Below are 72,089 nucleotides of genomic sequence, written 5' to 3' on the forward strand. Positions count from 1 at the left end.
GCAAAGCCAAAGGGTGTAATTCGTCTTTTGTCACTTTCTCAAATCATATTGACTATATTGAGTCTCTGTTTTTTTTAGTAAGATACAGTTTTCACCCATCTTCTCCCTACTCAAACACCATGGAAAGTATTTAATGCAGCACTTAACAGTTAACACAAAAGTACTAGATAACCTTATTATTATTCAACCACTTTTCCAAAAACAATACTATTTGTATTATATGTAATATAATTAGTAATTCTTATATCTATGATGTTAATCCATGTTAAATGTGCAATTGCGGCTCTTTAAGTCGCCCATAAAGTTAAACCGTTAGAGCTCCTTAGGGACACCACTGAAAACAACATTTGCGGCTCTTTGGGCTTCCTAAAACTTGTGATTTCTACTGAAGTTGGCTCTTCTTCTCAAAACTTTGATGAACATTTTTAACATGTCATTCTGACATACATTGCAGTACCGTAACTTTATAAAATAACAACTCCACTTTGGCAGTGTTGGTTGTTTGGCATTGGCACGTAAAAGTTCTAAAGCGCTAAAGATAAGAACTTCGCTAAGTGTAACTCTGGAGCTATTAGCAGGCAGCCATTAGTAAAGCAATCATGAATAATTAGGATTTTCCACTCATTAAATATTTTTCTCGCCGCGAGCTCTCATTTAGCCATTTCTGGAAGAGTGAAATAAATTGAGGCGCATTCGAAACCAGAAATTTATAAAAATGTGATCCAATTTTGACATCAGTCACCCGTGCATCCCACTCATACGTTTATATTGGTGCGAGAGAGATGTGTTGCGAATTACGAATTAATAACATTTTTAAAAGAACTAATTCGGCTTAATTATTTTTTCATGGCTCTACTTAAGGGACAGAGTAGGTCATAGATTAAAGTGCCATTAGGAAGAAACGGGACTGGCTTAATAGACTTTACATTGTTTTTAAAGAACAATTACCTATTTTTAATGTAATAGGTACCTACGGTACACACAAGAAATTTTCATTCACTCATTCATTCCATTCGTGCCAGTGCCAGCTTTCGTGAATCAACCTGTGCCTACTTAAGCTCTGTTTTATATACCAGCACTGTCCTAATATTATAAATCTATGTATCCCGAGGATACTAAACAGACAGTTCGATTTGCCAATTTTACAGATGTGCAAAAGTTTCCAAAAAGTTGGAAAAGTCCCGGAAAGGAAAAAAGCACAGGCAACAAAAGAGCTTTTATTTTGGTAATGGAAAATTTCGTTTCCTAAACATGACAAGTTTCCGAAACTTATCCAAGTGGAAATTACGCAACTATGGAAACTTTCTGACGGTAGCCAATTTACTGCCTAATCAAGTAATCATCCTGCTTTCTTAGTTCCTACCAATTTTGTGTGAAAATAACAAATCGAGTTGAAGAATCAAACTGTCATTTTATTATCTGAGAAATAAAAAAAATATTAAATATGCTTACATCTATCCGGTTTGTTAATTTTTCCACACAAAAACCGTTCCTTTAAAAATACCCCAACACATTTATGACAATCACCCTCTTAATTTATGAGATGAGATTATGAGGTGACGCACCGTGTTTCCGTATTAATTTCCGCTCATACGAGTAGTTGGGGGCCCGATGAAGATGGAGTGGGCCGTCGATCAACTCGGGAAAGCTTTTCTTTGTCGTTAGAAGGATGTCTGACGTGTCATGCTATGGCCGATTAACGAAGCATAACTATTATGTGTCATCAGACTACGCAGTGATATGACAAGTGCTTGATCGCGTAAGGCGCTGCTATGGGATACGTGTACCTATTCCGTATTCTGCCCCACGTGTGCCCCACCATAATAAACGTAACTGGAAATCAAATTTGAACTTAGCCTTTTTCGCGGTAGGTAGGTCATACTCTATTTAGAGCATAGAGAAAAAAATACATAGAGTGGCCACTCCATACATCAGTTTTAGTACCAAAAAGACTATTAGCATCTAGCATCGAGTAGCGGAACTATCAGTACTGCTACTTGACAATAGATGTAGCACCGATCGGAAAGTCTTATGCTGTTGAGATAAGACTTTCCGGTCGGTGCTACATCTATTGTCAAGTAGCTGTACTGATAGTTCCGCTACTCGATGCTAGATGTAGACACTGAAATTAATAGTCTGAACTGATGTATGGAGTGAGCACTCTTGTCTTACTATATTTCTCTATGATTTAGAGGTAGGTACCTACCGCGTCTCATTAAATTAGGTAAGTACCTATTTACCTACCTACTTAATTTAACGGATTTCCTAACTTGGCCATTTTGGCTCTAGACCTATTATGGCTCATGATGAAGGTGTAATTAATAATGAAACGTACCTACCCACTGAGTGAGTATATACGTATAAACGTTCTTGGAATAGAGAAGCTGTGCTGAAGATTTTGCCACTATCAGATTATTAAAAATCTTTTGTTGAAGATTAGTCACAAAATTTGAGACGTAGGTAACCGACGTAGCTTGAAATTTACCTATTGATACCTAGGTAAAAGGTAGTTAAAATAAAATTAAAAGTGCTACAGAGAACCGACACAAAGCAGGATCAAAGGAATTTATTTAGTTAGCGCCGAGCGTGGTCAAACTCTGGATGCGCGTCGCAGTAAAATGGAATTTAAAAGTCATTAAGTAACCCCAACCAAAAAGTTTCTCGAATGCGGGAAAACTGGGGAAAACTGTGCCATGTTTGGGTTGACAAGCTGCGATAAAAACATGGAATAAAGATGGGGTAGGAATTTTGGTAAATGGGTAAAACGATAAAGTGCAATGAAACCAAATCACCAAATCAAATCAAATCAAATATAGGTAACATATGGTTAAGGTCTTCTATCATTAACATTCGTTTGATTCATACGCGCGCGCGATCGGGATACCGTGTACCTCTACCTAGGTACCTATAGATGGTGAACCCAATTTGTCAGTAAATAGAAACAAAAAAAACTATATTCATCCTTTTCTTTTGGGTTCTAGTACTAATGTTAGACAAAGATAGTATTATGACTCTCTCTGTCTATGTTTGAAATAAGACAGTCCTTTGACACACTACATTTTGATATCGATGCAATAGGTACTGATGCTAGACTGAGGATAGCGCGAAAATGACAAGTCTGTGGGATCGTCTAATTGGTTTGTTCCTGGTTCGTCGTATTCCTGTTTCGTCGTATTCCTGTTTCGTCGGATTCCTGATTCGTCGAAATGTGCTAAAAATGCTAGAAAAAGTACGATCACTGGTGATTACATTAAATCTTCATATTTAGGTAGTAAATACTGGTTTACTGCAATACTGCACGATATATTTAATTATATGTATATAATTCCGACGAAACCAGAATACGACGAATCAGGAATCCGACGAAACAGGAATACGACGAACCAGGAACAAACCGTCTAATTACCTAATCTAAAACTGGATATTAGCCAAAATTCTAGAACCTCTGTTCTATGCGTCACTAGGTGTTGTACACAGTGGCGTAGCTAGAGGATATGGCGCCCGGGGCAGGCACCAAATTTGCGCCCCCCCCCCCCCCCCATAGGAAATGAACTAACGAAAGGGTTACTTTTTACTTATTAAAGTTTACTTTTGATTTAGACAAATAAGTGTTTTTTTAGTCCATCGGTGGCTAACAAGCTTACGACTCACCTGATGGTAAGCGGTCACCGCATTCTATGGACGTCTACACTCCACGGGCGTTAATTGCGCGTTGCCGACCATTTTAAAAATTATACACTTCTTTTTTGGAGATCTCCTTAGACTTGAAGACTCAATATCGCTTGTAAGTTTGGGATCGTAGACTATTCATAGCGCGTCTTTGGACTGATTTGAAGGGACCAAGGTGGCATCTAGGTGCTCCTGCCCAAAGGTGACAGCAGTACTGGGATCTGTCCATGGTCGTACGCAGCATTTTTTAAGGGGTGGGGCAGAAGTAGGGGAGGCTGGGGACGTTGTAACAGGGTACAGTTGAAACAGAGATTCTTAGCTTATGGTCAGAGACCAGGGTGGGACAACTGCCCCACCTTGCCCCACCGTGGGTACGCCTATGGATCTGTCTGCCCCAGAGTAAAGTATCGCCTCCCTTTATTGAGCACACAGAGTTTTTTGGATACGAGCGCAGCCTACCCAGCAAGGTGGCTACGAAATTATTGGACGTCACTGATGGAGATGTCAACACCGAGGCTCCCAATACTCCCTGACATGGGAAGGGTTGTGCCTTGAAAAATGAGGTTTTCTTAGCATTAATCGCGCAAAATTGAGCCTTGGTGGGATTGAATCGGACTAAATTCTCCCGATCCCACACCGAAACTCTGGATAGAATGCTCTCAATACCTGACACAGGTTTTTCACGGCATTCTAGTATCACAGAACGAGCGATGTTGGCACGGCATGTGTTATACAGGTTGGTCCAAACCTTGCCGTCCAAAAATTTTTTTTAGATTCCTCACGCTGTGGGCTATCAGAATATGTATGTTAGCCGACTTTTCGTAGTTTTCGAATTATGATTTTTATTTTTATTACTTTTAACTTTTGTTGAGAAATTCCGGGGTGACGCAATTATTTATAAAAAAAAAAAACTATTGAACTTTTTTGAATATTTCTATTTGTAATATAATCCTTCACAAACGGCGGAGTTGCAAAAAAAAAATCAGCATCCTCACTTGGCTGAGTTGGGAAAAAAAGACAAACTTTTACGTTCAAGCATGTCAAGCTTAGATGTTGCCCTTACCTAAATAGATAAAAAATACAAGCGATTTCAGGGACTTTTGGTTATTTTAGAAAAGACCCTACATTTTTTTAAAAGGTCAAAAAAGTGATACTTAATAGTCATAATTTGTCAGAGTCGCCGGTCAAAGGAACTGAGGTGCAAAGCTTCCAAATTAGTAATTCATTACAAAAATCCTCTTTTGTTATTTCTACTATTATTTTATGGGGTCACTTCCCCATCGCTATTTCATGTTATCAGTGCAAATACCACGAACAATTATTAGAAGGCATAAAAGCAACGCAAAGCTTCACCCCGGAATTTCTTAACAAAAGTTAAAAATTAAACTCGAAAACTACGAAAAATCGGCTAACATACATGGGGTATATTCTGATAACCAACGACGAGGATTCAAAAAAAAATTTTTGGACGTCAAGGTTTGGACCATCCTATATACAGGATGGCTAAAAAATAACTGCATTTCCGTTGCCAGGGAGGTTTTGGGATTATACTGAGCAATTTTTACTATGAGTACAACCCCTAAGTCGCGAAAAAAAAATTTGACTGTTTCCTACATTTTGGCTGGTCCATTTTCTATGGGAGGTCTTTTGCCCATTTTGGCGCCCCCCCTTGGACGGCGCCCGGGGCGCGTGCCCCCCCAGCCCCCCCCCCCCTAGTTACGCCACTGGTTGTACATAGCTTTTCATAATGTGCTGCGACATCTACGTCCAAGTCTTTGGTTAGGTAATTTAATATTCCTCACACCAACTTCAAGAATAAATGGGGATAATACCTTCCCGCAATATATTTTAATCTTTTAAATTTCAAATAACCCAGAAAATCCTGTTTGAAAAATATACGCTTCGGGCAGGAAACGAATTTCATACCCGGCTCCTGATTTTAATATCTGTCAGAGCCAAATGAGATACGGGGAATGGCAAAGCGGAGCGCATCAAAATTTCATTTATTTTTGCCCAAACTTAAATGTCTAGAATGACGACTGAGGGTTCTAATCGTTTTTAAACTTTTTAAGTGTTATTAAAGAATGTTAAATGTACTTTTACGAGTTTTACGTGAAGAGGGTTCGCATTATTGGCTAGATGAATAACTTACAATAGGTAATACATATATAAGTATACATTTATTTAATTATTTAAACATTTTGCACAAATAAAGAAAAATGTACAAATGGCGGACTTAATGCCAAAAGGCATTCTCTACCAGTCAACCATCATCATCATCGTCATTTATATTTTTTAATAACGGGTTTTTTAATGAACAAGGTTAGTAAATTCGACGTCCTAAATACTGGCCAAAAACTTACCTTTTGCTTAGGAAAAAACAGAATGCCCTTTTTTCCCTAACCATTCCAACAATTGGGCGCAGGTGACTTTTTGGCAGTAAAGCAGCTGCAGTTGTCATCCAAATGTCACCTTTACGATTAATTGGTTGTTCACGTTTCAAACTTAAGAGGTTTCTGGTACGCGAGGTACGTTCTAGATTGCGTGAGGTCAATGTAATTAAAAAATATATATTTTACAATACTTTTATTTTTATCTAAGTATCTTCATTTAGATACATCTTAAATAAAGTTATTCGTGTTTATACTTAATATAGGTACACGTACTTTATACTTAACCTAATTAAACTTAGCCTTCTAAAGGGAAACTCGACATAGTTTTACATAACAGCCCGTTACAGCTGATGTTACCTAGCCATTTGCATTTCCACTTAGGTAAGTTAAAAAAAAAAGATGTACTAAAATCAGTCACTGGTCACACCAGTTACAAAACATTGTTTATAATAGATGAGATTATAAGATCAGCAATAATAATGTAAATCAAGATAATCTTAGGTGATACTTTTTGCACAACGGTATTCATAAGTTACTACATAGATTGGCCAGTCAAGTCATTTTGGCTATTTGCGATATAAAAAACAGTTTACTAAAAATCGACAGACGCACGAAAACGGGGTTTTATGTTGCATTTGATTACATTTATACAATGACTATAATTTTCTATCGAAGCTAAAGAGATAAACAAAAATGGCTTTACATTATTCCAAAAGGATTAATCTAAATGTCAACAGTTTAGGCTCAGCGAGAGATTGACGATTGATACACTGACGAAATAGTTAACTATTCAATCGTAGATTATAATATTCATAATACAGCGTGATAAGGGTCTCAGGTTGTTACAATCAATTGAGGAGTGTCTTTTCAAAAGGGTTTATTTTTTCTGGGAATCTATTTCTAAATTGGACCTTAAGTTTTCTTGAGCAAGGTTCTCTCTAGAAGTACCGCTAAGAAAAAAATAAACCCTTTTGAAAAGACACTCCTCAATTGATCTGCCTGTGTAATACGTCTCTTTTGATACTTTCAATATGACTGAAGGATAGGGTGTTTCATTTTTCCGAATTTTCGATTTTCATCTGACTTTGCTCGAATTCTGGTTCTTCCTGATTAAAAAATATTATATACCAAAAAAAATTAGAATCGGTGAATGTTTAGAGGTTGCACAACATCAACAAAGTTTTCTCAAATAACCAACGACTCTCCATCGGAGAGTAGAAAATGGTTTAAGCGGCTACCATCAAAGCGGTGAGTAGTGTAATACTGAACCTTCTACATATAAATCAATTTTAAAATTAGTAGTTAACATGGATTTTGGTTACTTGATAAATGTTCTAATTAAGATTTTTCAGTTTTTCCACCTGTTTCCAAAGGAAAAGTGGTTTTATCGTGTTTTAGACGCATTATTCCGTTTTTTCATTAGATTTTAGTATCAGTTCATTATATTTTGTTATTAAAAAAATAGATGTATGGGGTTCTCCCTCCACATTTTCAATTTGTGCAACCTTTAAACGTTAATCGATTATTATGAAAACTGAAATAGATAGTTTTTAGAGTGGGGAGACTCGATTGGTGAGCAAAGTCAGGAAAAATATCACAACTTTTTTTTCTCCATACAAAAGTGAAAAACCCTACTGAAGGATAATACTATAGAGGTACCTACATCAAAAAGTTACAGATTTCAGAAAAAAAATGTTAAAAAAACTTGTATGGGGAACGGAATGGGATATTCCATTTTAGAAATTAAGACTTGTTTCGCATTAAAAATTCTCCGAAATTTTTCCCAATTGAAAAGATTCTGAATATCAGTTGCCATGTTTGAAACGTCCACCTATCCTCCCGAGTCCCTGTGGCCTTTATAAAGGATTTAATTCAAATCGAATTATAAATTAAAATGGAATACAAGAGGGTTCCAAATTCAAAGCTGCAATAATGACAAGGTGGACTCAGGAGGCCTTCATAGTCCTATAGTGAAAGAAGGCGAACTTGAGATAAGTGAATAAAGGCGGGCCGCGGCCCGATTACGATTCTCAGATGTTATTCATATCGTACAGCACTTGGGCGATGGTCCGCGAAGCCTCCACGCTGCTAAGCGCTATCGTCGCTAGATGCGCTTCGTATGAACGCAGTTGGCTGGTGACAACAAATAAATATGTTTATTTTCATACCGCTGGAGTGACGAAGCCCAAAAAGACCTGTCCGCCCTCGGAATACCCAACTGGAATAGTCACCTTATTATTTATGTACCTGGTAATGTTTGTCGCAAATAAAAGATTCTTATTCTGGCGTGAAGTGGCGCAGGATAGGGCAGAGTGGCGCTCTCTTGCGTCAGAGGCCAAGATCCTTTTTGGGTCACTGAGCCAGTGATGTATGTATGTATGTATTTTGAATTTTCCTACTGTTATTAAATTTGACACAATTGATGTGATTGCAAAAGTTTTTCATGTTGTTATTATTGACAAAGTATCATAGATTAATAAATAGAAACATGTGTAAGCAAACGTTCATGTAAAGATATCATAAGTGGCATGTTGTGAAGATATATGTAGGTATATTACAAGTTATTTATGTTTGTGTGACTTGTAGAATTATTGTGTACTTTAAAATTTCATATCAAGTAGATCATACAAATAAGAAATAAATATTATACAAAGTAAATAAGGCTCTAAGATAGTAGTACAGATGTAGCGCATAATTATTTTCCATCGTATTTCCTCGGAAATGTTCGTATTTGTCATGCTAGTTCAGTCAATGTCAGTACTTTTTGTACCGAGACTGACTGAAATAGACACGTACGTAAATTTCCATGAAAAATAATTATGCACTATATGTGTACATGTTTTTGTACCCGAATATAGAAGCAGAATTTTGTGTAGATGTAATAATGTTAGTGTTAATAGACTAAGGCCCACTTGCATCATCCCACTAACCCGGGGTAAAGCGGTTAAACCGTTAACTTAGTGTCACATTGTACCAGTAAACATGGTAACTCCAAGTTTAAACGGTTAACCCCGCGTTAGTATAATGGTGCAAGTGGGGCTAAGGCACCTTTGTACGGCTACACACACAAGAAGATTAATTGCGCTTCGTATATATTTATTGAATTTTATAATATGAATGTTTCGATTAATTATTATTTATTATTTAGTAAGTATGTAATTTTAATGTTAGTGTGTAAGATATTTGCTATGCCCTACCAGGGTATCAGTGCCTCTTACTTTGCAAATAACATCTGTGTAATGTAATGTACATGATTATGCAAATAAATAAATACAAATACAAATACATTCTAAATACTTACCGTCGTCCCGTATTGGAGTAAATAACAATATTCCTTAGTATCAGAGCGGCGGTCAGGCGAATGCTCTTGGTGACCGGGCCTTCGTTCTCGTCCTGTCAAACAATGACAAAATGTGTCAAAAGTCGGATCCCTTTGTTTGACATAATTATTAAAAGTCTAAATGTAATGATTGTCAGATTATCACTAGTCATAATTCTGAAATCGTTAACTTATCAGGATTTTCGTAAGGTTGTCCTATAGATAGGTTAGTTTAGGTTTGATTTATGGCAATCCTGAAAAGTTACGCGTTTCTGACAAAATAACAAATTATGAAAGAAAATGCCGGCAAACAATACATTATGACTTAAAATTGTATGGGAAACAATAGACCCGTCAAAAGAACATCGTTATTGTCAGGCCATATATTATCATTTATCGTCCTTTTTGCAATTTAATTAAGTATATTATCATAGTTAAATTAATGGATTCATTAAAGGGTGAATCAACTTTTTCTTGTCACACGTTGCTATGGTTACGGTCTCCTTAGTCACTCTTAAAATTCTAGATTTTTCGTATTTAAATGAACCAAACTTGCATTTTATGGTAGTTATAAGACCTTTCCATAATGGGACATCTACTGAGCATGTTAGTAGAACATGGTACAGCAGTTCTTCTAACAATCTATGCTACTATTGTCTCCTCGCTGATGGGACAGAACAACAACAAGAAATAGTTGATTGAGCCAAATAGAAAATACATAGGTACTTTATAAAATTTAAGAAAAAAGTGAAACGAGATCTAATTAATGCAATAATACGGATTTTAACATGAGATAGGTATAAAAAAGCGGCCAAGTGCGAGTCGGACTCGCCCATGAAGGGTTCCGTATTTAGGCGATTTATGACGTATAAAAAAAAACTACTTACTAGATCTCGTTCAAACCAATTTTCGGTGGAAGTTTACATGGTAATGTACATCATATATTTTTTTTAGTTTTATCATTCTCTTATTTTAGAAGTTACAGGGGGGGGGACACACATTTTACCACTTTGGAAGTGTCTCTCGCGCAAACTATCCAGTTTAGAAAAAAATGATATTAGAAACCTCAATATCATTTTTGAAGACCTATCCATAGATACCCCACACGTATGGGTTTGATGAAAAAAAAATTTTTGAGTTTCAGTTCGAAGTATGGGGAACCCCAAAAATGTATTGTTTGTTTTCTATTTTTGTGTGAAAATCTTAATGCGGTTCACAGAATACATCTACTTACCAAGTTTCAACAGTATAGTTCTTATAGTTTCGGAGAAAAGTGGCTGTGACATACGGACGGACAGACAGACGGACAGACGGACAGACAGACAGACAGACATGACGAATCTATAAGGGTTCCGTTTTTTGCCATTTGGCTACGGAACCCTAAAAACGTTAATGCTAAGAGGGTGCATAACGACACAAAAAGCTTCTTCATTTATACATATATATTGAGGATCACATATAATTAAGTTTTTTATATAAATGATACTGGCACTATTATAGATGATCCCTAATATAAGACGACAAAACCAAAGCAGCATATTTTCAAATAGACATGAATCATCCAATCTAAAGCACATAAATCACAAATAAAAAAATCACCAAGCTATAGGAATTAGAAAATTCTCCCAAGAAACTAAAAAGAAAGAAATAGGAATCCATAAAGAAAAATAACAGAAAAGAGTAAGAATAACATGTAGTACAGAACCTAAAAATACTTTTTGCACTATTTTTCCAACAATAAAAGCAAAGGAGAGGGCTAACTTTAACAGACATATACAACAATTAGAAAAACTATGACAGTCGCGTTTAATATAACTCACCAATATAAAGTAAGTAAATAAAGCAACTGTCATATAATATTATACCCGTCGACCTATCACAGTACCACATATCGCTGACGTAAATCATTGATTTTGATTCACCCGTTTTTTAGGGTTCCGGACCTCAAAAGGAAAAAACGGAACCCTTATAGGATCACTCGTGCGTCTGTCTGTACTTCTGTAACAGCCTATTCTCTCGGAAACTACAGAACCAATTTAGCTGAAATTTAGTACACATATGTATATTAGTGACCCAAAGACGGACATGTAACGTAAATAAATGAATTTTAAACATGGGGGCAATTTTAAACCCTTCCTTCCTTGGCAATAGTTCTGTAGTCGTTTTGGTGTATATAACTGTAAACCTAAACCTACTTCTGAGTAACGCACTATTTATGAACCTCAAAGCGAAGTTGTTGTGTCCTTAAATCCCATCACAGACGGAGCGATAATATACCGGCAGATACCGACAGATACGGCATATACCGACATATTCTACATACTATTTGACAGAGCCCACGCACGAAGCTGTAATATATATTTTGGTATCTGCCGATATCTTATCGCAACGATGTATCGGTCGGTATATTTCGTGTCTCTCAGAATGTAGGTGCTAGACAGAGAGCGATATATATTTTGGTATCTTTCGAGTGTGTGGTGTTTAGCGATACTCGCAGATATCTGTCGGTATCTGCCGATATCGGCCGATATATTATCACTCCATCTGTGATGGGCTTAAATCCGGAACCAAAACGAAATTGTCTGCTTTTCAGTATAAATGTTTTACGTCAGCGATGATTATATAAACGAGGGACAAACACAAAACGGGCTGAGTGTTAATATGTGCTCACCAGTTGCTCCGGCGTGCGACTGACCGCTCGGTGCTGGTCCAAAAGACAACGTTACGTTAGTGACGTCACAGGACGGCCAAGGCCGTAGCCAGTACCAAAGAAGACCCTAAGTGTAAGGCCTGAGTGGACGCTCGAGTTGGGCGTGCAGCGGGGCGGGGCGTGCGGCGTGCATGTTAAACAAATGCAAACGTATAGTAGCGGCCTTAGTGCACGCTGCTCAAAGCACTTGGGAGCTCGACGCCACGCTGCACGCCCCGCCGAACGCTCCCCTTCGAGCGTCCACTCAGGCCTTACACTAAGGCGGTCTTCACGTTGGATGTGTGATAGGCGATAGATAACCTCATAACCAGTTGCTTTTCAGTGAAGGAAAACATCGTAAGGAAACCGGACTAATCCTAATAAGGCATAATTTCCCCTCTGGGTTGGAAGGTCAGATGGCAGTCGCTTTGGTAAAAACTAGTGCCTACGTCAATTCTTGGGATTAGTTGTCAAGCGGTCCTCAGGCTCCGATGAGCCGTGGCAATATGCCAGGATAACGCTAGGGAGAAGAGAGATTTCTAATTGAGGCAGCACCACGTGTTACAGTACTCTAATTTGAACCGTAAACCGTAAAAGTAAAAGACTCAATTTGAAGTCAATCGAGATTTGTTCCGACCACACGGTGACATACTGTCACACACTGCAAATTGAGTCGTTTACCCTAATCATTATGGTTCACTTTAGAAAACTCATGGTGGCATATCGGCCGAATCATACGTCTCCACATTAAATTATATTTTATATTAGATATAGAAGATATAAGGTGCATAATTATTTTCCTTCTTATTTTCACGGTAACGTACGAACATGTCTTGCTATTTCAGTCAGTCTCGGTACAAAAAGTACTGAGGTTGACTGAAGTAGCATGACAAATACGATCGTTTCCGAGACAATACGAAGGAAAACAGCTATGCACTACATATGTAACCAAAAGCTATTTTTATAAAGATTCAATCACCATCGGCTGTAGCATGGGAGGATTTTTATCGCATGTCACTTTCGCACCAATATACTTGTTAAAACGTGACAGGTATGGTGACAAGCGATAAAAATGCGACCATGCTACAACCGCAAGTGAGCTAATGTTTATCAATATGTATGCAGCATGTACAACTCTTACTTATACTCATACTTAAAAGTTTAACTTTTCCATGATAATGGTACATTGTATGGCTACGACCTCGTTTCTGGTACATCGGAGTTATGATATAAGCAAAACTTATTAATTTCAATACCTAGGTGTTAAAAGCGGTGCAGTCTCAACTAAGTAGCTTGTAAATAAATCAGTGTAAGGAAACTTTCCGTGAGATCTATACTATGATCCTATAGGTACAAAATAATTAATTTTCCTAGATTTAACGTGTTACTTTCCATGAGTAATATTTGGTTTCCTTGCACCACAGACAATCCAACCTCTAGACATAGCATAGTCGCGCTACCCCCTCTGCCACACATACGGTAGCGTTATTCCATCTTCGAGTCAATCCCGTGCCGTGATTGGTCCGTGTCTTTGAACGGACCAATCACGGCACGGGATTCGCTCACCTCGTCCCCCCGCAACCCCGTATTTTTGGCAGCATCGGTTTCATGAAAGAATTGGCCTATGCTCAGTCTATAGGTTGGATTGTCAGTGCCTTGCACTGATTTATCAGTTTATTATGCATGTAATACAACAGCATTATTTAAAAACTAAGCATTGTCAACTGCACGGCCGGTCGCTGTCGTCATATAAGTTATAGTTATGATCGTCATGTTCGTCGTTGTCTTGTTTAAATACGTCGTTAAATATGTTGTCGTCGTCGTATTTATCAAAACCGTCGTATGAATCATATTATTTAATTCGTTACGCAATGATAGTCGTGTCGTAGTTGTCATAATCGTTGGGATCGCCAACACAAACAGCGATAAAATGATATATTTATACCATTATATTGCGCGCACGCATTTCGGATATTATTGTCAATCATGTTACTAACTTTTCTATCCTGTCTGTCATTGTATAGAAGATTATCGATCGATAAACTCTGTATAGCTTACTAATCTATTCAATATCGATCCACGCATCGATCGTCAACGTTAACTCTATTAGAACTTACCATAAGCTCCCTCGGGTTGAACATGTCAGCGGCATGTTTGTTCAGGGCTGCGAGAGCAGCGTTCGGCGGGTACCCGAGCACCACGGGCTTGCTCGCTTCCGACTCGGCCGCGGCGTTACGGCGGGAGTTGAACAACGCTTTCAGTGCCTGAGAACGTAAGGGCTCATTTAGACGCTGCGAGAACTCGCATGCGAGTTTCATTTGCGTCATTTGATCAGTCGGCTGAATTGACGTAACCTCAATGGTCCGCAATGTAACTAAAATCGTATACGAGTTCGCGCGCCGTCTAAATGAGCCCTAACTCCAAGTTAGGCTATTGGCAAGGTGCGCAGTCGGTGGAGGGGGCAGTGGCGCTGATCGTCACAAACACAGGTAATCTTATGGAATGTCTGACATTAGTACTAGCGGCAGCCGCTTGAACTAATTTTACTCCATAAGATTTAACGTAGAAAGTCTGCCAAAATGAGGGCAGCACCAGTCGTGCACCTAGCGAATATTGTTACAACGTTTTACAACAATACAATACAAACTGGATTAATTGGAATATTCAAATAATAATAATATGGAATATTCATTTCAAGACAAGTCACATTTCCAGTCCAATTTATGTAATTTGAACCTTAAATCGGAAGGCTAAAGTTTAAATTCTATTGGCGCGTATGTTGTCCACAAATCGTACTATGCCTGGAAAAGAGTTAAACAAAAAAAACAACGGTTTGCACTGCGGGAGTGCCGGCAGAAGTGAAAACTCAATGACATCTTACGTCTTACGTCTTACGCTCTCGCGAGTTCAACATTTTTTTCCCATCACAAAAAGTGCACAGCGCCGCTAAAGAAGTTTTCACTTCAAAAATGTTAATTACAAGAAAAATTATAAATAACAGTTTTGAATGATTCACGGTTAGTTTCACTAGGAAATGAGGGTAGACCGAGCGCGGTCTACACAACTTTGACACCACCCGCTATCTTCAGTTACCCGTGCGTGATACAAGTAAGTGCGTCGAAATATCGGGAGCTCGAAAACAATACAAAAGGTAATCACGTTTCATATCCCGGTCGATATAAGTCTAGTGAAGCATTAATATTATACATATTGATCCGCCATTTTAAATTCAATCAGCCGGGCTAGCACAAGATTGGCGCGACAGTATCTCGCGGCGAGATAGGCTACCCGTCCCCTTTAACCTTTTCCACGCCGTGTCAAACACAAAAGCTGTCACCCAGACGCCACATCATTGAAGTGTCAAAACTGATGTTGAACTTTATGTATATGCACGTAGGTCGATGTTGCTCTGTGGTTTGTGACCGATTAATGTCTTTGGCGTTGAACCTACGGTGCGGATATATCGGTCATTGGCGTCCAAAAGTTTAATTAAGTGTAAGGCCTGAGTGGACGCTCGAAGCGGAGCGTTCGGCGGGGCGTGCAGCGTGGCTTCGGGCTCACAAGTGATTTGAGCAGCGTGCACTAAGGCCGCTCCTATACGCTTGCATTTGTTTAACATGCACGCCGCACGCCCCGCCCCGCTGCACGCCCAACACGAGCGTCCACTCAGGCCTTACACTAACTGTGTAGAGCAGCGGTCGGCAACCCGCGGCCCGTGAACCTGTCACTTGCGGCCCACGAGCCTCCCTGGCTATTTTGTATGTATTATTGACAAACGACAATGTCTGACAAAGTCATAAAAACCGGCCAAGTGCGAGTCGGACTCGCGCACGGAGGGTTCCGCACCATCAACAAAAAATAGAGCAAAACAAGCAAAAATAACAAGCAAAAAAAACGGTCACCCATCCAAGTACTGACCCCGCCCGACGTTGCTTAACTTCGGTCAAAAATCACGTTTGTTGTATGGGAGCCCCACTTAAATCTTTATTTTATTCTGTTTTTAGTATTTGTTGTTATAGCGGCAACAGAAATACATCATCTGTGAAAATTTCAACTGTCTAGCTATCACGGTTCGTGAGATACAGCCTGGTGACAGACGGACGGACGGACGGACGGACGGACGGACGGACGGACAGCGGAGTCTTAGTAATAGGGTCCCGTTTTTACCCTTTGGGTACGGAACCCTAAAAATTAACAAAGTGCGGCCCGCGTCACCTTCGTTAGCTACTATGTGGCCCTTGGCTGCTAAAAGGTTGCCGACCGCTGGTGTAGAGGATAGTACCTGGGGCGAGCAGTGCTTGTCGGTGAGATGGTTGAGCAGCGCGAACGTCCGCCGCGGGACGCGGTCGCAGTCAAGCCAGAGGCACGGGGTCTCGCCGCTCGCGCCGCCCGCGGCGTGCGCGTGCGCGTGCGCCGCGTGCGCAAACACCTCCGACGCGTTTGCGAACGTTCTGACAAAAAATAGTTATTTAACATTTTAAATCAGGCAACAAGGCCCATATTACAAATACCTTACAGACTAACATATATATGCATTTTATATAAACTTAAAAAAAACTAAACACTATTTAGGCGACAATACGGCGTGGCTCCGTTGAATCGTCTGGTCTTTTGTCGGATTCGGCAGTTTGCCCCGGAACCTCCGAAACACGACACCCTTCGGCCAGAAGTCGGCGCACTCGATGGTCCCCTGCAGCGGCCGCGGCACGCGCACCACAAACGAGTTGAAGTGCACGTAGTGTCGTATTTACGACACAAGTGCGGAAAAGAGGAAATTCGAAACGAGTGGCGATAAAATAAAACACGACCGAAGGGATTGTTTTAAATCGACACGGTTGCAAATTGCCTATTCGCACGCGTATCATACAACTTTTACAGTACATATGGCACTTTAAACTTTCCACATACGCACGGAAAGTGCTCTTTAAAGTAGCAGCATACGTACTATAAATATATATCATTATAAATTCGCCTTGTCATGCAATGATATTATATAACCATAGATAGGTTATACTCATACTTGAGGAGCACAAAAAATACTTCCATATTTATTTCTGTGCCTACGAAGAAATCTGTTATTTTTGATTAATTTTCTCATTCCATCCATCTTTGTCACACTCGTTGTTAAACATAAGGCGTCTCTTTCTCTTTCGGTGTGCGGGAGCTCGTTAACACGTGCACATTTATCGCTTGTCCAGCCGCGTCTAAAGGCAACTTGTCCAATTTGTCACAAGTTAAGCGCTTCAATTTTGGAACGCCTATAACCTATCTTGAGTTATAAATCATTGTTGTCATGCTGTCGACTCAACATTCACCAGTGTAAATAGCGTTTCGCCCAAGTATAGTTGAGCATTTTAAAAGTTTTCTGATAACTAGAGCTACTAAGTAACCTCCGGCACCTCAGAAATCCAACTACAAGACAGGGCTTATGTAAAAACTAAAAATGTATCCTTAACCCTTAAATGCATAGTGATGCATTTATACACACAACATAAACATCAAATGTTATGCATTATTAAACAAATTCTATTTGTTCTTGTATATTATTTCAATAGTAAAACTAATACATTTTCCGAATTATTACATAAATTTACGCAGTATTTTAATTTATAAAAGTTACATTTGTTTATAGACGAAATGTCGGAAAACTTGGAAAAACCTGGAAGTTGATGATTTTTAGTATGTGATTTTGGGCAGATTTTTCGGGGATTGTAATTATTTTATATTTACAAATTTTATCATAGGAACATCACAAATAGTGTACCTTTCTGTTGGCAGTTAAGATTTTTCCTATACCCCTTACTAATAGCTATATATTTCCAAAAATATGATTTAGACTATGCAACTTTTAACACTGATTTCCCAGTGAAAATCGATGATATATTTTTTTTACTATTTTTCCTAGAAACGGCAAACAATTATGTGATGATATATATAATAATTTCGGGCAAAACGAAAAAATCATGTATTTAAGGGTTAATCCTTACTTGCCACATCCCCGCCAGTGGCAGATCCACGGCGTGTCATCTTGCGCGTTCTGTACCGGCGTGGGTGGCGGCGTGCCGGCGGGCTTCGGCGTGGCCGGGGCGGCTGGCTTCTGACGACAATACAGTTATGAGAGACCAAAGGTTCCTTACCAAGGTACGGCTGGCTTCTGACGACAATACAGTTATCAGAGACCAAAGGTTCCTTACCAAGGTACGGCAGGCTTCTGACGACAATACAGTTATGAGACCAAAGATTCCTTACCAAGGTACGGCAGGCTTCTGACGACAATACAGTTATGAGACCAAAGGTTCCTTACCAAGGTACGGCAGGCTTCTGACGACAATACAGTTATGAGAGACCAAGGGCTCCTTACCAAGGTACGGCTGGCTTCTGACGACAATACAGTTATCAGAGACCAAAGGTTCCTTACCAAGGTACGGCTGGCTTCTGACGACAATACAGTTATCAGAGACCAAAGGTTCCTTACCAAGGTACGGCAGGCTTCTGACGATAATACAGTTATGAGAGACCAAGGGCTCCTTACCAAGGTACCAAGCGTCACTTACATAGGTTGCAGTCAAGGTATGGAAAAGAGATCACAGAGAGACAAGTGAAGTTTGTAAGGGTTGGTATCCTTTTTAGGGCGACAAATTAACAACGATCCTGGACGTCATCCATACCAATATTATAAATGCGATAGTGTGTCTGTCTGTCTGTCTGTTACCTCTTCACGCTTAAACCGCTGAACCGATTTAGTTGTAATTTGGTATGGAGATAATTCGAGCCCCGGGGAAGGGTAGTTTTTATCCCAGAAATCACCGTTTAAGGGGGTGGAAATTTGTATGGGAAATCGATTAAAAGCAGAATGGGCAAAAATAAGCTACCCAAATTACTAACTCCACGCAGACGAAGTAAAGTAAAGTAAAGTAAAGTAAATCTTTATTTCAGTACATATTTGATATTGAGCATAAGTATTAAACAAAGAGGTTAAGCAAGTACTCGAATAACATAAACCAAGAACAAATTATACATGGTTCCTACACTAGGCAGTGCCTGTCCCGTAGGTAGCCGACACAGTTACGAGTATTCAAACGACATGTAGCGCGTAGTTAACACAATCAGGCTTAGATTATTGCAGGTCATACTTATTAAAACGAAACTTATTTAAAAAATTACAAATAATATTAATATAATCTATGAAGTTAAATATTTATTTACATTTTGAGCTTACTAAGGTGTAGCGAAATGCAGGTGTGTAAGTGCGTGTGTGTGCAAGTGAAGGGGGCGAGTTTGTTTGTATGTATGTTATGTTTGTGTATAGGTGAATAAACTAGTCCATGTGTTTATGCTAGGTATTTCTTCTATCTCCTCATAAGATAGCGTATTTAGCCATGTTTTGAGTTTGCGTTTTAGTTCTGCGATTGAACAATCTTTAAAACTAACGGTTGCACTAACTTTGTTGTAGATGTACGGTTGGAGATATACTATAAATCTTTTAGCGAATGCTGTTTTAACTGTTGGAATGGGAATTTTATACTTTCGTTTTTGCATCATAGCCGAGAGATCTGGCGATTCAAGAACTCTAGCGTGTTCGTTCATCACTACCCGCATAATAAACAAACTACGAACGTTCAGTACCTCCAAATCCCCATACACTTGCTTCGTTGGGTACAAGACTGGCTTCTTAAGAATAACTTTTAGTACAGCACGTTGAGCTCTTTCTAACATAATCATAGCTGTTTTAGCCGCCCCACCCCAAGCAGTTATGCAATAAGACAAAATCGGTTGGCAGATACTAACATAAACAGTGCTAAGAAGCTTTTTATCAGCGGAATTGCGCAGGTTCTTAAATATATATATTAATTTACGTATACGATTGGCAGTGAGTTGTATGTGTTGTTGAAAGTCAAGCTTTTCGTCAAATGTAACGCCAAGATATTTTACCGTTTTAGTCCGACTGATATGTTCACAAGTGCAGTTTGGAATTTGCGACCCGAAGGGGTTGCATCTATGTATCACGATATTTGGCAAGCTAGTAGGCGCGGAAGCTTTAGATTTATGAAAGCATACAAACTTAGACTTGTCAACATTTAATGTAAGTAGGTTATGCTGAAGCCCTTTGGCCACCACTGCCATTCCCTTCTCGGCGGAATTGACAACTTTACTCCACGTGTCTTCATGAAATAGAATGGCAGTGTCATCCGCGTAACATATGACGTCTGCACGATCAATGTTTGCATTAGCTATGTCATTCACGTATAAAATGAAGAGTGTGGGGCCCAAGATACTGCCTTGCGGGACACCAAAATCTAGCTCTACCGCGCCGCTCACATCTTTGCCTATCTTTATTCTCTGGGTACGACCGGTCAAATAACTCTGAAACCAGCTTAGAGCGGTACCCCTAACCCCACAGAGCTCCAGCTTTTTTAACAGTATAGGGACAGAAACAGTGTCAAACGCCTTCGCGAGGTCCAAAAATACTCCCAAGCAGGCCTTACCGTCATCTAAGTATCTTGAGATGAGCTTGGTCATGAGCTCCACAGCATCAGCAGTCGACCTCTTTGCTCGGAATCCATATTGGCATTCAGAAAGGATATTATTTTTTTCTAAGTAATTCACTAAGCGCCTGTTCACCACTTTCTCTAAGAGTTTAGAAAAGGCTCCCAGCAAAGAGATCGGTCTGTAGTTGCTAGGATTAGATTTAGGACCGGATTTGTGGATAGGAACAACAGCAGAAACCTTCCATTCTTCAGGAAAAACTCCTTCAGATAGGCTGAGATTAAAAATATGAGTGAGAGGTACCGCTATTATACTCTTAAGAACCTTAAGTAAGCGGTTAGTTACCCCGTCAATGCCTGGTGCACTGTCTGGTTTTAAACCGTTGATGAGGGATTCTACTTCAGCTACGTCGGTAGGATACAGGAATATAGATTGAGCAGATGATACCCGGACTGAGGTCTTACTAGCTAAATTTTCCTGCGTGCTATTGAGAGACGTTAATATATTACCAGCAAGACAACGGCCCACACTTGAGAAGTATTCATTGCATTGGTCTAGAGATTCAGTTACTGAGTTCTTAATGTGTGTGAGTTCCAAAGGTATTTTAGCAGTTTTCCTGGTATACGTAATGGTTTTAATAGTATTCCAAAGCTTTTTTGGGTCATTTTTACTTTTTTCCAGCTCTAACGATTCGTATTTGTATTTTAAATTCTTTAGTAAATTATTATAAAAGTTTTTGTACCGTGTATATATCAGCTTTAGGCTTTCATCGTTAGGGTTGTTACGATATTTTGCATGCAGACGATCTCGGTGCTTGGAACATCTAATTAGACCCGGAGTCATCCATGGCTTGATAGCGAATTTGGAACGACTAACCTTAACCTCAGTAGTGTGTTTGTGAATGACACTGCAGAACAACTCGTTAAAAGCTTGAACCGAATCATTTACAGAGATCGAACTGGTCACCCGACTCCAGTCCAATTGTTTTAGCTCGTCCTTAACGGAGGTAAAATCTATTTTGTTGGACTGACGCCGTTTTTGGACCGGATGCGCTATTTTAGTTTTTATCCCTGCAATCACCATATCGTGATCAGTGACGTTTGACTTACACACTACTGACGAAGCATGATAACGAGATGAAACGTGGATGTGGTCCAAGCAAGCGGCACCTCTAGTAGGTTCATTTACAGTCGGGATAAGACTTAGTTCCGCAATTGAGCAAAGATAATTTGCGCGAGTAGTGAGATGATTTGAGTCTACTGATAGAGTATCGATATTTATGTCCCCGGCTACTATCTTACAATGCGATGTTTTGATGGATGTGATTACTGAAGCGAGTGAATTCATGAAGACTGAAGTGTCAGGAAAGGACGGAGAGCGGTATATAGCAACAACACTAAAATTATTCTTCACTGTCACCAACAGACAATCAGCTTCATCAACCTTTGGTTCCGTTGCTTGCGCTGGCCATCTGTTGTGCACATAGACGACAACTCCTCCCGCTTTATTAGTGATTTTTTGAGTCCTAAAAGATTGATAACCATCTATTTGTGGTATGATTGAACAGTCGTGAATCCAGCATTCCGTTAGAACTATTACGTCAATAGTCATATTAAGTCTTAGTAAAAGAACTAGAAACTGATCAAAGTTTTTCTGCAAACTCCTAATGTTTAAGGTAATAATTTTGACATTAAAACGGCTATCTATAACGGTATTACAGAGCTCTGGGAGTTCTACAGAAAGGCAAGTTGGTTCCTGAGAATCAAGATCACGTAAAATTTCTGACTTACCCGTTATCAAAAACTTTGAAATGCGATTTTATTCCGACGTTAACGTTAACTTGCCTTCGACGTTTCGAGGAGCAGTTGGATATGCTGTGGGAGTAGAGGTTGATTGCTGGACTAGTTATGTGTGTGTGTAGTGATATGTATGTGTGTGTGAAACTTATAACTAGTAATGTATGTAAATTTAATGTTCTATATGTCCCTTCCATCGGCCAACTGGGTGTTTTGAGGATCTTCGCTCCGTTCCTTGCTGGGGATGGTGGGTGCTGGTCCTGGTCCATTGAGGATACGAGTAATGTCGGCATGTGTTCTAACATTAATTGCCGCCGCTCCTTTTCCTCTTCCTTCACACTTCTTGACAAAAATTTTCCCTCCTGTCGTCCAGCAAAACTTATACCCAGCCTTTTCTTTAAATTGTATCCGACATTCACGAAATAAAGTTCTCTGTTCGCGGGTTAGCCGTTCGTTGAAGTATATGGTTCTTAAAGGTCCCTCAAGGTTGATGTCCTTAGTAGTTAAGCGCTTGGATTTCGCTAACTTTAGGAATTGATCACGAGTGTTGCGTCGGCTAAATCTGACCACCAGCGGACGAGGTTGGTTGTTGGGTCCATTTTGTTGTTGCCCTACGCGGGACAAGAAGTCAATGTCCGGGTCCGAAAGTTTCATGCCTGCCATCGCAGCTAACATTAGGAATGAATGGTGCGGATTTTCTCCCGTTACTTCGCTTAGTCCTTGGATCTCAATGTCGTTTCTCAGCATAGCTTGGGAATGTGATTTAAGCTGCTCCTGCAGTAATTCATTTTCCGCTTTGAGTTCCGATACAATAGCAGCTTGATCTTCAACCGCTTTTATCCGGGAGTCGTATGTGGCGAGGGTATTTGCGTGAGTAGAAAATTGTACTTGCAGGTTGTCGGTAACCGTTTTTAGCTCTTCAACTACCTCCGCCTTTTCCTCGACGTGTAATAAGCGGGATTCAAGTGTAGACACGGTCGCACCAATGCTCTCGAGTCTATGCTCGCACTTACGCACGGTTGTAATCGCTACATCCAGGTCCGACCGCATGCTATGGATGTCTTGCCTGAGCAGTGATATTTCTTCTGCCAGCTTTGTTAAAGGGGAGCCGGTTTCCGGATCCGACGCTAGGTCCCTATCCGAAACGCCTGTAGTTGACCTATCGGGGTGCGTACCAGTGCTGATCTGCTGGCCTCGTACAGGAGTGGCCGTATTATCGCCACCTTTTTTTAGAGAGCACTGACAGTCCGGACATATCCATGTGTTTACTGTGTGTGTCTGCATGTTTTCGATTCCTACGCAAGCTAGGTGATAAAGTTTTCCACAGTTACGCCCGGTGCAGGTGATGTACTTCCTGTCCGTGATGGGTTTGGGGCATCCTGAACAGGCATTTTTATTAAGTTTCGGCGGCATTTTAATGTCCTCTGCACCAAGGTCGCAGCGATAGGTAAACGACAGCTAAGCGATAGTATCGCTAAACGCACGGGTCTCGTGGTACGGGTCGATAGGAGCGAGCCGCGGCAGCGATGACTCACACGCGCAGCGGTGCACGGTATTAGATGGGGTAGAAATTAATAATTTTAAAAATGTTTTTGCTTGTGGCTCTGCAATTACTGCACTGATTTTAAGTCTGTTTTCACAATTATTACGACTAATTTATACATTTTAACACTGTCACTTTTTTATTCACATAACATTAGATTTTACGCACAAAAAAGGATAAAAGTACGGAGCGATTCAGCGGTATGTGTGTCTTGTTAACAGTCCGCGCACGACCAATCGTCGACCAAAGTCGCGGGCAAAAGCTAGTATTTTTATAAAGTTAAGCTAAAGCTTTAAACTAAATGTCCTGTTTTTAAGACGTCAGGTCGTAGTTTCAATGTAAACATAGTACCCTGAATAGCATCATTTCCATAAATCTAACCAAGGGTCCCGATTTTATCATTGGCACATTTTCAGTCTATATATTTAACTTAAAACAATTTAATTTTATTCCACGAAGGTTTACCTCTGGCGTCACAGGTTGGTTGATAACCACTTCGCGATCTCCTATTTTGGTGTTCCCGACCATAACTGGTTGCCGGGTTATCACTTGTCGCACTTGCGGTTGTGCAGCTGGCTTCTGGGGGCAATTAACGCTTTTAGCCATTTACTTATCCATATTTAACATACATAAGAATAAAACATTAAAAAAAATATTTACTCTAATAGTTAATGCAAATCTTAGTTTATGATGTTCATAGAATTACTCAAAAAAACAACGAGATTTCCAGTAGTCATCATCTTCCTCGCGTTGTCCCGGCATTTTGCCACGGCTCATGGGAGCCTGGGGTCCGCTTGGCAACTAATCCCAGTAATTGGCGTGGGCACTAGTTTTTACGAAAGCGACTGCCATCTGACCTTCCAACCCAGAGGGAAAACTAGGCCCGTATTGGGATTAGTCCGGTTTCCTCACGATGTTTTCCTTCACCGAAAAGCGACTGGTAAATATCAAATGATATTTCGTACATAAGTTCCGAAAAACTCATTGGTACGAGCCGGGGTTCGAACTCGCGACCTCCGGATTGCAAGTCGCACGCTCTTACCGCTAGGCCACCAGCGCTTTTTTTTAACGAGATTTCCAGTAGTATTTATAGAAAATATGGGAAATCCGAAATCTGTATTTTATTAATCTTTAATAAAACAAAACATAATCTTAACGAATAAAATGCACTTAAAAGCAATTAAACACTGCCAATAAGTCCACCTAACTACCTAATGGCAAGGAAATTGGCTATCAAAATACATATTTTGATTCAACCAAACTAATTCAGTGTGTAAAAATATAAAAATATCCCACCGTAGTCTTAATTACACTAGATTTATCTTCCGGCGCCGGCTGGTTGACGCTAACATTGGTAACCACCTGCGGCCTCTGTGGTTGCTGTACCACCCTATGCACCCCTTGCTTCATCGGCGCGTTCATAATAATCTGCTGGTTGCTAGACACTATAATTTGCTGGTTGCCCGGAATAATCTGAGGGCTACCCGTCACTATCTGGTTGCTCGTCGACGTGCTTATTAAAGCCGGTGGTTGTTTCTGGGTAACCATTAGTGGTTGGTTGACGATTTGCGCTTTATGTGGTTGGGGCTGCGTGGTTATTATTGGTTGCTGGCTCGCTGTCAGTTGAGGGGCGTTCTGCTAAAAATAAATATCGGTTTTATAAACGAATAAATTACATTGGTTAATAACTACAAAGCCATTACCAACTAATGAAGATGTCACCATGAACGCCTTAAACCAAAACCAGAAAGTACCCAACAGAAAACGAAATGTCCACAAGCATTTAGAAAAATTCAGTCAACCGATATTTTTACAATACATATATTCTAACTCGATTACAATTGATTCATGTAATACGTATGAATTTGGTTGAAATTCTACCCTTTTTCATGCAGCCTAGTTGTACACAGCCTGTATACCTACACAATAATGTCTAAATACGTATAAAATATTTATCGACTTGATGCTACTTTTTTGACAATTATTATTGCACACATATAAGACAGCACAAATTATGCATGCTTTATTGCACAATCTAATATACTATTATAATACTCTTTGGATTTCTCAACTATATGCACACTTACAGCATGTTCAAATAACCTACATATACGTAATACTTAAAATTAATAATAGTAGACCAGTGAAAGAATAAACACATTTTGGTTGCCCTGCTTCCATTTTGCTAAAGCTCATACCTTTTCAAAGCATTCACATTCCTTAACAGTCACTCCATGAAAACTGACCTAAAACCCATTCAACCTGTCTCGTCTTGTTCGGTACAAAACTGCCTAACCTCACTTTATATATCATTGACGTATATGTCAGGACGGGCCTTACGGGCACTAAAAATGGGACTAGTTCAGCGGTGTTCTCACGAATTCGAGCCAATCGTGCAGTCTAACGCAACTAGTTGCGACCAATCGCACGCGTGATGCGATCTCATCAACCAATCGCGTTGTAGCGGTGTCACACCGCTGTACTGAACCCATTCATGCCCAATTTTTATTGCCCGTAAGGCCAGTCCTGAGATATACGTCAAAGTTATAAATATACTCAAAAGGACACTTTGTAAAGAAGAAACATAAAGCTTTTAAACTATCAAATAAACGAAATGCATACGATATTTTTTTTTAATCCAATTGAAAAGATTTTAAGTGGTATGTATATTGCGTGAGGCGAGAAAGTGTGTTACAAAATAAGACACGTAATCGCTAGAAGTAGCGATTTATACTTCGTTTTAGGATTAGGAATAACTCCGCAAAAGTAAGCCTGAGGATTTTTATCAGGCACTTCATGCGGTATAATAATGAAATAATTTAACTAGCACAATTATTGTACATTAATTACTTCAAAATTTTCCGCGTATATTATTATTTTGAACCTGATGCTTATTTCTGCGGAGTTATTTTTAATCCTAAGTAAACCGAACAATACAATGTCATATGATTGTACATTTTCTGGTACAACTCTCTACATATTAAAGTCGATAAACAATACAAGTTAACCTTTTCGCCGCCACGCCAATGAAGTAATAAAGTGTCATCAGCGCCATGTCAAAAATTGCTCGTATACAAACCTGACCAAAACTACGACTTGAGATCAAGTCGTGGCGTGTGGAGCACGAAATGTTCGGACTTCATATCAAGTCAATGGCGGCGAAAGGGTTAAGCGTAAAGTAATATAAACCTGCGCCATAGTCTTAACGACCGTGATAGGCTGTGCTGTGCTCACTAACGTCGGTTGACTCACTATCACCCTCTGTGCGGATTGTATCACGCCCGAGTTCTATAACAACACTTATATGTTAGCCGGTAACGTTCACTTTTGTTTACCGGTGTGGGCCATGTAGAAACAACATTAAATAGTTTTATTTTTTACTCACCAGTTGGCGCCACTATAGTGGGCGCAAACCAAACCGAAGACCGGCATCGTAAAACTTCTTATTCGCACTCACGTGGTCGTAGATGGGGTGAGAGATATAGTGATATGAGCATACATCGGGGTTTTGGGTGCGGGAATGATTTCGTGTATTTATAACTTTGTATTTGTAACATAATTACCAAACTATAAATTAAAAATAGTTAGTAAGCTCCAAATGTGCTTATAAATGTTAAAATAGTATCGGTGTTTACAGTTTTTACCTATTTTTTTGACAGTGTAAATCATTCCCGCACCCAAAACCCCGATGTATGGATATGAGTGAATGACCCCGGTCATCACTTTAGTTTCCGTCTACTATAGCGAGAACCGTCATATCATATCATTAAGTACTGATATTTGAAAGACACTAGCGGCCCTAGCGGCGAATTCATATCTATATGGCCCACTTTTTATCAAAAATAAATGGTGAGACTATTATAGTCGAATATGGAGAAGATTACAACTACCGAATATACAGTTAGTTACAAATGAAATCGTGTTATAGCGAAATAAGTGCGAGGTACAGTCAAACGGTTTCATGATCCGCTATCTCAAATGAACGTTGAATGTCATGTATAGTCGACGTCAAAGATATGTTTACATTTTTCATTTACAAAGGACTAAGGTGCAAAAGTGTAAACATATCTTTGACATCGACTGTACCTTACATTCTTTAAATTTTAGCAGCAAATTTTAGCAGTAGTTGAGCTGGCGCGAGATCTGCAGCTTTAGCATGGTAGGATTTTTATCACTTGTCACTATGCCTGTCATTTTCGCACTTACATACTTGTTAGAACGTAACAGGCATGGCGACAGGCGATAAAAATGCGACCGTGCTACAACCGCTGTACTGCAATGCCAATATATTTATCGACAATCGCCGCCAGCTTTTGTGAATTTGTCTCTACACATAGTCAACAATAGTTTTATTTATATACTGAGATGTGGCGTAAGAAACTGTTTGACTGTAGCCATATGAGGTGATATGAACCCAAGCAACGAAATAAGATTGTGAGAATGACTAATGAGTGTTTGGAAACTATATAGAACCATCATGAATTCGTGCGAGTTATTGTATGGGCTGTCCATGTAAACTTTCGGAGAATTATTAGAAAAAAAAATTATATACTTAAATAAAAGTTACACCTGTACGGATATGATGGTCGTTCTTGTCTACGTGACAGCGTGATAAAACGGTGTCCGTCACTTTCTTTCCCACGGTGTTAAACAGTGACAGTTATTTTATCACGTGGATAAAGATGGATAAAGCTATCCATAATAGGCTGGCTGGGAACTACAGCTGTCAAAAGTAAGCATTGTCTATTTAGGCACGTTTTAATCAAGTTTGGTTATAATTTAAGCTGTAGCATTATTGTATGAACTGTTTTGTGGTGGTTAGTGTTTTTATTTATTTAAAACTATTCACCGAAGAAGTAATAGGTATTTTGTTTGTCAACCCAATTTCAAAAACTAAACATGAAAATTCTGTGAGTTCAGTAGTCACAGAAAAAATATTCGTGGAAAATATGCCCATACAATAAAACAGCACACAGCATTTATGCACTGCCACAGGCCAATAGATTATCATGTAATTTTTACGTATTAACTGTCAATATACGTATTAATTGTACTGGCCAAGCGTCCATATAACTCGATCTCCATCAACTTGCCTTGAGGCACGCTACCGCCATCTATTGACAGTTAATAAAAACTATGAAAAACTACGTTCCTCTGCGCTAGCACATAAATACTATTATAACAATGAGAAACCAAACCAAATGTTAGTGATTTAGTGACAAAAGCTAGCTAGCACATAGGCTTGTAACCTGAATCATTTGCTGTTGGGTTATCGCCTCTGTGGCCTGGGCAATAAGGCTGTTTAACGTCTGCTCGTCCAGCCCGCCTGGGTTGTTCACCTTATTCGCAAACGTTCATATTTAGAACAGTACAATATATTAGGTACTATAAGAAAAATATAACGGGAAAAGTGTGGAGTTATTTTGGGTTTAAGAGATGATTTTGATCAGTCTCCAAATGAAACACTATTTGGTTTACAAAAATAACTGGTTTTTTAAACAATAAATTAATAGATACAAAAAGAATTTACTGAAAAAAACATATATCTGAACATTTTACATTAAGTCCACCAAAGAATAAAAAAAATATCAAAACTGTTAAGAAATATCTGTCCTGATATGTCCTAAAGAAAGTTATAAATCAAAAATACAGCATACATTTTGTTGTAATATAAACAAGCTAGCTAATTTATTCTATAAAATATGTAAGTATAATAAAAAACACAGAAAACCCGTTATTTTTGTACCTACTGCAAAACCACCAAACAACTTACCAAAATTTAATCAACTATAGGTATTAATAATATAATACAAAGTACAATTAGAATGGTGTAGGTACGTACCGTCAATGTTAGTGGACCTCCGCCTGTCGGACCTTGTACTATAATAATAGTCTTTTGCATCATATTTCCGGGCATATTTTGAGTGATATAACTAAGACCTGAAATTATTATTTTATTTTAATAAAAATAATATATTACCATTGATACCATTATTTTTTATAATAATTAAAAAAATGTGAAAAATACATGGCTATAAATATACTGTAACATAAAAATAAAACAATGGAAAATAATAAAAAAATGCAAAAAGATAATTTGCGACCCTGCCAGGATTCGAACCTGGAATCTTCTGATCCGTAGTCAGACGCGTTATCCATTGCGCCACAGGGCCGGTTGAGCGAGTCGACGAATTATGTAACACTATGCTAAGCAACATAACCTATATTTTGTTTGTTGTTGCGTTCCAGTTTTGAATTTATTAGGTTTTTTATTTTTATTAGTACACAATTTGGTCGACATTGTGACCTGCGACTGCTTTTTTTTTGAAATAAGAATAGAGAAAAGCAAGAATAGAGAAGTTAATTTGCAGCAATTTATTAGGTGATATTGATATTAAATTAATTTTGTATTAAGCAGAAACGTCTGCGAACGATGCTAATCCTGGATTTAATCTGAGGAACGTTCGAATACCAAAGCAACGAATAATAAGTACTTATCTCAGTTGATGGCGAACGATATTGATCAATTTAACGCGTTCAAATATGATGATATAGTTATTTACGATACAAGTGCGAAAAAGAGGAAATTCGAAACGAGTGGCGATATATTAAAACACGACCGAAGGGAGTGTTTTAAATCGACACGAGTTGCGAAGTCCCTTTTCGCACGTGTATCGTACAATGTTTTACAGTACATATGCCCCTTTTAATATTTGACATAGCAACGAAAAGTGCTTATTTACGCACTAGTGCGGGAAAGTAGCACCATATGTACTGTAATAGTTTTTTGACGTGATAACGTCTTATAAATCGATGAACACCGGTAGCATGCACGAAAAAGTGTCACGTTGTGGACAGATCTCCATGGTAACGTTGTGGACAGATCTCCATGGTAACGTTGTGGACAGATCTCCATGGTAACGTATAAAAGTATGCAATGTTTGATCAATGTTTACTTATGACGTTATCACGCAAAATTATCGTCCGTAAACCAACTTTACAGACAACCACATTTTTTTTATTACGGTTATGTTAGGTTCCTAATTTTATTTTAGTATATCTATACAGGATGTAATCTAAAACGTGATACAAGATAATCAAACCTGAATCTTTTCATGATTTTGAACAACTTTTACTATGGGGTCAACTTTGTAAATTAACAATAAAAAAAATCTTTGCCATACATTTTTGTCTACCTCTCCTTGACCATTTCTATGGAACAGCTCAATTTTTTTTTAATATTACAAAATTGACCCCATTAGTAAAAGTTATTCAAAATCATGAAAAGATTCAGGTTTGATTATCTTGTATCACGTTTTAGATTACACCCTGTATATACCATTTAATTTAAAAAAAGACAAATAATACCTGAGTAGGTATAAACAGTTTTTTACTGTTTTTTTTAGTTTTCGAGATTTTTCTGTGGACCTAAACCAAAGTATGCCCGTCTACTTTCTACCGGTTATCACTCAAATATCAAGGAATTAAATTATTTAACTAAAATTAGAAATATTTAATGTAGAGTCGGACTAAGTTAACTCTGCATTGCATTTCTAATGACAAATTATGGCAATGTCATCATTAATGACAATTTTATATTCAAATATGACGTTAATAATGACACTCCACTTTGTTCTATTCTAAACGGTGCAAAGTTAGCTCAGACGGAACCTAGACATTTTTAAAATAGGGTATTTGACTACTAGTCAAATCAGTTTCTTTTTACGAACTTTCAAAACGATTTTGTTACTATAGAATTTCTATGAAACACTAACCTGTGACGTCACAATCAAATTACCTACTCTTTGTAGTTTGATACGGGTTATAAAATAGAAATTGTGTCCAAAAATAACTGCTGTCTACGTTTCTCTATTAATCTTCTGGTGCTTTATTTCATGCATGGTGTAAAATAAGTTATTTTAATACAGTCAAATACCCTATACTTGCAACTAAAATACCTTGCGATGTTCCGGGAGTGGCGATGATCTGCATTGGCTGTTGAACGTACTGCGGAGGCGGTGACGTCATTTTCTCTACACATTAAAAAAAGGAACCATTAGGTTATGTTGTTAGGCAGCCAAACTCGCGTAATCAATAAGAAATTATAGTAAAAGTTTCACACGCAGTCACAAAATAGATACAGTACAGAAATCAATCTACATACAAAGTGCGCTCGAGCAACGCACACATAGACACTGCTCACGGACACGGTATCTCGGACCGGTTGGGACCAGTGCGAGCGCGAGTGCCATCCGCTTGAGACACGCGTCTGTGAACTTTTTTGTGCAATAATGGAGAAACAAAAAATAGTAGTTTATGCAACAGTGATATAATAAGGGTTCTTAAAATTCAAGGGTCGAAATTACAAAACGAGACGTAGTCGAGTTTTGTAAAAAAAGACCCGAGAATTTTAAGAACCAATTATGAGCTGTTGCATACATTACTTTTTCTATGACAGCTGCAGCAAAAAAAAAAAAAAAAAAAAAAAAAAAAAAAAAAAAAAAAAAAAAAAAAAAAAAAGAGTTATTATTTAAAAAAATTGAGTTATTATTTAAAAAAAAAAAGAGTTATTATTGTAAATGAAAACATACCTCTTTCAATCAAGATGATCGGAACTTGTATCTTTAAAAAAAATAAAGCAGTTGTATTATACTCATAAGATGACTGCTAGCAGTCATCTTATGAGCCTATAGACAAAGCATTCAAATGACATTGCTTTAGATATCACTGTCAGTCATTTAATTGACACATTTAAGTGCTGGAGTAGAAAAAAGTTATTATAACTGTTCAGTGGACGGTCGTTTGAATTCAACATAAAAATGAATTGTCGTTTTTTAAGCTACCAGTGGTTTCAGAGAGGTAAGTAAGTATCTGCTTGTATTTCGATGGCTCGTTTTAACGTTAAACAGAACAGTTAAGTAGGTAGGTACCTATGCACCCCGCCCCGGCCACTACTAGATACGAAAGCCACTATCACGTTACTACGATAGTTTTTTGTGCATAAATCATAGTTGACAACCCTAGAGCGACCGCCGAGCGTAGGTATGAAAAGTGAAGTACATACATGTGATTGACTTCTGTACTGTATCTATTTTGTGACGCAGTGTAGTGTAGTTTTAGTCATCTCTTAACCCTTTAAACGTCACGCCTAACGTGCACGGCGCGTCATCGTGAACCATTAAGCTGTAGCCACGCGCGTCAGTTGACGTCTAGTCTAAGCAGATCCGTCTGCTGTTAAATTCAATTTAATAAAAGGCAAATCTCCCAGGCCACGAGTTCTCACTCCCTAACAATGTGAAATATTTCCATTTTTCATCTGTGAAAGTACCTTGCAGAATTAACTGTCCGGATTGTGACGTAAGAATGTTCTGCACGTCCATAGGCTGCACCTGCAACATGGGCTGCTGGACCTGCAGGGTCGATTGCTGCATCTGAAACAATAAAGGGAGAGCCGATACAGACGGACCGCAACCCGATTGCAACTTGGGAACTGCAAGCCAACTGCAACGACAGCTTGCAGTTCCCATACAAGTTGCAGTCGGATTGCAGTCCGTCTGTACCGACCCCTTAGAGCTGCAATCAGCAATAGGCTACATGACTAATTTTCATTTATGGTATCAATCGATCGGGTTTGTTTTTAGGATTAAATATCTATATGGGACCCATTGCATTAAAGTAACACAAAAGTCAGAAATTGTAGTCAAAGGCCGACAGTCGCACTTCACTCGCGAAACGCCCTATACGAAACGATAAGGGAACGTGACGTCAAGGTCTCTTGGAGCCCATCTTGTAGTATGGACAAAACAAGAACATATTGCGTTTATGTATATAGTTGCTATACAATATTTTTTTGTATGAAATGTAAGGAATCGAATGGTACCCTTACTTTATCGTTTTTGGAAGTTAAAAAAAAACTTAAATTTTGAAACTTTCAGGTCCTGTATTTTTGTAATTTTTCAATATTTTATTTTAATATCCACATTATTGTGATAAATTGCTCGTTTGCTATCTATTTTACTAGATTTTGATATAAAATTCAACATGTGTCATCATCCCTATTATCCTGTGCTAGGCCTGCAGACGCAACGTAACGCAAGCTACACTACCTTGGTCATATCATGCGAAACGAGAAGTATGAACTCCTTCAACTCATTATCCAAGGAAAGATCCAGGGGAAAATATCATCCGGACGAAGACGTAACTCATGGCTCAAAAAATCTCCGAACATGGTTCAAACAGAGCACACGCTCATTATTCCGCGCAGCTGTGTCTAAAGCAGGGATGTTGCGAACATCCGCATCCGCATCCGCAACCGCGGAACTTCCGCATTATTTTCAACATCCGCATCTGCATCCGCATCCGCATAAAATCGATGCGGAGCTTATGCGGATGCGGATGTCGAACAAGTCGGTACAGGAACGTCTTAGCGGCGGCGTAAGTGCTAGGTAATTTCGTCATTACCTATAACGAAATCGTCTAGATCCAGAAAAGTCGGCCAAGTTACTGTTTATTAAATATAACACACCTATATTCTTGCTCAAATACTAAACGTTTTGTTTTTTTTTAATAAAAAAATACTAAAAATGTAATATTTGACGTTTTCTAAGTACCTAATCTTGACATCCGCATCCGCATCCGCGGATGTGAGCCTTTAAATATCCGCATCCGCATCCGCATCCGCGGATGTCAAAAAATCTGCATCCGCAACATCCCTGGTCTAAAGTTCATATAGCTCATGATAGCCGACCTCGGCAGGAGATGGTACTGGAAGAAGGCCTGCAGAGCGGGAAAAGCGCTCCAAGATTCTTACATCCCATTCGCGCTATATGTCAGACCTTGGAGGATATAATCAAACGGAGACGCCATGTCTGTAATTTTCTGTACAAAACAGTCTGCCGATTTTTGCGGGGGAGGGGAACGTCAAATGTATGAGTAACGTAATTACGGTGTAACAAAGAAACTTACATACCCACATACAAACATGAACCCTGAAAACAATACACTCTTTTTTTGGTGCAGTCGTGTAAAAATAGCCATGTCAGATAAACGTCAGTCCATACATTGTGTATGACCGTTGGCCGCCTATTTTCGACAGAGGGGAAAGCCTGTTAATGGCTACTCCGTTTAGTTGTATCCTCCAAGTGTCAGACAGATGTCCAAGTACCTGTATTGTAGGCGCTTGCATTTGCAGCGTCGGTTGCTGCACCTGCAACGTGGGCTGTTGCACTTGCAGAGTCGGCTGTTGGACCTGAGGATACAATTGAAAATGTAAATACGAGGGTATTTAGGTGCCTCCCAATGTACATTACGATGTACAGACGTAGTGCATCATTATTTTCCATCGTATTTTCACGGAAACGTATGAACGTGTCTTACTATTTCAGTCAGTCTCGGTACAAAAAGTACCGAAGTTGACTGAAGCAGCATGACAAAACAAACGTTTCCGAGAAAGTACGACGGAAAACAATTATGCATTACATCTGTCCTCTATATTATACTATGAGACAAACAGTGAGACTGACTCGAAGTCGATATTTTTATAGCAGAGCTATCCATTATTTTGCGTTATTTCTTGGTTGTTCCTATAATATTTAAACTTATTTCAGTATCAGCTTAACGTTAAGCTACAAAGTTATATTAAACTGAAACAAAAATAGACAATCACAATAAATTTAATAAACTACCTGTAAAATGGGTTCCTGTATGATAACAGAGCCAGTCTGGTCAGTGCCGCCGACCAGGACTTGTGGCTGTATCATGTCCACAGATTCTTGCTTAACCGGCACCTAGGCATAACACTTGTTTAATATTCCAGTCGATTCGATACGATTTTACGTCGAGTGAATTTCATGTAATCGTGTAACATAGTCGTTATCGCGGACTTTTAAAATACGATAAAAAGTTACAATTAATATAAAATCAAATAGAATCTCAGTAAATTTGAGAAAATTATAGTCACAAAATATTTTTTCACTCCGCACTAGTCGCCGTAGACGTACTATTTTCATCTTTTCATTTGCCCAAAACTTAGAGGATATAACCAAACGGAGACGCCTTGTCTGTAATTTTTTGTACAAAACAGTCTGCCGATTTTTGCGGGGGATGGGCACGTCAAATGTATGCGTAACGTCAAAATAGCCATGTCAGATAAACGTCAGTCCATACATTGTGTATGACCATTGGCCGCCTATTTTCGACAGAGGGGAACGCCTGTTAATGGCTACTCCGTTTGGTTATATCCTCTAAGGCCCAAAAGGATCATCGGAAAAATATGTGTCTATCAAAACATTTTTATGCCTTTAAGAAGCTACTTTAAATCTGCAGTAGGTACATATTTCTAAACTCTATGAAAAGACAACATAAACACAAAATCCAAACACAAAATTTGTTAGAAAAAACACCTTAGCACGGAGAGGTCCTCCTAAAATGAGTCCTCGAGGTCGGTGCTATGTTCAGACATGAAACAAATCACCAAGACCATCAAAGACTACAAAGTCAAGACTTAAAGACGACGGTTCATAGACTTAAATTATTTATTACTGTTAATATTGTACTAAGTATGATCGAGTTCACAGACATCTTTGCAAACCAAAGTTCCAAAAATATGTCCCTTACGACATTTGAAATGTCCACCGTCGATATTTAGACGACGTATTGTTAGTGTCTTAGGGTGGTATTCCACCTGTCCAAAGCCATTGCGTCTCACTCTCTCATTAAGCAAAATGTGAGACGAAATACACATTGGACAAAGAAATTGGATAGGTGGAATACCACCCTTAGAGGCGTGTAGACATATTTTTGAGATGTTGGCTTGTAAAGATGTTTGTGAACGGAACTATACATCCAAATGCATTTAACGAGACGGCAAAGGCAGATGAGGCTAAAAATATTGGAATTAGTAAAAATTTAAAGGTTTTTGAGCTAGTATCTATATGGTTACAAACATACCAAGTCATCTTCGTCTTCCAGAGCGGATGCAGCCAACGCTGCATATAGATTGGCGGCAGTCTTTGATACACTTTCTTGTGGTGGGGTCTGAAAACATTTAACTTTGCTAATAACTTTGGAAAGCTTAGTTCATTACCAGAAAAACAATATATTTCAGCATTATAGTCTGTCAAGCCGGATATGTCAGTAGCAATGTAAAGCAAACTAAAGTATGGTATCCCTAGGAAACGAACAAAAAGCAGCAACGTACATCGAACAACGATGAAATGTAAACAAAACAGTTCCACAGATAATATATAAAAGACGCGATTTTTGAACAATTCAAACGTAGTGTTGCTAACCCGCGATTGTTCAAATTTGCCGCCTTTTGCTACTGACAAGATTTGCTTGACCAAGTATATGTTACTTATCTTTAAAAAAACTAACCTCAGGTTTGATCTCAACCTTCGCCCTCTTATTAGGCGGCTCATTATATTCCACCTCCTCCTTCACGTGACTTTGAATCACGCTCTGAATAATCTGATTGGCCTGTATCACCTGCCCCTGGTCATTTTTGAACTGTATCAACGGATTTTGTAGTTGATCAGTCTTTAGCTGTATTATTTGTCCCTGTTCGTTCTTAATTTGAATCAGTTGTCCTTGCTCGTTCTTTATTTGAAAGTATTGGCTGCCTTGTGCGACTATGTTCTCGCTGTACTGTATGACGGGGTTGCCATCTGGTTTAACTTGGACTATTTGTCCGGTTTCCGTGATCTGGATGGTGGGTGCGTTCATGTGGGGGCCCATTTGGACGACCTGGACGGGCGGGTTGGACTTTTTCTCGAGAAGGTCCGCTAGCATTTTATTTTGCGCCGACTTCTGGAATAAAGTGTCATAATTATTTTCGCACTGTGTTGCCACAGAGAAATAGTTAAGCTAGTGGTCGGTAGCTTTATTATATTTGATCAAACCAAATTGTCAGTAAAGACAGTGTAATACTAAATTTTGGAACTAAGGTTTAATGAAGGAGTCAAAACAAACAACCCGATCGTGAACAAAAACAATTTAATTGTCGGGCTAGTTAAAGTTAATCGGTTTACACTTAATCGCTACAACTTATCAATAGAAAGTTAAACTATAAATACTGGGTCGCTATTTGACCAGGTTCTAAATTTTTTTTTGTTGGTGACACTTGGTCGATTGCGCTATTCATAAGGCAAAACTAAAAGGTAAGTAGTCCAAAATCGCAGTTTAGGAAAATAGTGGAAGGCTTAGCTGCTCAGTAGCGGCAGTCGACCGTAACCGTCCGTCCGGCTTAGTAGATGTATTTTGTTATCAAAATATTTTTCCATTACAACAGTAAATAAGAACAAAAAAAAGTATACGCATCCTTTTCTTTTGGCTGCTAGTAGGTACTAGTGTAAGACAAATATAGTATGATTCTCTCTGTCTATGTTTTAAATGAGACAGTCCCCCAACTATATAAGTTTTAAGCGTGCTCGGGGAAAAAATATTTATAGTAAAATTTAAGCTTAATAAGTATCAAATTGTAAGCAAGTATGAAACTTGTTAATAATAAGTAGGTACATATTACTATACCTCCCATACAACTTATTATTTATTAAGCAAGGAAACTGATGTTATTGCTCTAAGCTTACTTATTTTTCTATGATGTTACCTAATCATAATGTAAGGGTAATTTTATCTCAGCCCGACTCACACTTGACCGGTATTTAACTGGGATACTTACCAAAGTCAGTTGCGCCTGGTCATCGATCTGTATCTGTATTGGTTCATCCTTTACAGCTGAAATATTGAAAAAGTTACAAAAACTGACGGGTATTCGTAACAATCAAAACAGGCAATAGAATGTGTGACAATTCATATTTACCTGTATTTTCCTCAGTTTTAATCAGCATCTGTAGAATAAAAATCACAATTCAATTATGGTTGTTTTCTAAATACCTATTCGCACATTATATTTTACGCAGCTTAAACTCACTTATATAGACGAGTTTTACGAACATGAGAAGTGGAAGAAGCAAGGGTGAGCATAGGTAAGATAAGATAAGATAATTTATTCAAATCATGCCCGCCGCTAACTCTGGCCAGCGTATAGGTTAAATCTGTCCCTAAAAACCCTTAGCAACCAAAGAACTATGTCCTAAGAACAAGCACTATGCTGAGTTGGTAGTTGGGAACATTTCGTGGCTTATATGTTAAGTTGTGTTACGTGTTGTTTTCTTCTTTTATTTTGCCACGAATAAACGCTCTCTATCCTATTCTATTCAATCCTAAATATAGTATTTACATTAGAAATCTTTTTTAGACATCAGCAAACCATCAATATCCCATAGCCTAGTGCCGCCCACCATACAAAATTATAGCCAAGGAAGTTTGAATCTTGTTGTATTTTCAATTGGGTTGAATTTCATTTGTTATAGAATTTTACGAGACAAATGAAATGCTACCTACTTTGTTATTAATTAAGGCTGACTTTCCATCGAAACTGAGTGTACATCCAAATGTACATTGGGCGGCACGAGGAGAGAGTATTGTTTACCTTGTCTCCTTGAATAGTAGGCGTGCTACTGGCAATTCCACCCGGTGTGATCGTCGTACATTTTATCAATGCCTCAGGGTCCACGTCCATTACCTGAAAACGTTTTCAACAATTCTGTGGTAATCCACAATTCTATGCAATACTGTGGTAATTCACGCATGATAATAATGTCTGAACTATTTTTTTAACAGCAGTTACGAACTATTAGGTATCTTAATTATGTTTGGCAATGATTTTATTCAATATAATGTAGAATGCGTCATAAGAATAAAATGCCGAATAAACTTGAACTTTAATCACTACAACCGGGCTAGCACAAGACTGGCGCGACAGTATCTCGCGGCGAGACTACCCGTCCCTCTTTAAGTAACACAAACATATGTAGTTAGAAAAAGACGGGTAGTCTATCTCGCCGCGCCAATCATATGCTAGGCCCACATGAACGTTTACGTTTACATTTTCACCCCTATTCCCTCCCACATTCTATTTGATTGCTAGTTGAATATCCAAGTGTAAGGCCTGAGTGGACGCTCGAGTTGGGCGTGCAGCGGGGCGGGGCGTGCGGCGTACATGTTAAACAAATGCAAGCGTATAGGAGCGGCCTTAGTGCACGCTGCTCAAATCACTTGTGAGCCCGACGCCACGCTGCACGCCCCGCCGAACGCTCCGCTTCGAGCGTCCACTCAGGCCTTACACTAACACTTACCGATTGGTTAGCCTGCACTACGACTGACCCGGACGGCCCGCCTCTCTGCTGGTTTTGTTGTCTTTGTGCTACCTGTATAAATCAAATTATATTAAATCTCAAAATAAAACTGATCTGATTGGGTAAATTTATACTTGTTTATTTTATTACTTTAATATTTTATTGAATCAAAACGCATGGTAGAAACTAATTTTGGTACTTGAAATTAAAAAAAAAAAAGACTTCATGAAAAAGCCTAAAACGGCCATTTCCAAGACTCGATACCTATTGCTTTAAATATACTAAACAACATTTCTTAATATGATCTAAGCCGACGCTGATATGTCAGATACGATTAAATAATAATTAATTTACAAAAAAAAAATTAACAAATTATAAACCTTGTATTTTTTTCAAATTTAGTTTTATCTATTTTATACTTATTCACAAGTAAAAATTATAATAATTTATTTCAAGTAAGGCAAATAAAATATATACATTAAAATTCATTGGTTTCATGCTTCCATAATCACCACTCACCATGCCAAATTATTATAATTGTTAGTCTAATTGTTACTATTGATTGGCATGCTTATACTACTCATGTTCTACCTACAACAAAACTACAAACGTAACAAAACCTTAGACCCTTTTAACCAAACTACATACATAAGTACACAAGTTCCGAAAAACTCATTGGAACGAGCCAGTATTTGAACCCGCGATCAAATTGAGCGAGGATTTGACTTATAAATTAGGTACAAAAGTAAACGCAAAATCAACACAACCATGCAAAATCAAACGTTTCATTCAATACTCTTCTACTCAAAAACCTTAAAAAAAAACTCACAATCAACACTTTAAACCCATGCAATTTTTCTTTAGGACCAGTCATCGTTATTTTGACAACTCTTTTACCAGTTTTTCCACCAGCCTTCACATTCTTTCTCTAAAATTATAACACAAATCGAACTGAAAAATAAAACGCCTAAGTAAAATAATCCCACTGAAATTATATACCCTGTTAAGAACAGTTATATTATAATTAATGTTTTGGAAATTATCGCTTTAAAATACTATATTTCACCGCTATTTTTTCAACCGGTTCCGAGCCTTGAACATTACTGTCTCATCTTAACAGGGTATAATTATACATAAAAATATCATTATCAAAATATGTAAAGCCAAGGCTTCCCATTTTTCGACAATGTCTAAAAAACACCAAATAAGGGTACCACCACTATCCCACCCAATTGGGTCAAAAATCAAAAACAATAAACATGACCGTTTTAGCAAAATTCCATCAATATATTTCAAATAGTGGGGATACCCTATTTTAAACACACTTATCTAAATCACGCGTATATCAACCGTTATCCTCTAAAATGACCTTAACACCCACAATTTAGTTCCCCTCAATTCCCTAAAAACGGGAACGCGGCGCGAATGCCATATGACTTCAGTGACGTTCAAATTATTGCTCACTACAAACAGTGTTTACCACACCGCCTTTATTGCACAACACAATGTACAGTAAGCTGCAGAGATAACTGACCCCCTTGCATAGAAACTTGTTTGCAGTGGGGTCCGTTATCTCCGCAGCTTACCGCACATACATTGTACAATACAGGCGGTTTGACGGGAGCAAAAAGGCATCAGCGCTAGTAATCAATTAAACAGACTCAAATGTTATCGATGAAGCAATTTTTGGGTGGTATTCCACTTGTCCAATTTCTTGGTCCAATGTGTATTTGCGTCTCACATCTAATACCTTTAAACGAGCAATTCTTGTTTATTTATTTATTTATTTATTTATTTATATATATATATATATATATATATATTTCGGGGATCTCGGAAACGGCTCTAACGATTTCGATGAAATTTGGTATATAGGGGTTTTCGGGGGCGAAAAATCGATCTAGCTAGGTCTTATCTCTGGGAAAACGCGCATTTCCGAGTTACTATATGTTTTCCGAGCGAAGCTCGGTCACCCAGATATTATTACTTAATAAGAGCGAGATGCAATGCACATTCAACGAAGAAATTGGACAGGTGGAATACCATCCTTTACATGTACATGTACATGTCAATCCTCATATGGTATTCGCGCCGCGTACCCAGAGGGCGGTGATACACGCGTGCCACAACGTCCACGGCAAACATGTTAGTAGTGTTATTGCGACTTACTTGTTGGGTTTGTAGGGCGGGGCTTACTTTATTGGCGAGCAGGTGTTTTATTAGAGTTGTGTTGGTCGCGTTCGCGTCGAGCGCGTGCGACAGGTGCGGGTGCTGCGGCTGAGGAGCGGCCTGGAATCATACATTAACGTCCAGTAAGTACCTAGACTTGGCTTGATAACCGCCATGTGGGATGTTGACTCGACGATCATTGTCCCGATAGTCGTTTCAGTGAACGGTCTAATAGCGAAGAGTCTCGACCAACATCTTGAGAGACTCTCGCTAGGTGGTTGGATCAAGGGTCAGATGCAGAAGGCGGTGATCTTGGACACGGCGCGGATAGTCCGCCGGTTCCTCTCTCTGCGGCCCTGACCACCGGCAGCTTGGGCCTTGCCCCGCTACTGGCGGCACACTAGGTTAGGTTTTTTATAATATGCTTATAAGTATTTTGTATTGTTTTTGTACGTGTTTTTGTATTTTATTTTTATATCCATATTATAAAATAACTTAAGTTTGAAGAGAAATAAAGGAAATAATAGCACTTACCTGCGGTTGTGATACGGCAGGTTTGACTTCTACCGTTGCCGTCTTATTCGTCAGCTGCGCTTTCAATATTGGTGACGCGGGTCCTACGCAACAATAATACATTTAGCAATACATAGTAGCTCCATTAGGTAAGTAAAAAACTGTTCTCTTATTTTCAGATTTAAGATATTTTACAGTACATACGGTGCACTTTAGCACAATAGTGCGGTAATTAGCACTTTTCATGCTTAATATGCCTATGTCCAAAATTTAAATACGATACACGTGCGAATAGGTAATTCGCAACTCGTGTAATTAAAACACACTCTTCGGTCGTGTTTTACTTTATCGCCACTGTTAACGAATTACCTACTTTTCGCACTCGTATCGTAATGTACTAATGTTATTTGTAATGTAACAGAATAGACAATACGTTACGAATAATGTAGAAATTTATTAAACGTATAAAAACAACTTACCCGCCGGTGGGTTTCTGTTCTGCGGGTTCTTGGCTCGGATACCGATGTAGACCTGCTGGGTCTCGCCCGATGACAGCGTGATTGTGTTAGGGCCCACGGTGCCACCGAACACGGTCCTATAATCATTCATTTTGATCACATTAAAACATCTTACTGCATTGCTTATCTTATTGCATTGTCTGGTTTTGCTGTCAATTATTTTTTATTTATGTTAGTTTGGCTCTCCAAGTCTTTACTTGTGCCAGATGTCCCGTGCTGTTGCACGTTTTTTGACCGAGTCAGGGCGAAGCGTGTCCCTTTCAACATAGGCAAAAGCGTATGTCCGGCTGTCCTCCTTTACAGGTCCTCTGAACTGATTCTCGTGAAATTTTGTGAGCAGGTTCGAAAATTACATAGAATTCTCTTGTCAATTTAGTTTTTAGATTTCCTTCAAAATGGCAGATTTGTAGTCGCAAAGATTACAGCTTAGAGAGCCTAGAGTCTGCATACACGTTATCTGACAAGTCGGGACAGGTTGGCGGGCGCAATGTCGCCTACTGGAAGAGTCTCGTCTGTGTTACGTAACCAGATTACCTGACAAGTCACGACAGGTTGGCGGGCGCAATGAGCCCCTTCCTCTTGAGCTTGGCGCAGCAGGCGAGGTACTATCGGTACAGTTCCGGGGCATCACAAGTGCTGTTGTCGCCTACTGGGAGTCTCGTTTGTGTTACGTAACCAGATTACCTGACAAGTCGGGACAGGTTGGCGGGCGCAATGAGCCCCTTCCTGTTGAGCTTGGCGCAGCAGGCGAGGTACTGTCGGTACAGTTCTGGGGCGTCACAAGTGCTGTTGTCGCCTACTGGAAGAGTCTCGTCTGTGTTACGTAACCAGATTACCTGACAAGTCGGGACAGGTTGGCGGGCGCAATGAGCCCCTTCCTCTTGAGCTTGGCGCAGCAGGCGAGGTACTATCGGTACAGTTCCGGGGCATCACAAGTGCTGTTGTCGCCTACTGGGAGTCTCGTTTGTGTTACGTAACCAGATTACCTGACAAGTCGGGACAGGTTGGCGGGCGCAATGAGCCCCTTCCTGTTGAGCTTGGCGCAGCAGGCGAGGTACTGTCGGTACAGTTCTGGGGCGTCACAAGTGCTGTTGTCGCCTACTGGAAGAGTCTCGTCTGTGTTACGTAACCAGATTACCTGACAAGTCGGGACAGGTTGGCGGGCGCAATGAGCCCCTTCCTGTTGAGCTTGGCGCAGCAGGCGAGGTACTGTCGGTACAGTTCTGGGGCGTCACAAGTGCTGTTGTCGCCTACTGGAAGAGTCTCGTTTGTGTTACGTAACCAGATTACCTGACAAGTCGGGACAGGTTGGCGGGCGCAATGAGCCCCTTCCTGTTGAGTTTGGCGCAGCAGGCGAGGTACTGTCGGTACAGTTCTGGGGCGTCACAAGTGCTGTTTTCGCCTACTGGAAGAGTCTCGTTTGTGTTACGTAACCAGATTACCTGACAAGTCGGGACAGATTGGCGGGCGCAATGAGCCCCTTCCTGTTGAGCTTGGCCCAGCAGGCGAGGTACTGTCGGTACAGTTCTGGGGCGTCACAAGTGCTGTTGTCGCCTACTGGAAGAGTCTCGTCTGTGTTACGTAACCAGATTACCTGACAAGTCGGGACAGATTGGCGGGCGCAATGAGCCCCTTCCTGTTGAGTTTGGCGCAGCAGGCGAGGTACTGTCGGTACAGTTCCGGGGCGTCACAAGTGCTGTTGTCGCCTACTGGAAGAGTCTCGTATGTATTGCGGAGCCACGCTTGGGCGAAGTGCTCGTTTTCCTGTGTGTAAAAAAAAACATAATATGTATAATGAAAGTTTATTATCACGGCTAAATCTTTACAGCTAGAAAAGTACTAATCTACCGGAAATGTAGGGTATTTGACTACTAATCAAATCAGTTTCTTTTTTCGAACTGTCAAAACGATTTCGCTACTATGGAATTTATATGAAACACTAGCACGATCAAATTACCTACTCTGTATATTTTTATACGGGTTTAAAAATATAAATTGCGTCTAAAAATAACTGCTGTCTACGTTTCTCCATTAATTTTCTGGTGCTTTATTTCATGCATGCTGTATGTAGCAATGGAAACTAAAAATGCCAGTTTACGAACTTGCAACGCCTACTTTCCTGCCCAATGGCATATGCGAGTGTAGCACCTATTTGTACAGTCGCCATCAGATATATCGGCGCGGCTAAGGCGCTCACAAATATCTGAACACGCCTCTATTGTCAGGGCGTTAGAGTGCGTGTTCAGGTATTGTGAACACCTTGGCCGCTCCGATATACCTGATGGAGACTATACAGTACGTACCTGAACTGTGCGCTGTTGCATGTGCGAGTGCTGTATGCTGTTGGGCGGCGCTGCGGGCTGCGGAGACTGCGATTGCGCAGGAACTTCAACTGCCTTCGTCGGCGTCGATGGCATGGGCACCGCCTGTGCCAACAAAACCGGTATGAAAATACAGGAATAACCAAACTAACTAGTTAATAATTTAACATATTAGTTAGTACTAGATGCTTATTAGAAAATAAAACTTCAACGTAGGATGTAGGTAACTCAATGTAGTAATGTTTTTCAATCTCAGTACACAATACAGGCGAAGCCTAGTGTGGCAGTCATAGGTTAAGTAAAACCTGTAAACTTTTTGGCAAATAAAACGATTTTTATTTTATTTTTATTATTATTTTAACTATATTAACCTCGTAAGACCCACCATATAAAGTTTTCAAATGTTTTATTTGAACCTTATTCTATAAGTAAATTAGAAAGAATTTCGTTTGTTTTAAAAATCAATGAAACAAAATAAAGCTACTTTATTTGGTGCATGAAAGGTTCAAATTAGATTGCACGAACATGTACATTGTAATGTACACTTAGTCTCAGATGGATAATATGCGTTATCATCGATATTAATCGCGCGTTGAAGTTTTAATTTAAACTGTATTGCGCAAAGATATACAATTATGTCAATTATGTACAAGAGGCGGGCTTAATGCCAATAGGCATGGTAAAATCTATTTAATTTTAATCATTTCAAAGCAGCGTCAAGTAGTGGTACGTGCGACCGAGCTATATGACTGGCCGAGCCCCTCCGTCGCACGTTAGACCGCGTAAAATGCGATAATCTGAACGCAATATAAATAGGGTATTTGGCATTTTTTATGAATGGTACTAGTCGGTCAGATTTGTTTTGAGGATCAAATGTCTGTATGGGTCATTTGATCATCATTATTGTCGTACAAAAATGATGATCAAATGATGGTCAAAGTCTGGCACCCGCACTTTACTGACAAAACGCCTCTAACAAAAAGGCAATACATCATGGCGTCACCATGTAACGTTAGAAGCCGTTTCGATATATGGAAAACAGGGAAATTGCGATTCTGTCGGTGAAATATTGCGTTTATGTATTTTGTTGCAATACAATTTTTTTTTTATTAAAATGTAAGGAATCGAATGGTACCATTACTTTTTTTTTGCTATTTGGAAGTTAAAAAATATACATATTTTTAAAATTTCAGGTCTTGTATTTTTTGACCGAAGCGAAGCGAAGGTCTACGTTTTGACTCGGGCATTTTGCTTTTGTATGTCCGGATGTTCTCCTCTACAGGTCGCAATTCTTAACCGATTTTCGTGAAATTTTGTGACCGAATTCTATGACTAAATAATTTTTTTTTGTCGATCCGGTTTTTGGATTTTTTTCAAAATGGCGGAGTCGTGATAGCTCCCGCCTAAACAAATAGTCGTATCGGTATCATAAGAGTTTTTTCTTTTTGAGATGTGTTTATAGATTAAATGGCCAAAAATTCAGAAAATTTGTATGGCTGGGTTTGGTGGTATTTAGATATTTAGTTTTATTTGAGAATGAGTAGCTAAATTTCGTCAGCTTTAGTAAGAACTATAATGGCGTATTTTGCAAACGTTCGCTTTTTTTGTTTGCATCGGGAGGTCCCTGGTTCAATCCCCAGTAATTGTATACTGCTACATAACTTTTTGTATTTTTTTTAATTCTTAAATTTCGTATAGTTGTTTTTTATTTTATTTTTTTATTATGAAAAAATGAAAAATTTCGTATTTTTTATTTATCAAGCGCGGGTTAAGCGTATTCGTTTAATTTTTGTTTGTAGCGTTATGTAGTTTTTAATTTTTTGTTTACTATACCTATATTTTAATAAATATTTTTGCCATACATTTATTCAGTTTTAAGCTCTGCTCGCGAGGTCTACAGCTCACAGAGCCACTAGTTTATTATTTCGATATATTTTTTAAGTTTCCAATGTATTGTGATAAACTGCTCATTTTCTATCTATTCCACTAGATTTAGTTATAAAATTCAACATGTGACATCAACCCTATTGAAGTGCGCGATTCGAGTATCCTCGCGGGCAAAACCGACGACCGGTCTGGCCTAGTGGGTAGTGACCCTGCCTGTGTAGCCGCGGTCCTGGGTTCGAATCCCAGTAAGGGCATTTATTTGTGCGATGAGCACAGATATCTGTTCCTGAGTCATGGTTGTTTTCTATGTATTTAAGTATTTGTATATTATATATATCGTTGTCTGAGTACCCACAACACAAGCTTTCTTGAGCTTACCGTGCGGCTTAGTCAATTTGTGTAATAATGTCCTATAATATTTATTATTATTATTATCAAAACGGACAGGTTCTAACCTGTAGCTGCGTGGGCGGGTTGTGCCGCTCCTGCTCGCGCTCGGCCGCCGCGGCGCTCGGCCCGCTCACCGTCTCCACCACCCGCATCAGGATGCAGGCCCGCGGCCCGTAGCTTTGTGCCTGGAACAGACGACGGTTTTAATCTCAAACAAGATTTATGGAGAAGGGATAACTTTCAGTGATGTGTGACAGTTATACGGATCGTTATTGAAAGTCAAAAAAGTACTAAGAGCTTCGTCAATATATTTTTCATTTATCATGCTCTGAAAGAGGGTCATTGTTGTTCTAAAAGGTGTGCAGAAAGTGATGGGTTTTTTCACTAGTGCATTTAACTTTCAAAGTACGATATTTTCATTTTTTTAAGATAAACAATTGAAATTTAGTTTTAAATGGATTCGCTATACAACTTCCATTCTGATTTTTAACTCCCCATTCCATAAGTAACGAACGATTCTTTTACTTACCTAAATTGTTAATTGAAAGTACCCTCGAGAAACAGTATAAAAATCATGTTGCAGTCATGTTTTTTTAAATCAAATGCATTTTACTTTCCTCGTATTCGAAATGAAAAGTAGAGTGTTTAACTCAGGTGAAAGGGACAGTCATTCAGCCTCGGACTATTGGCGCTCCGGTGGGTCGGCCCAGGAATCGCTGGGTAGACAGTGTGTCGGCGCGTACACGCACTCCAGCGTGCACACCAGCACCATGATGTCGCGCAGCGTCAGGAGGGGCACACGTCACACTAGGGTACACTAACCTCGACGGTGACGAGCGACACGAGCGTGGCGACGAGGCCGGGCACGCGCGCCACGCACTCGCCGGCGCGGTCGCCGAGCGACGTCAGCGCGTACACGCACTCCAGCGTGCACACCAGCACCATGATGTCGCGCAGCGTCAGGAGGGGCACACGTCACACTAGGGTACACTAACCTCGACGGTGACGAGCGACACGAGCGTGGCGACGAGGCCGGGCACGCGCGCCACGCACTCGCCGGCGCGGTCGCCGAGCGACGTCAGCGCGTACACGCACTCCAGCGTGCACACCAGCACCATGATGTCGCGCAGCGTCAGGAGGGGCACACGTCACACTAGGGTACACTAACCTCGACGGTGACGAGCGACACGAGCGTGGCGACGAGGCCGGGCACGCGCGCCACGCACTCGCCGGCGCGGTCGCCGAGCGACGTCAGCGCGTACACGCACTCCAGCGTGCACACCAGCACCATGATGTCGCGCAGCGTCAGGAGGGGCACACGTCACACTAGGGTACACTAACCTCGACGGTGACGAGCGACACGAGCGTGGCGACGAGGCCGGGCACGCGCGCCACGCACTCGCCGGCGCGGTCGCCGAGCGACGTCAGCGCGTACACGCACTCCAGCGTGCACACCAGCACCATGATGTCGCGCAGCGTCAGCAGCGCGCACACGTCGTGGTACACCTGCGGAACACGCTTATATTTAGGGCCAGCTGCACCATCCGCACTTGACAGGCTGATCAACGTCAGCCGGCGCGCCGCGCTTTACTATGAAACTTTTCATACAATAAAATTTAGCGAACTCTTTAACGATGACTAAAGTTTGGTGCAACCGATCCTTAGACAGTGCGAGAACTCGCATGCGAATTTCATTACACTGCGTCATTTGATCGGTCGGCTGAATTGATGTAACCTCAATGGTCCACAATGTAACTATTATCGCATGCGAGTTCGCGCGCCATCTAAATGAGCCCTTACTCTGGAAGAACTCTATATTGAAAATGTTCAAACACCCCATAAAAAAATTAAAATTGTGCCATCCAAATTTAGCAGGCGATCCAAACTAATTCTGCACTTGGCAAGCGGCAGTGAGAAAGTGACACTAAAAACGTCAAACTTTCCTATACTTAAAATAAATTATTTCACACCATGCACGAAATAAGGCATCAGATAATTATTAGAAAAATATAGATAGCAGTTATTTTTAAACACAATTTCTATTTAATAAATCGGATGGAAGTATAAAAAGTAGGTGAGTTGACTGTGACGTCACTACACACGTTTTCATATAAATTCCATATTAGCAAATCGATTTGACGGTTCTAAAAAAGAAGCTGATTTGACTAGTAGGAAAGTAGCCAATTCCAACGAAATTATGACGTTTAGAGTGACTTTCACAACAGAAAAGGTATATCATAAATCCTAAGCAGAAAACGCTGCCGTAGCATTAGATTTGATATTAAGGTGACACAATTTAATACTTGATAAAGTAGAAATACCGTAACAGAAAATAGGATAAACCAATTCCGTGTCCGTGTCCAAACCTTCAAACTGAACTTCAAAACTTTCATAAACATTTTTTTTTTAATAAATACTTTGACATACCTTAGCCTCTAAAGATCTGAGTAATGCGTCTTCATTGGCTTCGTTCTGAGCCAACTTATTCAGCAGTTCTAACGCTGCCAGCACTCTAGCACGATCGTTGGAGACCAGTGCCGATTGGATCGTGGAGAGGATGTGACGAGAGATGAGGCAGGTTGCTGGGTCCTGTAGGGTAAGTAAAAATTACACTTAAAGCTACATATTTATTACTCGATTTAAATTGAAAATCATTTCATGTCAACTCAGAAAATAACAATATAAACATAATTTATGAATGTTGAGTGCTTGGGTTGCTGCGATCTGCTGTTCTTTGATTCGCCAACGGAACAGCAGCTGACGTTCATGCAGGTTCCGTACGTTTGTAGATTGAAGACTCGAGAGGAAATTACTGGCGCAATTTATACCTGGCCACAGAATAAATAATAGTACTAGGTACAGAAGATTCACTCTCTAAAGCTTTGGTTTCCTCCGATAGAGGTGCCGTCATATAGCGGCCGTCTCCATACAAATACTACGACATCCATATTTAGCCATCTTATTTAGTATGGAGACGGCCGCTATATGACGGCACCGCTATCCTAGGAAAACCGATCTTAACAAAACGCGTCTGTTACAATTACGACAGATATGACCGCTAGGTGGCGCAAACGCCACGCGGCTTATGGCTAGCCGACAAAATTGGTGTGGGACGGATGTACTTGTAGGTACTTGTTGCGACTGGCCTAAGTACGCAAGGTCTACGTACCTTTATAATGAGTTCAGTGGAGATATTCCCAAGCGCGTCCAACCCCGACTGCCGGAGACTGCCCACCCAGCAGTTGGCACACAGCAGCAGAAACCTTATCAGCGTGGTGTTCTTCGCCAGATACTGCACGTTTTCGTCATGAAACGACAGAGAGCGGACTATGGAGGCTATTTGGAGGACGCGTTGCGTGTATACGCAAGACGCGCCACCTGGTAGCTCGGGGGCGAACAACTGTTCGTCCTCTGATGGCTCGGTTACCCAGTCTTCGTGTGCTTCCTGTAAAAAAAATAGTAGTTTATGCAACAGTGATATAATAAGGGTTCTTAAAATTCAAGGGTCGAAGTTACAAAACGAGACGTAGTCGAGTTTTGTAAAAAAAGACCCGAGAATTTTAAGAACCAATTATGAGCTGTTGCATACATTACTTTTTCTATGACAGCTGCAGCAAAAAAAAAGAGTTATTATTTAAAAAAAAGAGTTATTATTTAAAAAAAATTGAGTTATTATTTAAAAAAAAAAGAGTTATTATTGTAAATGAAAACATACCTCTTTCAATCAAGATGATCGGAACTTGTATCTTTAAAAAAAATAAAGCAGTTGTATTATACTCATAAGATGACTGCTAGCAGTCATCTTATGAGCCTATAGACAAATCATTCAAATGACATTGCTTTAGATATCACTGTCAGTCATTTAATTGACACATTTAAGTGCTGGAGTAGAAAAAAGTATAAGGTTATTTACTCTCATATTTACTCTAGTGTGGTTGCAACAACAACGCCTAGCTAGAGAAATCTGTTAGGTCTAAAATACTGATTGCTTCCAAGTAATGATGCAAAAAAGATGTCGCTAATAGAATGGTCAGAGTAAATCAGTATATTCAGTATGTCATTCTGACAAGTCGAGTCACTGGTCGCTAGTGAAATTTGAGAACTTCTCTGTATCAGCAGGTTTTTATTTTTTACTTATAGCACATTCATTCACAATGTACTCTGGGCAACTAATGCTTGCACCATCAGCTCCGGCTGGTCGCCAGTAAGCTGTGACAACTTGGTTTCATCAGCAAGCTTCTCGGTATGCTTACCTCCTCAATAATCTCCTTAATCAACTCCTCTCCCCCGCACTCATTCATGAGACAGTCCGTCAACGTGTTCTGGGCCGCTAAAGCCTGCACCATCAGCTCCAGCTGGTCGCCAGTAAGCTGTGAGAACTTGGTTTCATCAGCAAGCTTACCTCGGTATGCTTACCTCCTCAATAATCTCCTTAATCAACTCCTCTCCCCCGCACTCATTCATGAGACAATCCGTCAACGTGTTCTGGGCCGCTAAAGCCTGCACCATCAGCTCCGGCTGGTCGCCAGTTAGCTGCGAGAACTTGGTTCCATCAGCAAGCTTACCTTGGTATGCTTACCTCCTCAATAATCTCCTTAATCAACTCCTCTCCCCCGCACTCATTCATGAGACAGTCCGTCAACGTGTTCTGGGCCGCTAAAGCCTGCACCATCAGCTCCGGCTGGTCGCCAGTAAGCTGTGAGAACTTGGTTTCACCAGCAAGCTTCCCTCGGTATGCTTACCTCCTCAATAATCTCCTTAATCAACTCCTCTCCCCCGCACTCATTCATGAGACAGTCCGTCAACGTGTTCTGGGCCGCTAAAGCCTGCACCATCAGCTCCGGCTGGTCGCCAGTAAGCTGTGAGAACTTGGTTTCACCAGCAAGCTTCCCTCGGTATGCTTACCTCCTCAATAATCTCCTTAATCAACTCCTCTCCCCCGCACTCATTCATGAGACAGTCCGTCAACGTGTTCTGGGCCGCTAAAGCCTGCACCATCAGCTCCGGCTGGTCGCCAGTAAGCTGTGAGAACTTGGTTTCTCCAGCAAGCTTCCCTTAGTATTCTTACCTCCTCAATAATTTCCTTAATCAACTCCTCTCCCCCGCACTCATTCATGAGACAGTCCGTCAATGTGTTCTGGGCCGCTAAAGCCTGCACCATCAGCTCAGGCTGGTCGCCAGTAAGCTGTGAGAACTTGGTTTCGTCGGCGAGTTCTTTGGCGCCGCCGCCGCCGGCGCGGAGCTGCCAGAACTCGTGCGGGTAGCGGCCGCGAGCCTCGAAGTAGGAGCGGCCGATTGTGTCTCGAAGACTCCCTGCGAGCGACAAATTAGAAAATTATAGATATTATTACACTATTATCGTCATCGGCGTGTCTGTCAAGCCGGATATGTCAGTAGCAGTGTAAAGCAAACTAAACCATGGTATCCCTAGGAAAGGAACAAAAAACAGCAATGTACACCGAACAACGATGAAATGTAAACAAAATAGTTCCACAGATAAGATATAAATGACACGCGATTTTCGGACAATTCAATCGTAGTGTTGCTAACCCGCGATTTTTAAGGTTCCGTAGCCAAATGGCAAAAAACGGAACCCTTATACGTTCGTCATGTCTGTCTGTCTGTCCGTCTGTCTGTCCGTCCGTATGTCACAGCCACTTTTCTCCGAAACTATAAGAACTATACTGTTGAAACTTGGTAAGTAGATGTATTCTGTGAACTGCATTAAGATTTTCACACAAAAATAGAAAAAAAACAATAAATTTTTGGGGTTCCCCATACTTTGAACTGAAACTCAAAAATTTTTTTTTTCATCAAACCCATACGTGTGGGGTATCTATGGATAGGTCTTCAAAAATGATATTGAGGTTTCTAATATCATTTTTTTCTAAACTGAATAGTTTGCGCGAGAGACACTTCCAAAGTGGTAAAATGTGTGTCCCCCCCCCTGTAACTTCTAAAATAAGAGAATGATAAAACTAAAAAAAATATATGATGTACATTACCATGTAAACTTCCACCGAAAATTGGTTTGAACGAGATCTAGTAAGTAGTTTTTTTTATACGTCTTAAATCGCCTAAATACGGAACCCTTCATGGGCGAGTCCGACTCGCACTTGGCCGCTTTTTTAAATTTGCCGCCTTTTTCTACTGACAAGATTTGCTTCACCGAGTATATATATGTACAGCGCGCGCTAAACTACCTCTTTTACCTACGCTATTACCTGCTATAAATAAATATAAAACATCATTTGATTTATTGAACTAACATTTCTTGAACTATTTATTCTATTAGCATTTTGCTGTCAAAACTAAAATCAATTTTAAATATTCTCAGTACCCATTGATAAACATTGAACATGATTCTTACCATGGTTATAAACACCGGCATGAGCCAATAAGAAGTCCAATATATGCGGAGTGCTGCCCAAAGGCATCCGGTTGGAGTGATCTGCGGCGAGCACTGTGCACACATTGACAGCAAAGTCCTGCTCATTAGGCATGGGTGATAGGAGAGACAGGGCGAGGCGCTCCGAGGGCCCGGCCACGCGGGTCTGCGCTGTGCGGATCGGCTCACCAGATGCTGAGGAAAAAGATATGTGAAAAGATTTTTTATTGTATTAGTGCAAAGCCGTCTCAATAATAAAAACCTGTATAGTTATTATATTTTTTGTAGGGTCCAACCGGAAAGATTCGATTTTACTCTAGTTTCGGTCGAAACTGAACCATCGGATGAGACATATTTTTTATGCTAAAACTTGCCGAAACCGAAACTACGGTTGGATACTACCGAAAATACAGGTTCGACGCGGCCGAAAGGTTCGGCAGTTTTGAAACTTCGATTGGACAGTAATTTTTTGTGGTTGTTATTAAATGTCTAGGGAAATCGTAACATAAATTCAGTGGCCTATCCACTATTGTTTACTATGAAAATACTAAAACGAGAAAAGCATTGAAAAATTAGTTCTACAGGTGGCTGGGTGCCATTCCACTAATGTTTACTACAAAAAGAATCAATGGAAGCCAAAAATCATCAAATGTTATCTACCATTAATATAGGCCCAATAAAAAAAACCGTTAAGATTCCATGGTTAACATTGGCTGCCAGCGATTCGCTAGGGGAGTCCACTGTTTGTAGGCGCTTTTCGGTTACGATAGGGTTTTTCCCGTGTTATCGGTTACGCTCGTAACGCGCACTAAATGTGTTAAGCATTTGTCAACAATCACCAATATTAAGTCCTTTTTACATAATTCTTACAAACACAAACAGAGTAAATTACCAGAATAGTATTGCCCCCCTCCATGTGGTGTCCTCGGTGGATCTCTGCCCCTCCCCCGGGTGGTTCTGAGGTCTTCATCCAGGTCATTATCATCGTCACGGCTTGGAGGGCCTTTAGCTTTCTCATACCTGGAACAAACACTATGTTTAACAAAACCATCTATAACTATGAAATATTTAGAAACTCAGCTATAACAAATTTCAGGTAAAATGAAAATAGTAAGATGGCCAGGGAATTATTATTTCTACTATAGGTAAGCTATTTTTTTTAAAGCGCAATATTCAAAAGTAAATGTGGTAAGTATCAATGAATTTAAGGCTGAAGTAGACAAGCTTATTCTACTATATAATGATCTTCAGAAGCATTAATAATGAATATTAAAACATACATATGTAGAATTGATATTGATATCAATTATTCCTAATTATTCATATATTATATATTATATATATTGTTTAATACACTAGCAGCTGAAAGCTGATGCGTGTATATCACTGCACTTGTTTTTTTTAACGATTAATGAATATATATGAATAATTAAGAATAGTACAGTATGAAATACATGATTCTCTTTTTTATCAAATTCAGCAAGTTTACTCTCAGATTAGGGAGTGCTCCCGGTACTGGTTTTGTATATAAATACAGTACCGGAACTGGGAATTCCCGGTTCTCGCAATACAAACTCAGTACCGGGAGCATTCCCTATCTCAGATAAATGACTTACTTCTCTAGATATGTCCCATATATTCTCCTCAGCAATGTAGACCCATTGATGCAAGGGTGCGGCAATCGCAGGGGGCGCAGAAATGAATCCCACAAATCATACAAATTTACCTGTCAATTACAGAACAATTAAACAGTAGAAAACATTCTAGGACAAAAATAAACAATGCCAAACTAAGAGATTAGATTAGCAGTGTAGTATTAAACATTCAATCAAATGGATAAAAGATTCAGGCTCAGATTTACATACTCTTATGTATCTTTATTCTCAAAGTTGAATAGATTAAAATAATCTAAGAGAATGGTTGGTGGAATTATGAATCCATATACATTAACTTAAGACTCTATATATGGACTGCCAAGTACTGCCAAGGATTTCCACAAAATATTTTACTACAATACAATTGAACCAGTATGTGCAGTGTTCCGATTCACATCGTAACTTACTTAAACTTACTTAAAATAAAATATAATAAAACTTACCTTACTTATACCGCCTCGCTGCTGTACCAGTGTATAGAATAAATACAAGTCTATATCAATACCATTTACTGACGGAGTCTTAAATGGGATGCTGGAAAAGTCAAAAGTAGGTTATAATTATTTTCATTACAATAAATAGAAGTATTTTGCAACTTAAACTAGTTTAGGATTGTTTTATGTTATAACTACCATTGCCACGGTCATTAACGTATTCTTATTAGCGAGATAACGTCAGTAAGCATCATGCCAAACTCGCATTTTCAATAAATACTTACCCTTTGCTGTCGTTAAACTGCTTTAATTCCTTCAGAAATACCTCCTTATCCTTAAGATACGTGCTGGATTTTGTATTTATTTGTGGTTTAGACATTTTTGGTCTAAGAATAGCGGTACACAGATAACTCTTTATTTTAACGCTAACACTTAGTTTATAGCACTTAGACTACGATAAATGGTGAATATGTCACATAGTAACTAAAATCATCAAAAATTACTAGAAATTAATTCAAAATACAAGAAAAATCTAAAACTCGCGAGCAAGCAAAAATACCCGTCCGTTCAGAGCGTTTCGTTTGACAGAACAGTTAGGCTGGGTGTACACAAGCAACAAACATCGTCGAAGATCATTGCTATAGTTCGTCAAAGGACTGTCTCATTTCAAACATACATATAAAGCTTTGGATTCCTCCGAAAACGGTGCCGTCATATGACGGCCGTCATATAGCGGCAGCAAAAGACGGCCGTCATATAGCGGCATCAAAAGACGGCCGTCATATAGCGGCAGCAAAAGACGGCCGTCATATAGCGGCAGCAAAAGACGGCCGTCTTTACGGTGACGACATGTGGAAAGTACCACAGCGTCATAACACACCGTCAGCCACCAAGGTCAAAGCGGCAAATTTGAAAAATGTAGGCGCGAAGGGATAACGTCCCATAGAACATTTGAATTTCGCGCCTTTTTCTACTGACAAGATTTGCTTGACCATCTATAATTTACTTGGAGGATGAAAATATCATTAGAAGAGGAAAATAATCGTAGTACGGAATCATTTATTCGAATCTCGTGTCATTTATTCAAAATGGCGTCACCGCTATCTAATAAAACGTTCACGAAACTATCGACACCGTCATGACGGCCGTCACCTATACGCCGACGCTATATAGCCAATGACGTATAAAAGAGTGGACTCGGCATATTGTTCTATACATGCAATCAGTTATACAAATACCAAGCATTTCGATGCAGAATAAGTAAACATTATGTTGTCACTTTCTAACCAATATATTTTCTCTTATGTGGAAAAGGATAACAATACTTCAGTGCGTTCTGCTATGGCAACATTTTTCATTTGATGGTCACGTGACATGCCTACTGTGGCCGGTCCGCCATATTCAGTTCACGTTTTCCATGGTACATGAAGCGTCAAAGTGTTCTGTTATTAAAATAAAATATTGGATATTCGGAAATTTTGCGAATATTTCTGTTTAATAATGTGGTGTAGTGGTTAAGGACAAGAAAGGACATAATCCCTAAGTGCAGTTTTGTTGGATGTGGCTCAAGAAAAAAGGAAAACCGGAAAAGTTTGTCGTTGCACCGGTATGTTTACATTTTAACTGAAATATTTGTTATTTCATAGATGACTGCCTTCTTATGGTGTGTATTTAGTTAATAACTAGCCAATAAATACTATTTGCGATATACTGGAATAAATTAAGGATTTATTTTCGATATTTTCGTACTATAGAAATTAGTACATTTGACAGCTAGTGATGTGCTTTTATATCGAATTTAAGAAAAGTTTGGGGAAGAATCTTAACATGTATTTGAAAGATTTTGTATGTAAATTTATATTTTCAATTAATTAGCAAAAATTGGACCAATCTCATTTTACGACGGACGATATCCCTTCGCGCCTACATTTTTCAAATTTGCCGCCTTTTTCTACTGAAAAGATCTGGTTGACCAAGTATATATGTATGTATATACTTAAAACCTGTATCCTGAAAGCGGTTGTACTGAGGGAAAGTAAGTAATCATATATTATATTATATTTTTGTTTTTTCAGGTTACCGAAATCTGAACTGAATGTACGAGAAAAAAATGGTTAGAAACCATTGGAACAGAAAATATAAGGCAAAACACAAACTCTTGCTGATGAAAAGTGTAAGTAATTCAAACTTACCTTGATGTACGTTTCCAATATTATAGAAAAAACAAACGGAAAAAGAATCTTTCTGGAACTACCTGAACAAAGTTGTATTATTCCGAATCAGAAATGAATAAAGAATATTTTTGTGTATGAATGTTGTTTTATTCTACATAGGAAGAATAATCTTCTTATGTTATATTTAACTAATAACGGTACCCTAGTTCACAATACCGCTAATTATAAATGGTCAAGCAGATCTTGTCAGTAAAAAAAGGCGGCAAATTTCAAAAATGTAGGCGCGAAGGGATATCGTCCCATAGAAAATTTGAATTTTGCGCCTTTTTCTACCGACAAGACTTGCCTTGCCTGACTTGACTGACTGACTGATGCATTTATATTAATAATTAAATTGCAACTTTGTGATATCTGCACTATCGTCTTAACTAATCGTAATTAGTACGATTATGAACTAGAGTAGGTATCGATAATGCAAACGGCCGTCATAAAGACTCATAAGCCAACAAATAGCGTTCTCTCAATATGTTATCTTAAGTTACAGGCCAACATCAACATTTTTTCTGCTTTGCCTTAAGGTGGACTGGTAGAGAATGTCATAAGACGTATAAACTCCGCCTTTTGTACACTATGTTTTTCTTGTCTTTAAGTGGATCTAATAGGTTTATGTGTTTAAAATGATGACAACTTAGTTTATCGATATCCTTGTCAAATATCAACTTGTCTTCCCAGCACTACAGACCGCCATGTTCAGTTCTCTGCAATATGGCGTCGGCCACACTTTTTTTGTAGGTATGTCGCTTCCATATGATTCTTTTTTCATTGTATATAGCGTTGAATGACGTCACTAGAACGTTGTCTATGTAAACAAGATGGCGTGGTTTCCTAGACGGCGCACAGACGGCGTTGATTGTCAACGTAACGTAAAAAGACGGCCGTCATGACGGTGTCGATAGTTTCGTGAACGTTTTATTAGATAGCGGTGACGCCATTTTGAATAAATGACACGAGATTTGAATAAATGATTCCGTACTACGATTATTTTCCTCTTCTGATGATATTTCATCCTCCAAGTAAATTATAGATGGTCAAGCAAATCTTGTCAGTAGAAAAAGGCGCGAAATTCAAATTTTCTATGGGACGTTATCCCTTCGCGCCTACATTTTTCAAATTTGCCGCTTTGAACTTGGTGGCTGACGGTGTGTTATGACGCCGTGGTACTTTCCACATGTCGTCACCGTAAAAACGGCCGTCTTTTGCTGCCGCTATATGACGGCCGTCATATGACGGCACCGTTTACGGAGGAATCCAAAGCTTAAGCCTCCTCCACAGCACACTCGTTCGCGAAGCCGCGGAAGCGAATGTGGAGTCGATTTTCACGGACAGCGAAATCGACTCCACACGTGCTCCACACTCGCGTTCGCGGCTTCGCGCCGCGATTCACGCACATAGGCGGCTTTACGCTAGTACTAGCACCCAAAAGAAAAGGATGAGAATAGTTTTGTTTGATTCTTATTTGCTGACAAATTGGTTTTACCAACTTTATATAACTAAAGAGTGAAAAGTGAATACATAGACTAATATTTATTTCATAGTCACACTAAATGAACTGCGTTTTGTTATGCATTCAATAACTTTGTAGGAGTTTGAATAATCAAGAAAGAATTAATTCAAACTTTTTGTATAAATAAATATGAAGTGATAAACGTTTTGACATTATAATTAAATAGTACACTAGTAATTTTTTAAATATAAATAATTCCACCATCTTCAGTGATATTTCAAAATAACAAAACTCAATAATTGTCAAACTTTACAATGTATTTTGAGGTTATGCCTAATGTCACTGCGGTATGATCTTCGAGGTTAGATTCTAACGTTGTTTTTGTTTATAAATTTTATAATTCACAAGAATTTATTAAAATGGTTAAAAAGAAGATTGACAACAGAATAAGGGTTATGATAGAGAATGGAGTCAAGCTGGGCCACCGTACTATGTTTCTGTTGGTTGGAGATAAGAGCAGAGATCAAGTAGGTTAACTTTAAGGTTCTGTGTGTGTAAGTGTGTTTAAAGATAGCCTTTCACGGTATGAGATGGAGGCTTATTGAGTTTAAATATTACATACTGTGCCCATTATCCTGGATGTACAAACATAAAGGTGCTAATCATGAATGCAGTAGAAAATTGAGTACTTTTTGTGTGGATTACATTTCATCATGTATTTGTGTTTTTTTTAAAGGTGCCAATACTTTATGATATTTTGGTGAAATCAACAGTCAAGTCTAGACCAACAGTTCTCTGGTGCTACAAAAACAAAGATGAAGCTATAAGCAAGTAAGTAATTAAATAAGGAAAGTTATTTGTATGCTCTTAACAAATATATAATTTTAAATTTTACATGTAAATTACAGTCACGGTCGTAAACGGGCAAAGAAAATAGCAGCTGGTAAATTGGAGGTGTCGGAAGAATCACTTTTTGATGCGTTCAGGGTAGCAACCACCATCCATGGACGGTATTACTCCGAGAGTCATGCTATGCTCGGTCAGACATATGGAGTGTGTGTGTTACAGGTGACTCTACTTTGAATACTCGTTTATGTTTGTGGCTAAAAACAGTGACTTTAGTATAAGTTCATAATTGCTCATTTCTATCAAAGTTATACTTTGTTTTTTCTTTAATTCGACTAAGCTGTCACATAATTGCTGATTAATAATAGCTAAGTATAACTTTATTTTTCCAGGACTTTGAAGCCCTAACGCCCAACTTGCTGGCCCGCACAGTGGAGACGGTTGAAGGAGGTGGACTTATCATATTCTTACTCAAGACCATGGACTCCTTGAGACAACTGCATTCCATTACTATGGATGTCCATTCAAGGTTAGTTGCAATCCTTATTTGTACCTAACCCATTTCTTCTCAATACAATGTAAAGTGTCATTCTATAGAACTTGCTATGTAAACAAACCGCCATATTGAAATTGTCTCTGAATGATGAATTTACTAGTGACTTGTTTACATAGTTAGCAAGTTCCATAGAATGACACTTTAGTTTAAAAGAGTGCCAATTGCCATTATGCCTGAATGACAACTTTTTTGATAGGTTGAATTTTTGGTTTGTGACACAAATAAAACAGAGATTAATAGATATTGTTTGAAAAGTTAGCTATTTGTAGGTAATCACAGCCAACATGTCTGGGGGCGAGGCACATCTACATATTGAGGGGACCTGATGCCAGTGAATGAATTTTCATTAAAACTATTATAAGTATTTTTTTAATATTACTTTAAAAAAAAATAATTTAAATGGGTAACACTGTTTCTATTGTTAATTAAACAGTTGGGATTTATACAAATGAAATGATAAAATATAACAAATCTTTAAATATTGTAATGTTTCAGATTTAAAACTGAGGCTCACGACACAGTAGTGAACCGTTTCAACGAGAGGTTCCTCCTGTCCCTTGCCGATAATCCCCGCTGCCTCATCCTGGACGACAACCTCACGGTGCTGCCGGTCTCCTCTAAAACGGCGCAAGTGGAACCTGTCAATGTTACACCGGAGGTATAATCAGACTACACATGTTGACACACATTGAATTTTATAACTAAGTTTTGGTTTTTATTGTGAATTTAAAAAATATTTAATCTTAATACCATTCCAATTAGCTGACCAAGGGCGGGTTTACATTCAGCAAGCTGTACCCGCACCTTTTTCATTACTTACACAATTTGTTGCACAATGTTTAGATAAATACTGTACTTACTTCATGTACCTAAGATGGACTAATTACCTACCTAACCCTTATATTATACCTAAGAACTGATGTAAAAAGTAATGAAATAAATGCATTTGTATTTGTATTTGTAAATCTAGTTAAATAGATAAAAAATGAGCAATTTATCACAATACATTGGAAACTTAAAGGCTTCGTCACACAGGCGCGTTTTCCGGGCGCGGCGTGAGCGGGACGTGAGCGTTTTATATGTAAAAGCGGCGCGCCCCGCTCACGCCGCGCCCGAAAAACGCGCCTGTGTTACGAACCCTTAAAAAAATATATGGGGATAATAAAAAAAAATTAAGACCTTAAAGATTAAAAAAAAAATTAACTTCCAAATCATTCGTAATAATTCGATTCGTAAACGATTTGTAAACCACTTGTCTTTATAAATTCTTAGTCTTTAAGAGCAACCACTGTACTATACTTTTCTCAATAAATTATTTGTATTTGTGTATCACCATGATTCTTATATCTATTTCAGCGCACCAACCCTAAGCTGACGGAACTAGTGTCGTCTCTGTCCGACACGCCGCCCGCGGGGCCTCTTGTCGCTCTCTGTCGCACCTACGACCAGGCGACGGCTCTTATAGCCATTATTGACACATTGGCTTCAAAAACTTCCAGGTATTTTACCAACTAATCCTATGCGGAGTGGTATTACTTCTCGCGATGGACGGGAAATATGTGACGTTATCTATGAAAAGGGACCTTATTGTCGATGGCGCTTACGGCATTATTAACGATGCTCCGATATAAATACAATGCCCCACGACGCTGTGCGGCGTAAGCGCCATCGACAATAAGGTCCCTTTTCATAAATAATGTCCCATATTATATTGCTTGGAACTTCAACTTCAACATTTATTCAGCAAACAGGCCACAAGGGCACTTTTACACGTCAACATTGAATTTACATACAAGCAAAAAATAAATAATTCACCAACAATTATAAAATACAACTAACTGCAACTATCAAATCAAACTAACGTATTACAATTACTTAGAGATGTATAAGGTCTCTCAATGTCGAATTACATAAAAAAAAAACTATAATTTTAATACAAATAAAAAAAAAACAGATACATGGAAAAAAAAATCTAAGGAAGAATATGTATTTTATGATTTATGGATTTTTTTCTATGTATTTATCTATATCAAGTTTTGTAATAATGTTTGTTATAGGCCTCCCCACTGCCTAACAGCCGCCCGAGGCCGCGGCAAGTCGGCCTGCCTCGGCCTCGCGGTCGCCAACGCCGTAGCACTCGGCTATGTCAACACTCGGCTACGTCAAGTTTTGTAATAATGTTTGTTACAGGCCTCCCCACTGCCTAACAGCCGCCCGAGGCCGCGGCAAGTCGGCCTGCCTCGGCCTCGCGGTCGCCGCCGCCGTAGCACTCGGCTACGTCAACATCTACGTCACGTCTCCCCACCCCGAGAACCTGATCACCCTCTTCGAGTTTGTGTTGAAAGGGCTGGATGCCTGCTTATACCAGGAGCATATAGATTATAATATATTGAGATCCACGAACCCGGATTTTAAGAAGGCGATTGTGAGGATCAACATTGCTAGGAATTCGAGGCAGACTGTTCAAGTAAGTGTTGGCTGAATTCTAATGGCTTTACACAAAGATTAATCTAAGAAAAAGCGTTATTTCGAGTTAAACGGCTGAAGAAGGACGTTTTGTGGTAACTGAATTGTCATATGTCAACTATTGACAAACAGATTTGTCATACAAAACAATACAAAAGGTAATCAAGTGTAATCACGGTTCATATCCCGGTCGATATAAGTCTAGTGAAACTAACCGTGAATCATTCAAAACTGTTAGATTTGTCATACTCCAACCTTAGTCAAATAATACGACATGCATTGATTGAATAGTTTCCACTTTATTAGTGTCAAGTTAAAACGAGCCCAGTTATTTAAAAAAAAATGGCGTTCGTCGCTAATAGCATCAGCGTCAAACAAATTCGCTCGGCGCTTTCATGAGATAGATTGACTTATTTAGTCATATAATATAACTAGCGACCCGCCCCGGCTTCGCACGGTTTAACAAATTATACATAAACCTTCCTCTTGAATCACTCTATTTAAAAGAAACCGCATCAAAGTCCGTTCCGTAGTTTTAAAGATCTAAGCATACATAGGGACAGACATCCAGCGGGAAGCGACTTTGTTTTATACTATGTAGTGATATAATATAATAATACTTTTTTCACCTCAGCAGCTCGAACAAGGGTACTTTGCTACTTGAAAACAGTGAGCAAAATCGCATTTTGCTCACCGAGTGAGACAAAATGACCAAAATGCGATTTTGCTCACTCAGTGAGCAAAATGCGATTTTGCTCACTGTTTTTAAGTAGCAAAGTACCCTTGTTCGATTTGCTGAGGTGAAAATTTAATTGTTGGTATATCTTAAGAAAACATGAGTGAATAGAGGTAAGTGATGAAGAAGGAATACATTTTTCGGGTTCTCTAATATGTTCTCACTGCCGAGGTGAAAAATGTTGTGTACTACACGAGATCAAAGTTATTTTCATCTCGTGCGCTTTTGAGTCCCTTACTACGCTCAAGATTCTAAATTAGAATCTATTATAGAATCTTTCGCTTGCACGGGAATCAAAATAAGCACTCGAAGAAATATCAAACTTTGATCTCTTGTTGTACAAATAACTATTCCATTCCAGTACATTACACCAGACGACCACTCGCTGCTAAGCGCCGCCGACCTCGTACTAGTGGACGAAGCGGCTGCCATACCCATCACGCACGTATCTGCGGCCGCTACCAAGGCACCGCTGGCGTTGCTATCGTCGACGGTTTCTGGGTACGAGGGAACGGGCCGCGCGCTCTCTTTGAAACTATTCGCGATGTTACAGACGAAACACGACGCTCCAGCACCGGTAAGAAAGTTTTATAACCTCGTACCAGGCATGTCTCACTCCGCGATTTCGTCGCGTCGCTACGAGTACCTAAAGGTACATGCGACCCACCCCAATTTTGGTGTCTAGTCATAATAGCCAGCCGCGCACCGCTACGGAACGGACGCCTGCTCGCGCTTGCGCCACCTAGCGGTCATATTTGTCGTAGACGCGTTTTGTTAGAGAGTGAATCTTCTGTACCTAGTACTAATATTTATTCTATGCTCATACTCGTACCACTGTATCTAGATATCAGATCAGATGTCATTGAACCGCGTTCAAGTCACCGCTGGCCAGCTCGTGATGTTTCAGACGAAACGTGCTTCCTCATTTGAAATATGGTGCTCTTGTAAAGTAAAATTATGTTTATAACCCATTATCTGCTAATCAATATCGTTGGACCGCTACCAGGGTTCGAAATTATCCAGATAATTATAGTCTTTGATAATTATAGAAATAATTATCCCAGGTATGGATGGTGCTATATTTATTTCCTTTGAATTCTTTGATAGTAAAAAATAATGATTGGGGCGTTTTTTATATTTTAGGTTATTATCAAATCGATAAATATCAGGCATAAAAATCACAATAATTATCAAGATAACTATCATTGATAATTATTCTTTCGAATCCTGACCGCTACAAAGACACCGCTGACTCAGATGCAATATTATCATTCTTTTTCCATCGATATTGCCTCCTGCAGGCTTTAAAAATATGCTATACCTTTCAGATAAAGCTAGAAGAGCCTATCCGTTACCGCTCCGGCGACCCTGTGGAAGCCTGGCTCAACTCTTTACTATGCTTGGAGTCCCCCGCACCCCCGGTAGGGGTCGGAGCACCCCCCCCGGCGGCCTGCGAACTGTTCCGAGTGAACAGAGACGCCCTATTCTGCTACCATAAGGCTGCTGAGGCGTTCCTGCACAGACTTGTCGCTATATACGTCGCTAGTCACTACAAGGTTAGTTCGGAAGCGTGCCTAAACTCTTTATTACTAAAGTCCATTTTTTTATTCGGTAGACTGAAATGACAGTTAATAGTATGGAATGACATTTCATGTTCATACTGTTAACTGTCATTTCAGTCTACCGAATAAAAAAATAGACTTTAGTGGCTCTGTGAGCTGTAGACCTCGCGAGCAGAGCTTAAAACTGAATAAATGTATGGCTCTGTTGTTTAGAAGAATTTAGAGAATTTAATTTGACAATAAAAACTTAACTATCGAATCGCTACGGTAGTGTTTTCTATAATCTGTATGTAGGCGTGGCTCACTCCGCGATTTTGTCGCGTCGCTACAAGTACCTAAAAGTACATGCGGCCCACACCAATTTTGGTGTCTAGCCATAGTAGTGCCCGCGCACCGCTACGGAACGGACGCCTACTCGCGCTTGCGCCACCTGGCGGTCATATTTGTCGTAATAGTGAGTGAATCTTCTGTACCTAGTACTATTATTTATTCTGTGGTAAGGGTCACAGCGCCATCTTCAACGGCCTGCAAACTGTTCCGTATACAAAGACGCCCTGAACTGCTACTAGTACTAGAAGCTGAGGCTTTATTTATTTATTTCAATTCCAGTTACATAACAAAAACAGTTACTAATTCACGGTTAGTTTCACTATACTTATATCAACCGGGACATGAACCGTGATTACCTTTTGTATTGTTTTCGAGCTCCCGATATTTCGACGCAGTTACATGCATCTTGGGTTCAGTTACTGAAGACGGGTTCAGTTACCCGTGAACAAGGCATATGAACAAATAAAAATTAATGGTACATACCATACTATAAACACACAGTTAACTTAACCATTTATAAACCTTATTGCAAACACATAAGGTGCACGAATGGTCAGAAAGAGTGTTATAACACTTAAACAAACCTTCAAGAAAAGAGCGTACTCTCATCTTAAAGGCCGGCAACGCGCTTGCAACCCTTATGGTGTTGCGGGTGTCCATGGGCGGCGGTGATCGCTTACCATCAGGTGATCCGTCTGCTCGTTTGCCTCCTATATCATATAAAAAAAAACACTGAAAACCAATCGTTATATCATTTCAGAACAGCCCCAACGACCTTCAACTCTTGGCAGACGCTCCTGCGCACAACTTGTTCGTTTTACTCGCGCCCACCCCGCCCAATGCTACGTCTATGCCTGAAGTACTCTGTGTGGTACAGTTGTGTCTCGAGGGCAACATATCTGATAAGTAAGTATTGGTAAAATCTTCGACGTGTTCCGATAGAAATTCTATATTTTAGCCCCATTGTTCATAAACGTCGTTTGTCCCTCTCTATGGCATAACGACAGATAGGGACAAACGACGATCATCAACTGATTAAGTTAGCTGCCGTTTATGAATAACGCCATAAATTTGTAATATACCCACCTGGATTCAAATGCCTTTAGAGGACACATTCCAACATTTGTTTTTAACTTTTATTACAGACCAAGACAAGCTTCCAAATTCTAAAACAAAATAAAAGTTTCTGGGTACCAGCCGCGCTACCCGTCCCTCTTTTATTAACATACATAGTTAGAAAAAGACGGGTAGTCTATCTCGCCGCGAGATACTGTCGCGCCAATCATGTGCTAGGGGTGCAGGACACGACATAATGTTTGCAGACTCATTATGAATATCATCTAATACCTTAACTAATATCGTACCCAATAAGGCCACTCAGCAAGCTTCGTGGCCTTAACACGATACTCGACTGAAAAGCTCTCCATTATATCACGAGTATAATAGTTATTTACGATACAAGTGCAAAAAAGAGGAAATTCGGAACGAGTGGCGATAAATTAAAACACGACCGAAGGGAGTGTTCTAAATCGACACGAGTTGCGAATTACTTATTCGCACGTGTATCGTACAACGTTTTACAGTACATATGACCCTTTAAAATTTGACATTCGCACGAAAAGTGCTATTTTACGCACTAGTGCGGGTAAATATTGTTATTTTTTTTTTTTTTTTTGAAATGTATAAAACGTGATAGCATTGTGTGAAATTGCGCGCAAAGTTTGATATATTGTTTATTCCATTTCTATCTGTGAGTACCTGTAATTGGCTTTGTATTGTTACCTAAATCTGTATAATGTTTTTGTAGCTGTTGGTACTCCTGAAAAATAAAAATAAATAAATAAATAAAATAAATAGGACCATATATGTACTGTAAAATATTTTTTTTTTACGTTGTTACTTTATGAGTCTAATGAACCATAATATCTCAGATCAGTCCGCGACAACCTCGGGCGCGGTCGTAAAGCGGCAGGCGACCTGATCCCTTGGAACATCTGCGAGCAATTCGGAGACAGGGACTTCCCCAAACTGTCCGGCGCCAGAATAGTGAGGATAGCCACGCACCCGTCTTACCAGCGGGTATGTACAAACAGCAAATATACAGCCTTATCACGAAAGGCATAAGGTCCACCAAGACAAGCAAGACAAATTATTTATTTGTAAACATAGGTGTTGGATAGGTACAAAAAGTATTCGAGAACGCTATGTTTCGCCGGCAGGCATACAAATTTGAAATTAGGTATACAGGTCACCGATGTACAGTTAACAGTGTGGGCGATGGTGCAGTCACATTCCATTGATTACGTTAAGCGTTTCAGGTTTACTGTGGCCATTTCGTAGTGTAAAGCTTTGGATTCCTCCGAAAACGGTGCCGTCATATGACGGCCGTCATATAGCGGCAGCAAAAGAGCCGTCTTTACGGTGGCGACATGTGGAAAGTACCACGGCGTCATAACACACCGTCAGCCACCAAGGTCAAAGCGGCAAATTTGAAAAATGTAGGCGCGAAGGGATATAGTCCCATAGAAAATTTGAATTTCGCGCCTTTTTCTACTGACAAGATTTGCTTGACCATCTATAATTTACTTGGAGGATGAAATATCATCAGAAGAGGAAAGTAATCGTAGTACGGAATCATTTATTCAAATCTCGTGTCATTTATTCAAAATGGCGTCACCGCTATCTAATAAAACGTTCACGAAACTATCGACAAGGTCATGGCGGCCGTCATCCAAATGAAGGCACCGCTTTATTACGTTACGTTGACAATCAACGCCGTCTAGGAAACCGCGCCATCTTGTTTACATAGACAACGTTCTAGTGACGTCATTCACCGCTATATTACGGCCGTAATATGACGGCACCGTTTTCGGAGAAATCCAAAGCTTAAGCATCGACAAATCTAATTAGTTTGAATCCTAAAAGGTTCAAGTTACCATACCCTGTTGTAGGACTTGACGCAGGCAATTCTGTTTACGAAAACAACATTTTATATTATAAGATGAAGGAAATAGGATCCCTAGATTAAAATATCCTTTGATAATTTGTACGCCAGTTCAATTAGACTTATTGGTACAGTCGCCATCAGGTATATCGGAGCTGCCAAGGTGTTCAAAAATATCTAAACACGCACTCTAGCGCCTTGACAATAGAGGCGTGTTCAGATATTTGTGAGCACCTTGGCCGCTCCGATATATCTGATGGCGACTGTACGAGTTGGGAATCGGGCCCACGATCTTTCACCACCAGACCTTTACCAGCATTCAGGTCTTTCGAAACATAAAGTGATTTTATTTGGTTGTGTATTTTCTTTACCGATACCTTAAAGAAAATACATAACTAAGTCAGTCGATATATTTAGATAGATAAATAACATTAGAACAGTCAAAGTTTAAGTTACAATTATTATTTAAGCTTTGTTTCTCGCACATCCGTTATAAAATTGACTTTTCTTTTGTTATATTTTCACGATGTGTGATCCCTTATGGGGAAAAGCCTCCTTCATCTTTTTCCATTTCTCTTTGTCTATAGCATTATTCTTCCAAATCTTTCCTGCAATTGCTATGATGTCGTCAACTCATCTTTTTCTTTGTATCCCTGAGTTTCGTTTACCCAGTTAAAGTTTAAGTTGAGAAAGCCTTATATTTGAAACAGATGGGTTACGGCAAGCGAGCGTTGCAACAGCTGGCTTCATACTACACGGGTGACATCCCCTGCTTGGACGAGCAGCATTCTGACTCTGAAGAAATGCTCGACAGACGGGGCGACCTGCACACGGAGACTATTGTACCCAGGTGAGTGAACCACCATCAATAATAGATAAACTATAAAGGAGTATCTTAATATTGTTAATTAAGTCCTAGTTATTTAGTTTTTATGTATATTGATGTGCCCCAACGGGGTTTATGCTGGAACGTATAAATACTTTAAAATCTTGTAAAACCCATATATGCAAAAAATAAATTATAAATTATGAACTACTCTGTGAGCAGTAAATCTCGCATTCCGCCGCTTCGACATTTTGATAAATTCCCGATAAAAATTATATTTAATTCTTGAACCTTCTCACAAATTTTCACGAGAATCGGTTGATAAATACGACCTGTGGACGAGAAAATCCGGACATAATACGAAAGCATTTTTGTCCAAGCTTAAACGGAGACATTCGCTAGCGCTCGGTCGAAAATAAAGAATAAAGGTCCCTTACTCTTAGAATACCTAGAAAGCCAAGCAGTCGCACTTAAAATCGAATACTCAGTGCCAGCGGGTTTAAAAATGTGCTTAAATGCTGCCTGTGGCTCTTTTTAGGGTTCCGTACCCAAAGGGACCCTAGCTATTACCAAGACTCCACTGTCCGTTCGTCTGTCTGTCACCACTGTCACCAGGCTGTATCTCATGAACCATGCTAGCTATCATGACAGTTGGAATTTTCATAGATGATGTATTTTTAAGGCTCGAAAACAATACAAACGGCAATGTAGGTCTTATTGTAAGAAATATTATAGTAATCTTGTTTGTAAACGACTGTTTGTTTCTTAAATAAATAAATAAAAATAAAATAAAATGTTTGTTGCCGCTATAACATGAAATACTAAAAAGTACGGAACCCTCGGTGGGCGACTCCGACTCGCACTTGTCCGGTTTTTTGTCAGGCATCAGGAGCCGTGTTTGCTGTGTCCGACGCTTAGAGGTAATTCAATATTACCTCCATATTTTACTAAAAAACTGTATTTCCTAAAATACTGTATTGTATGTATTTTCTTCTTTTAGGGCAAAACCGCCAACTCTCCTTAAGCGGCTATCGGAAGTGCAAGCAGAGCACTTAGACTACCTGGGAACCAGTTTCGGCCTCACAGAAGATCTTCTCAAATTCTGGAAGTCTCAGAAATACGTGCCAGTTTATTTAAGGTAAGTTTTCTATTTACTAATTTATATTAAAAAAAAATTGTATGACGGGAGGCTCTCTTATGGTTTGGCCAAGTTTTGTGTTGAAATTTTGAAGACAAGAGCCAACCACATTAAGAAATACAAGTTCTAGGAATCACACAGGTTCACAAAAGTTTCTTCGAATGATCTAACAGCTCCTAAGTGTACATTTTCGGCATGACCTAACTACATCTCACTTAGGCATCCATTTTATTTACATACTATAGTATTATTGAAATCGACCACTCTCAACCACTATCGGTTACGCTCAAAATTTTCAAAGATGGCAGCACTGAGGCGGGCACAAGGCGGTCAAGAACGACCGGGGCCTGAGATGTCCAGTAAAGCTTTGGATTCCTCCGAAAACGGTGCCGTTATATGACGGCCGTCATATAGCGGCCGCAAAAGACGGCCGTCTTTACGGTGGCGACATGTGGAAAGTACCACGGCGTCATAACACAACGTCATCCACCAAGGTCAAAGCGGCAAATTTGAAAAATGTAGGCGTGATGGGATAACGTCCCATAGAAAATTTGAATTTCGCGCCTTTTCCTAGTGACAAGATTTGCTTGATCATCTATAATTTACTTGGAGGATGAAATATCATCAGAAGAGGAAAATA

The 72,089-nt window shown here is 39.5% G+C and overlaps 2 protein-coding genes and 1 non-coding gene across 3 annotated transcripts in view; 1 reads left to right on the forward strand and 2 right to left on the reverse strand.

Annotated features, from left to right (window-relative positions):
• Positions 1–8,052: 8,052 nt before the first annotated feature.
• LOC134654588 (AT-rich interactive domain-containing protein 2) lies at positions 8,053–56,958 on the reverse strand. Its single transcript, XM_063510057.1, has 36 exons — positions 56,652–56,958; positions 56,377–56,467; positions 55,895–56,004; positions 55,171–55,298; positions 54,261–54,473; positions 52,959–53,203; positions 51,060–51,335; positions 50,318–50,479; positions 49,232–49,396; positions 47,956–48,075; positions 45,596–45,718; positions 44,887–45,056; positions 43,254–43,369; positions 42,796–42,878; positions 42,262–42,381; positions 40,093–40,164; positions 39,387–39,479; positions 38,715–38,742; positions 38,574–38,629; positions 37,271–37,702; positions 36,845–36,931; positions 35,581–35,682; positions 35,061–35,144; positions 33,225–33,327; positions 31,855–31,929; positions 29,739–29,836; positions 29,146–29,235; positions 27,086–27,184; positions 25,193–25,534; positions 24,362–24,472; positions 18,058–18,167; positions 16,353–16,521; positions 14,188–14,334; positions 12,053–12,085; positions 9,364–9,455; positions 8,053–8,195 (listed from the first exon to the last, which is right to left on the reverse strand). Exons 1-36 carry the CDS (start codon positions 56,744–56,746, stop codon positions 8,093–8,095), a joined length of 4,743 nt encoding a protein of 1,580 aa, XP_063366127.1. The 5' UTR covers positions 56,747–56,958; the 3' UTR covers positions 8,053–8,092.
• On the reverse strand, positions 29,997–30,069 carry Trnar-acg (transfer RNA arginine (anticodon ACG)). The gene has a single exon. It is a non-coding gene; the product is annotated as a tRNA-Arg (tRNA).
• Positions 56,959–60,374: 3,416 nt separating the features above from the next.
• LOC134654557 (RNA cytidine acetyltransferase) overlaps positions 60,375–72,089 on the forward strand; it is a 19,801-nt gene continuing 8,086 nt past the window's right edge. The window contains exons 1-13 of the mRNA XM_063510013.1: positions 60,375–60,572; positions 60,782–60,876; positions 60,954–61,113; positions 61,284–61,420; positions 61,943–62,105; positions 62,804–62,946; positions 63,638–63,914; positions 65,011–65,226; positions 65,978–66,205; positions 67,302–67,447; positions 68,473–68,620; positions 70,196–70,335; positions 71,312–71,449. Coding sequence (XP_063366083.1) covers positions 60,465–60,572; positions 60,782–60,876; positions 60,954–61,113; positions 61,284–61,420; positions 61,943–62,105; positions 62,804–62,946; positions 63,638–63,914; positions 65,011–65,226; positions 65,978–66,205; positions 67,302–67,447; positions 68,473–68,620; positions 70,196–70,335; positions 71,312–71,449 — 2,099 coding nt within the window. The 5' untranslated portion in view covers positions 60,375–60,464. The remainder of the gene's footprint in view (positions 60,573–60,781; positions 60,877–60,953; positions 61,114–61,283; positions 61,421–61,942; positions 62,106–62,803; positions 62,947–63,637; positions 63,915–65,010; positions 65,227–65,977; positions 66,206–67,301; positions 67,448–68,472; positions 68,621–70,195; positions 70,336–71,311; positions 71,450–72,089) is intronic.

The sequence above is a fragment of the Cydia amplana genome, chromosome 15, assembly GCF_948474715.1.
Source record: "Cydia amplana chromosome 15, ilCydAmpl1.1, whole genome shotgun sequence".
Classification (NCBI taxonomy): Eukaryota; Metazoa; Arthropoda; class Insecta; order Lepidoptera; family Tortricidae; genus Cydia; species Cydia amplana.

Bases quoted from the DNA above. Each gene is read 5' to 3' on its own strand.
- LOC134654588 (XM_063510057.1), bottom strand. From the start codon at position 56,746: ATGTCTAAACCACAAATAAATACAAAATCCAGCACGTATCTTAAGGAT. The intron at 45,719-47,955 runs GTTAGAACCTGT...TTGTTGGCACAG, and splicing joins ACCCGCCCACGCAGCTACAG to GCGGTGCCCATGCCATCGAC. The intron at 36,932-37,270 runs GTTAGTTTTTTT...AAATGTTTTCAG, and splicing joins AGGTTGAGATCAAACCTGAG to ACCCCACCACAAGAAAGTGT.